At 44.1% G+C, this 72,089-nt stretch overlaps 1 protein-coding gene and 1 pseudogene across 2 annotated transcripts; one reads left to right on the top strand and one right to left on the bottom strand.

Moving 5' to 3' along the window:
- Nucleotides 1-4,469: 4,469 nt before the first annotated feature.
- On the top strand, nt 4,470-33,544 carry LOC140455413 (major histocompatibility complex class I-related gene protein-like). Of its 2 annotated transcripts, none has more exons than XM_072550257.1 (8): nt 4,470-4,718; nt 12,745-13,005; nt 19,273-19,548; nt 20,835-21,092; nt 25,126-25,224; nt 28,132-28,164; nt 28,508-28,555; nt 30,828-33,544. In XM_072550257.1, exons 1-7 carry the CDS (start codon nt 4,652-4,654, stop codon nt 28,552-28,554), a joined length of 1,041 nt encoding a protein of 346 aa, XP_072406358.1. In that variant the 5' UTR covers nt 4,470-4,651; the 3' UTR covers nt 28,555; nt 30,828-33,544. The 2 variants fall into 2 exon arrangements, with proteins under 2 accessions (XP_072406358.1, XP_072406356.1); XM_072550255.1 differs by having other exon boundaries at nt 4,471-4,718; nt 29,850-33,544.
- A 26,164-nt stretch (nt 33,545-59,708) lies between these two features.
- LOC140455564 (major histocompatibility complex class I-related gene protein-like) lies at nt 59,709-71,261 on the bottom strand (annotated as a pseudogene).
- Nucleotides 71,262-72,089: the final 828 nt, after the last annotated feature.

Genomic DNA, 72,089 nt, shown 5'->3' on the forward strand with positions numbered 1-72,089 from the left:
TCAAGATCTCTTTGCTCAGCAACACTTCCCAGAACACTACCATTAAGTGTGGAGGTCCTGTCCTGATTTGCTTTACCCAAATGCAGGACCTCATATTTATGTAAACTAAACTCCATCTGCTACTCCACGGCCGTTCGGCCCATCTGATCAAGGTCCCATTGGCCTTTGAGACAACCTTCTTCACTGTCCACTACACCATCAATTTTGACATCATCTGTAAACTTACTAACTACTCTTCCTGCATTCATATCCAAATCATTTATATAAATTACAAAAAGCAGGGGCCCCTCCAATCCTTTTGGCACACCAATATGAGCCTCCAGTCTGAAAAAAAACAGCCTCCACCTGCCTCCCACTATCAAGCCAATTTTGTATCCAAGTGTTTGGCTCTCCCTGAATTTCATCTGACTTAACCTTGTTCGCCAGTCTTCTATGTGGAACCCTGTGCTGGGTTCCATTGATGAGAGGTGGAACCAGATCACTGCGCATTGGGTAAAACTGCAGGATGGAGGGCTGGTGAGGAAAATGGCAACCTGCACCCACCAGGCAAGAATTCTGACTTTCAAGTGTCTAATCTGTTTCTAGGGTGTGGGAGAAGAGGAAACAACATCTAACTGAGCAGAGAAGAGGTTACACTGAGATGCAAGTGGATATAAGTAATCTGCTCATGAGTGAGGTTCTCATCTTTGGAAGAAACATTTTGTATAAAATTTACTTGATTATGAGAATCTACTTTACTCCCAACTCACCATTTTTCCCAATGGATTCATCCACACCAAGGGCTAGGAAAATTCAATCCACTGTCTGAAATGTAAGGTGTGAGGTGTTTCAAACTGCAGTATCTTTCAGACGTGTCTCTTTATTAACTCTTCTTGGGGATTGCTCTAAAATCTGTCAAGGAGCAGCAGAGATTTCAGTGCGGTGGATCTTTGAGAAATCCCACACCAGGTTTCCCCGTGGCTCCCTGGAACGAGCCAGCATTATAAAACTTTGATCGTCACTGGGATAGGATGGCCCACTTCCTCACATTGCAAGTCTCTCTCTCATAATTGGCATCATTCAGCAAGTGTCCTTGGACATACTCAGCCTGCAACAACACTGAGCCTCACTCAGGAAATGGCCTCCAGGGCAATAAACTTTGTCACTGATGTATCCCAAAGGGTGCTTCAGCATTGATCTCTTCATGTGATGAAGGCTGTGTAGTTTCCACTATGGTTCACTGCTAGTCCATTGCTCATTCTTCTCCATCTCCGCTAGCTTTTGTCGCATGGCAGCAACAGCAATGATATTAACCTTGGGATGCACCAAGGACCAGAGGGACCTTAACATGCTTGTCCATAGGTCCCTTAGGTTAACAGAACAGTTAGATAAAATGACTAAGAATATAATTGGGATACTTGCCTTTATTAGCCTTCACATAGAGTTTCAGAGCGGGGAGGTGTGACTGTATAAAAAGTTGATTTGGCCATGGTTGGAGAATTGTGTGCAATTCTGGAATCCACACCACAGAAGATATGTGATTATTTTGGAGAGGATGCAGAGGAATTTTGTCAGGATGTTGTCTGGCTTGGAGAGTTTCAGGTAAGAAGTGAGATTGGACAGACTGGTGCTGTTTTCCATAGAGCATAGTGTCTGCGTGGGTTTCCTTTGGGTGCCCTGGTTTCCTCCCACAGTCCAAAAATGTGCAGGTTAGGTGAATTGTCCATGCTAAATTGTCCGTAGTGTTAGATGAAGGGGTAAATGTAGGGGAATGGGTCTAGGTGGGTTGCTCTTTAGAGGGTCGGTCTGGACTTGCTGGGCCGAAGGGCTTGTTTCCACACTGTAAGTAATCTAATCTAATCAAGAATCTAATCTGATTCCAGCCATGGTCGACTGTCTGTACGGAGTTTGCACATTCTCCGCATGTCTGTGTGGGTTTCCTCTGGGTGCTCCATTTCCTCCAACAATCCAAAAGATGTGCAGTTCAGGTGAATTGGCCATGCTAAATTGCCCATAGTTTTCAGGGATGTGTAGGTTAGATGCATTAGTCAGGGTTAAATGTAAAGTAATGGGGAATGAGTTTGGGTGGGATATTCTTCAGAGAGTCAATGTGGACTTGTTGGGCCAAAGGGCCTGTTTCCACATTGTAAGGCTTTTATGAATATATGAAGTCACAAGTGGAGACTGAGTGCACAAATGATTGAGATGTATAAAATTACAAACGGCATAGATAGGGTAGACAGGAAGAAACCTTTCCCCTTAGTGGATTGGGGGAGCATAGACTGAAGCAGCAGGAAGTTTAGAGGGGCGTGAGGAGGCTTTTTGCACCCAGAGGGTGGTGGGAATCTGGAACTCACTGCCCGGAGGGGTGTTTGAGTCAGAAACCCTCATAAAACTGAAATGGTATTTAGACATGCACTTGCAATGGTATGGCATACACAGCTATAGGCCAAGTGCTGGAAAATGGGATTAGCTAGGTGGTTGTTTTTGACCAGCACAGACTCAATGGGCTAAAGGGCTTTTTTTCTGTGTGGCAGAGCTCATGACTCTATAACCACTGGGTTTGGTGTGGATGGGTCTCTCAGTTACGATGGCAATGAATCTGTGTGGGGAACATTAAGGACAGAGATGTTCTTACCCTGAAAACAATTAGCAATGACATCCATAACAAGTGACAGTTTAACATGCTGCTCTATAGGATGAGATGTGTTGCATTGCAACAAGAATAGCCATTGAATGTCTCACACTTTAACACGAAGAGTTCTCCTCTAGGAGAAAGTGAGGACTGCAGATGCTGGAGATCAGAGCTGAAAATGTGTTGCTGGGAAAGCGCAGCAGGTCAGGCAGCATCCAAGGAGCAGGAGAATCGACGTTTCGGGCATAAGCCTGAAGAACGGCTTATGCCCGAAACGTCGATTCTCCTGCTCCTGATGCTGCCTGACCTGCTGCGCTTTTCCAGCAACACATTTTCAGCAGAGTTCTCCTTTAGTCAGGCTGCATTACGTAGTCAAAGATGGTAAGATTTTGTATTTCATAGATATACTTTATTCATAGAAATATATATATATACAGTCACTGATGCAGTTCTGTTCTGTACTGTAGCATATGAAGAAAACAAACATTCGAGCTGACTCTAACCAACAAACAATCCAAGGGCATTTCTGACCTAATACAATATTTACATATATTTAAGGCACAGGAAGGACTCAATACTTGAACAGATCCCCACTTAACTTCGGCTGAAAGGCCCCAAACTGTGGTCTTTCCCCACTGCACCTCGGCAGCATCTGCCCCAAGCTTTAGTGCGTCCCTCAGCATGTAGGCCTGGACCTTGGGATTTGCCAGTTTGCAACATTCGGTCCGGGTTAACTGCTTGTTCTGGGAGACCAATAGGTTTTGGGCAGACCAAAGAGCGTGTTTCACTGAGTTGATGGACCCATGCATCCTGCGGACAGATGTGGAGTACAGAGTCCCACATCACAAAGCTCCTCAGGACGAACCTCTACAAAAAATCCCAACAGATCTCTCCCTCTGCACTTTCTTTACAAAGGCATATTCCAGAAGGAGATTAGTGACAATCTGTACACTCCTGCAAATGCTTTGAGGGCTGCGTGTAGTGCTTGAGTGCTGCATAAGCATTGGATTAATTTTCACTTGCCCACATTGTCAGGACAGGTATGATTCCACGTAAGAGTGCCGTGAATTAAACTTCCAGGTTTGGCAGACATAGAAGAAGCCCTGTGATAGGTGCACCATAGCAAGCTTTGCTTTAGCTCAGTGGTGAGCACTGCTGCCTCACCTGGGACCCTGGTTTGATTCCAGCCTTGGGTGACTGTTGGTGTGAGTTTCCTCCCACAATCAAAAGATGTGCAGGTTAGATGAATTGGCTATGCTAAATTGTGAATAGTGTTCAAGAATGTGTAGATTAAGTGCATTAGTCAAGGGTAAATGTAGAGAAATAGGGTAGGGGAATGAATTTGGGTGGGATATTCTTTGGAGAGTTGGTGTGGATTTGTGGGGCTGACGGGCCTGTTTCCACACTGTAGGGATTCTGTGACATAACATGAATTCTACAACATTAGCCAAGTGCATTGTGGTTTCCAGGTTCCTCTTGTGGCGTTTTATGGAATGGACTTTAAAAAGGCCACTTGGTCCATCGCATCCACGCTGTCATCATGAATCTCTCACTTTCCAGCACTTGGCTGTACCCTTGTCCGCTGAGGCATTTCAAATGCTCCTTTGAGAATTCCACGGAGAAATGTGTTTCTTCAGTGCATTTTGGCCTCACAAAGCAGGAGTTTTTCTTTCAGCAGCTGCCGTCAGTTACTGTTGTGACTGCAGCACATCCGAAAGGCTGCACTCAGCTCACTTCATTGTGTTTCCACTGTTACTTCCTGATTCAAGACCTTTTCTGCTGAGCTCAGCTGACTTCCGTAATATCTCACAAGTGTCTAAGGTCCCGGAGACAAACCTTGAATAGCCGAGCTCTGCCAGAGCTTGGTGAGTCATAGATTGTTTGAATTGCAATTGGTCTGGCCGTGGATTTGTCTCCAGTCAGGAAGAGGCTATTCGAGTGAGCAGGAACAGAGTTTCATGGTCGCACGGGATAGAGCGTTCCTGGATTGTGGGGGACACTTCTGCGGAAAGGATCGCCCAAAATTCCTCTCCCACCATGAGTAGAGACGGAGGAATGGAGGGATTGGTATTCCTGGTGCTTCTGTGTGGGGAAGTCTCTGCAAGTGAGTATTCACAGCTGAGAGGGGCAGTGTCAGGCTGGGTAAACTAAGCGAAGGGGGAAGAGACACCTCCAAGAGGAGGATACAGGCAGCTCCTCCGAGGGTGAGGACGGGCGCAAGAAGGGTCGCCTCCGGAGGAAGAGGCAGAGCGCCGTGGGGAGAAAGGAGGGCAACACCGCCCAAGAAGGAAAAGACGATCCCTCTGAGGGGATGGGTGAAGGCCTCCCCCTACCCGGTGAGAACCAAGGGGTACCCACCGGCCCACAGCTCCAGGGAACTGGGAGCAGCGTCCCAGTGACAGCCCTGATGTCAGATGGAGAACGGGGCGATGCGGACCCTGGGTCTGACACGATGACACCAGAGCGGGGAAATGACTCCAGCGTGGAGCCGGACAACTACCTCAGCCCTGGGAAGGTCCAGCAGTTTGCTGTCACCACGGGGATGCACGCAGCTACCCCACTGGAGCAAGACCAGAAGAAAATGGACACTGGTAACCCTGCAAACTGTTAAAATGGGGTTTAAAATTGCCAGCATAAATGTGCGTAGCATTAAAGCGGCTACGCGATGTGTTTCAACGCTGGCCTTCCTGGCCAACGTCAAAGCCGATGTCCTGTTTCTGCAGGAGTGCGGGATACCGCACCTCAGCAGTTACAGGAGATGGTCGAGCTTGTGGGCCCACGGGCCGTCAGTGTGGTCGGGGGGCAACGATAGCCGCGCCTCCGGCCTGGGTATCCTGTTGCGGGGAGGCAACTTCACCATCTCCGAGGTTAAGGAGGTGGTGGGCGGGCGCCTCCTCGTCGTGGACGTCAAATACAGAAACGCTCCCGTGAGACTAATCAACGTGTACGCCCCAGTGGGTAAGAGTGAACGGTTGGCCGTCCTGCAACAGCTTCCACTGCTGCTGGCTACGTCCAGGCCGGTCATTCTGGCCGGAGACTTCAACTGCATCATTGATGCGGATGGACGATCCGGCGGGGGGGACAGTAAACCGGACGCTACGTCCAGGGCCCTGATGGAAACGGTCAAAGACGCCAAGCTGCACGACGTCTTCAGCGCCCCTGCAGACGGAGCGCAGCGTAGATACACCTGGTCACGGGCAGACGGGTCTATCCGCTCAAGGATAGATTACCTGTTTGTGTCCCGAACGCTCTCGGTCAGATCCACCGACGTCAAGCCGGTGTTCTTCTCTGACCACTGCCTCCTGCTGGCCGACTGTCACCTACAGGACGAACAGCGGGCGGGCAAGGGAACGTGGAAACTGAACACTAAGCTGTTGACCCCGGGAAACATCGAAGAGCTCAAGAGGGATTACGCAGGTTGGAGAACCGTGAAGCCCCTCTTTGAGTCTCCAGCGGACTGGTGGGAAACGGTAAAAGGGAACATCAAGAGGTTCTTTATCCTCAAAGGTGTCCAGGAGGCGAGAGAGAGGCGGGGAAAACTGTCCCAGCTCCAGGAAAGTATGCAGAACCTGCTCCTGCTGCAGACGATGGGGGTGGATGTCACGGAGGACCTCAAGGAGGTGAAGGGCCAGCAAGCCTCGCTCTTCGCCTCGGAGGCCTCCAGGATAATCTTCCGGTCCAGGGTCCGCTCGGTGGAGCAGGACGAGACGTGCTCACGTTTCTTCTTCCAGAAGGTGCACAAAGAGAGCTCCGTGCTCAGCAGCCTGAAGAAAGAAGATGGCTCGGTAACGTCATCTCAGGCTGACGTCATGAGGATCAGCAAATCCTTCTACGCCAGCCTGTATGACTCGAAGCCGACCGACAGCGCGGCCTCCCAGTCGTTCCTGTCCTCTATCACGGAGGTCCTAGATGACGGAACACGAGAGAGGCTGGACCAGCCGCTATCTCTGGATGAACTGACCAAGGCCCTCGAGTCCTTCGAAAGGAATAAAACTCCCGGAAGCGACGGCTTACCGGTCGAGGTTTATTCCGCTCTTTGGGACTTGATCGGCCAGGACCTGCTGGAGGTGTATGTCAGTATGCTCCGGGCAGGTACCATGAGTGAATCCATGAGGAAAGGCATCATCACCCTCGTCTACAAGCGGAAGGGGGAGAGGGAGGAAATTAGAAATTGGAGACCGATCTCACTGTTAAATGCAGACTACAAAATCCTGTCAAAGGTCATCGCCAACCGGGTCAGGTCGGCTCTGGGATTGGTGATCCACCCGGACCAAACCTGTGCTGTACCGGGCAGGAAGATCTCTGAGAGTCTCGCACTCCTCAGGGATACGATCGCCTACGTGCAGGACAGGGGGGTGGACACCTGCCTCATCAGCCTGGACCAGGAGAAAGCCTTTGACAGGATATCGCATACATATATGAGGGATGTCCTCTCCAAAATGGGCTTTGGGGAGGGAATCGGAAATTGGATCAGACTGCTCTACACCAACATTGTCAGTGCAGTCTCAATCAATGGGTGGGAATCAGATAGCTTCCCTGTAAGATCTGGAGTCAGGCAGGGATGCCCCCTCTCACCCGCCTTGTTTGTGTGTTGCATAGAGCCATTTGCCGAATCCATCAGGAAGGATGCGAGCCTGAGGGGGGTGACTATTCCTGGCAGCGGGGGCCTGCAGGTTAAGGCCTCCCTGTACATGGATGACGTCGCTGTTTTCTGCTCGGATCCGCTGTCCGTGCACAGACTCGTGTGCATCTGCGACCAGTTCGAACGGGCCTCGGGGGCCAAGGTAAACCGAGGCAAGAGCGAGGCCATGCTCTTCGGGAACTGGGCCGACCAATCCTCTATCCCCTTCACCGTCAGGACTGACCACCTGAAGGTGCTGGGTATTTGGTTCGGGGGGGCTGGGGCGTGCGCCAAGACCTGGGAGGAGCGGATCAGGAAGATGAGACAGAAACTAGGCAGATGGGGGCAACGGTCGCTCTCCATCGCGGGAAAAAACCTGGTCATCAGGTGTGAGGTACTCTCAGTATTGCTATATGTGGCACAGGTCTGGCCTATCCCCAGGACCTGTGCCGCCGCAGTCACCCGGGCCATCTTCCAATTCATTTGGAGATCAAAGATGGACCGGGTCCGAAGAGACTCTATGTACAAAGACCGGTGCAATGGGGGAAAAAACACGCCCAATGCCACCCTCACCCTGATGGCCACCTTTGTGTGTGGCTGCATCAAGCTGTGCGTGGATCCCCGGTACGCAAACACCAAGTGTCACTACGTACTGAGGTTCTACCTGTCCCCGGTGTTGCGAAGGATGGGCCTGGCCTCGCTGCCGCGGAACGCTCCGAGTAGTTGGACCGTTCCGTATCACCTGTCCTTCGTGGAGAAATTTATGAGGAAAAACACCTTTGACCACAAGTCCATCAGGAAGTGGTCAGCACGTAGCGTCCTTGAGACCCTTCGGGAAAAGGAGAGGGCGGATCCTGTCGAGCGGTTCCCTGAGCAGACTGTCAAAGCCATTTGGCAGAATGCCTCATCGCCAGAACTTTCCAACAAGCACCAAGACGTGGCTTGGCTGGTGGTGAGAAGGGCTCTGCCTGTGAGATCCTTTATGCACGCCCGGACTCTCTGCCGCACCGCACGCTGCCCTCGAAGTGGCTGCGGGGGGGACGAGACTGTCACACACCTCCTTCTGGAATGTGCCTATGCAGAGGAAGTCTGGAGAGGAATGCAGTGGTGCTTGTCGAGGTTCGTCCCGAGCAGCGCCGTGACGCGGGACTCCGTGCTCTACGGCCTGTTCCCCGGGACTCACACCGAGACGAACATTAACTGCGCCTGGAGGATCATCAACTCGGTGAAGGACGCTCTCTGGGCGGTCCGAAACCTGTTGATCTTCCAGCTGAAGGAGTTGACCCCGACCGAGTGTTGCAGACTGGCACATTCCAAGGTCCAAGACTACGTGTTGAGGGACGCGCTGAAGCTTGGGGCAGCTGCCGCCAAGGCGCGGTGGGGAAAGACCACTGTGTAAGATCGGCCTGCCGAAAGAAGAACAGGGGGCCCATACAGACGTTTTTTTGGGCTCTGCTGATGCCTCAGCCAAATATATGTATATATACAAGATTGAAAAAATGCACAGGATTGTAAAGGACAAGAATAAAGTCGAATCTGTGTTTGTAAATATGGACAAATGTATGGCATGATCCAATGTACAGACCATCAAATCATTTATGAATAAAGTATATTTTTGAAATAAAAAAAAAAAAAGTGTCAGGCTGGGTAAACTAATAGAGTGAGGTGTGAGGGGGCAGTGCCAGACTGGGAGTCATGTTAGCACAGAGGGAAATTAAATAGGGTGAGGTGGGAGGTAGGTAATACCAGGGTGGGGGTTATGTTAACACAGAGGGAAGCCAGTGTAGTGAGGTGTCAGGGGCAGTGCTAGGCTGGGGGTTATGTTAGCACAGTGGGAAACCAATAGAGTGAGGGGGGGGGGGGGGGAGTACCAGGCTGGGGGTTATGCTGGAATATCTCAGTGGGAAACCAATAGAGTGAATTTTAGGGGGGGGGGGGGGGGAGGGTGCAGTACCATGTGGACATTGGAGTTGCAAGATTGAGAAGGGTGTAGGAGAACGGGATGGGGAGGGTGGGGTGCCCGAAACATCGACTCTCCTGCTCCTTGGGATGCGGCCTGACCTGCTGTGTTTTTTCCAGTGCCGCACTTTATCGATTCTGACTCTCCAGCATCTGCAGTCCTCACTATCTCCTCAGTTGTGAGGGGGTTAGGCCATGGGTAGCATGCCTCCACCATTAAATTAAATCATGTTTGATAATTTCCCATCTTTAGATCCCATCAATGTTCCAAGAAAAATCCAATTCACTTTTGAAAACACTTGAAATGAGAGAGCTCCCTCACCCCCCAACCCAGCCCCCGCCATTGCCTCGACGTTGCCAACTTTTTGAGTTCAGGATTTCCACTATTGCTCAATGTGAGGAGAAACCTGCTGACTTCCCTTCTGAATGGCCTGTTATTTTATATTGATGTCGAATTATTTTATGTTGATTCTGTTTATTACATGTAACCCTTTAAACGCTTATAAAAATACAAATCAGAAGGATTAGAAGCAGGAATAGGCCATCCGGCCTTTTGAGACTGCTCCAACATTCAACATGATCATAGCTGAAAATCCAACTCCATACCCTGTTCCCGTTATTGTCCCACACCCTTCACAATCGATTAGCTGTGAATGTTCTGCACTCAAGGAATGATAAGCTTCAATACAAACAAAAGATGCTGGAGAAACTCAACAGGTCTGCGGAGAGAGATTAATATTTTGATTCCAATGTGGCACTTCTTCAGAACTGTCAGCATTCCAGGTTCTAACCATTCATTGTGAGAATATGTTACCACAAACACCACTGGTTCATTTAACAATCACCTTAAACTGGAAATCTACAATTTCTAAACTATTCGCCAAAGGAACTGGGTTCCCCCTATCTTGGCACTGTGTGATATTGAACACTGCTATCAAATCTCCTTGAAGTCTTTTCTTCTCCAAAGGAAACAGCCCGAACTGTGCACATCGTTGTCATTCCTCAACCCTGGAATCATTTTAGTTTTTCTTCTCAGTAAGCTCTCAAAGAGTTTTCTGCATTCCCTACATAGTTGCACCCAGAATTGAAAACAATACTCTGGTTCAGCCTGCGCTATTCTATCTGTAATGGTTCAGCATGAATTCACTATTCCTTTCTTCGGATGTATGCACCTCTGGGAAGGCTAGCTTTTGTTTCCAACCCAAATTCCCCACTGGCTTGCCAGGTCATCTCGAGGGAAGTTAAGAATCATACACTCCCGACCATGTGGAAGCAGGTGATTCGGCCCCCGCCCATTGTATCTCTGTAACCCAGCATTTCCCATGCCCAATCCACCTGACCTGCACATGTTTGGACTGAGGGAGGAAACCGGATGATCCGGAGGAAATGCACACAGGTACAAAGGGAGAACATGCAAACGCCACACAGGTAGTCTCCCGAGGAGGAAATTGAACCCAGATCCCTGGCACTGTGAGGCAGCAGTGCTAACCACTAAACTGCCCTGCTGCACAATCCTGTGGAACTGGAGTCACATGTGTTCTTGATCTTGCAGATTTCCTCCACTCTGGAATAGGAGTATGAATGAATGTGAAGTTACTTGCTTTGGAAGAAAAATTGTTTTTTTAAAATGCGGCATATTTCTTCGCTGATGAGGTGCCAGGAAGTGTGGGTGTCTGATGAGATTTTATCTTGAAATCTCTTTTTTTAGATTTCTTTTTCCCCTCTGTTATATTATCATGGGAGGACTGTTATTCTGAATTTTTAATCTCTTTATTTTTCTATTTTTTTCCTATGAGTTTATACTTTTGAAGGTCTGTAATACTGGACCTTTTTAGTTTTTTTTTGAAATCTTTTCAGAAGAACTTGCACTCAAGAGGTTGTACTGATGCTAGTTCTGGAAGTGGTAACTTGTAAACTTTTCACTGTACTCACGTGAGTACATGTTACAATCAATCTAATTCTAATGTGGTATTGAGTGTGTTGGATTGGAAGTCAGGCAGAATAGATTAAATGTCACTTTGCATCAGCCGTTTGATTTGGAAAATTTTAGCCCCACTGGTATTCATCAAAGCAGGGCTTCCTCAAAGGTGCAGTGGCTTACAAAGTATCAATGGGGGAGTTATGAAGTCTCGATTAGAGTGGTGCTGGAAAAGCACAGCAGTTTAGGCAGCATCCGAGGAGCAGTAATGAGTTATGAAGTCTGACTGGTCAGCTACATTGGCCCAAACTAGGCCAGATGTCAATTACAAAGTATTAAGGTTGAGTACAGCGATGAAAGCATTCCTTCGTTACTCGCGCAAAACATTGAAAAAAATAAAAATAAAAATTGTGCTTTGAAGATTTCCATCACTGGGAAATGCCAGGAATATAAAACTTGTTTTTAGTGATTCTTTGAATCGTGCATGTTATCCTTGATTTAGACTTCATCACTTTCTCCAACTTTACCCCTTGACTTTCTATTTTCTACAATAGTGCTGTCCATCTCTGCAAGCACTCTTGGAGACCTGGTATTCCTCAGTAATAGAGACCATTTGGCCCATCAAGTCTGCACCAACCCTTTGAAGAGCATCGCACCCTATTCCTGTAACACATACATTTACCATGGCTGACCCACCTAACCTTGATAACTACTGCGCAATTTAGTTGCTGACTCCCTTTTTAGAAATTTTTTTCCCAATAACTTTGCTAAGAAAAATATGACAGCTACATTCTAACTAAGGTTTTCTGTTACTTATTTGCTGTTAGCTGCTCTTGATATCTTTTTAGCTTCCCAAGCTAAAAGGTAATGTTTGCCTTCCTTTTGCATGAGCCTCCTGGACTCGAGAGCTCATTACAATGACTTGCAAAGGAAGCGCAATAGTGCCTAGGACCTGGGCTTGGTTCCAGCTTTGCGTGACTGTGTTTTTGGAGTTTGCGCATTCTCTGCATGTCTTCATGGGTTTCCTGCCACAATCCAGAGATTTGCAGGTTAGGTAGATTGGCCATGCTAAATCATCCAGTAGTGTTCAGGGTATGCAGGCTAGGCAGAAGAGCTATGGTAATTGAGGAGTTATGGAGATAGAGTGGGAGGAGTGGGGTGCTTTTCAAAAGATCAGCGCAGATTCGATGGGCTGAATGACCTCTTTCTGCACTGTCGGGATTTGATGGCTCTCTTTTTGAGTTCTGTTTGTTCCATTTGTGTTGTATTATCTTGTTACCACTCCTAAAATTCAGTAAGGTTTGTTAAAGATTTTGTACCTGCTCTTCTTTTGAAAAAAAGACAATCTCTGCAGGGTTTCCTCAGGTAATCACATAATTGCAACGCCAACAGTTCTTTCTTGCTTATGTGTCGCAGTTTTCCACAGTGGGTCCGCCAAAGTTTGTGAGAGAGATTGAGTGGATTGTAGGGGCACAGGAGGGTACTCAGTGGGACACTGAAAAGGATCTGAAAGCAGGGAGTAAGATTCAGGAGGACCATGGCAGCAGGGTCAAGAGGGAGAGCAGGGATAGATTGAATGTCTCATTTTATGTTGGATTGTAAATGTGGTGGCCATGCCTCTCTCTGTTTCAGATTCTCACTCTCTTCGGTACCTGGCCACTGCTCAGACTGCGACCCACCACCTTCCAGGCTTTGTGATCATCGGCTATGTGGATGATGTCCAGTTTTTCAACTACGACAGCACTCGGAAGACATTGATCGCCCAGGGGCAGTGGATGGTAGAAAGTAAGAAGCCCCCATTCTGGGAGCAAAGTGCAATGCTGGCACAGCAGAAGGAGAAACATTTCGAACACTACATTCAAATGCTAGCGGCACGGACCAACCAGTCGGGTGGTGAGCTCATACACCTCAGTTGTTAACATCTTTTGAGAGAAGCTGGGAGTAGAAAGGGATCTGGATAAGGTCATGGGAAGGAAGGGGTTCCATCTCCTTAGGGCAGGGTCTAGCAAACAAAGTGTACATTAGACCTCAAAATATATTTGAAAAAAATGCTGTGCCCACTGTACCTGATGTTCCAAGGTTCAAGGGAATACAGATTTCAGGGTTTGACCAAAAAAATGCAGGAAAACCCAGGAAGGGAACCAAGAGAGGATATTAAAGAGGAAAACCAGGGTATTCTGAGACTGTTTGAAGAGATAGATAGTACTAGTGTAGAGAATAGAACTTTAAGACGTGAAAGTTGGAGTAAGGGAGAAAATAATGAAATCTAAATCAAGGATACAAAATATGTGGAGTACAGTAAATTAGACTTCAGAGCAACAGGCACAGATTGACTTGTGGAAGTATGATGCTGTGACAATAGCAGAGACCTGGCTGAAGGGACTGCGTGTTAAATACCTCTGGGTATAAAGTGTTTGGTAAAGATAGGAAAGGAGGAAACAGAAGAGAAATGGCATTATTGGTCATGAAGAGCATTGCATTGGTGGAAAAAGGGCAATTGCATAAATAAGGTTGTAGACAGGACTCTGAACTAAATGGGGCATGAGGAAGGTTCAGTTATAGGGGAAATTAGAAAACCCGAATTAAAGGACGAGGTAAGAGTGCAGAACTCAGGTGAAGATATTAAAATCTCCAGTACACACAGAAATACGGCAGTGTATATGGAAAGGGTTAGCAATGAAACTTCAAGCACACTGGACAAATGAATGACTGTGAGAAAAGGGACCGTTAATACCGGACTTAAGCTGTTATGTCTGAATGCATGCAGCATGAGAAATAAGGTAAATAAGCTTGTGGTGTAGATTGAAATTGGCAGGTATGATGTGGGCATCACGGAGACTTGGTTACAAGGGGATTAGGATTGGCAGCTGAATATTCAAGGATTGAAAAGGTAGGTAGTTGGGCAGAGGTGGTGGCTTGCCTTATTAGTAAAAACTAAATTAAATCAATAGTAAGAAACAAAGTAGGGGCAGATGGCGTAAAATCTGTGTGGGTAGAATTGAAGAACTGCAAAGGTAAAAAATCAAACCATAGTGGGAGTTAAATACAGGCTCCAAAAGTAGTCAGGAGCTAGGGCACAAGATGCACCAGGAGATTGAAAAGATGTGTAGGAAGGGCAAAGTTATATCGATCATGGGGGATTTCAATATGCAGATGGACTGGGAAAATCAGGCTGGAGATAGATTGCAAGAAAGGAAATTTGTGGAATGTTGACCAGATGAATTTTTGGAGCAGCTTCTGGTGGAACCCACTAGGGAACAGACAATACTGGATTTATTGTTGTGCAATTGACAGGGAAGCTTAAAGTGAAGGAACTATTAAGAGGAAGTGATCATAATATGATTGAATTTACTCTGTAATTTGAGAGGCAGAAGACACAATCAGAGGTAACGGTATTACAATTAAATAAAGGCAACTACAGAGGCATGAGGAAGGAGCTGTGTAGAATTGACTGTAAGAGGACTCTAGCAGGAAAAACAGAGGAACAGCAATGGCAGGATTTTCTGGGACTAATTCAGGAGACACAGCAGAGATTGATCCCAGGAAAAAGAATCATGGTACAGGGAGGTTAAGGCAACCATGGCTGATTGGGGAAGTCAGAGCTAGTGTAAAAGCAAAAGCAAAAGCATATAATGTGGCAAAAAGAAGTGGGAAACTAGAGGATTAGGAACGTAACAAAGACGATCAGTGGGCAACAAAAAAAGCAATAAGGAGGGAGAAGATTAAATATGAGGGGAAGCAAGCCAGTAATATAAAGGAAGACTGTTAGAGTTTCTTTAGATGTATTAAGGGCAAAAGAGAATCAAAAATGGACATTGGGCCTCTGGAAAATGACACTGGAGAGATCGTAGTGGTGAACAAGGAAATGGCTGAGGAACTGAATAATTACTTAATGTCAGTCTTCACGGTGGAAGACAAGAGTAATTCCCCAAACATTCAAGTGAGTGAGGGGGTAGAGCTAAGTTTGGTGACCATAACCAAGGAGAAGGTGCTCGAGAAACTAAATGGCCTAAAGGTGAATGAATCACCTGGACCAGATGGATTACACTGCAGAGGTATAAGGGAGATAGCGAACGGATAGTGGATTCATTAGTGGTGATCTTTCAGGAATCGCTAGAATCAGGAAGGGTGCCAGAGGACTGTTTAAAATGGAGCAAGGCAAAAGATGAAAAATTACAGACCGATTAGCCTAACCTTGATTGTGGGTATAATCCTGGAATCGATTGCGAAGGATGAGATTTCTGAATACTTGGAAGTTTACGGTAAAATAGATAATGTCAGCATGGTTTCATCAAGGGGATGTCATGCCTGACAAATCTGCTGGAACCTATTGACAAGGTAATGAGCAGATTAGACAAAGAAGTGCCAATGGATGTTATCTATCTGGACATCAAGAAGGCCTTTGGCAAGGTGCTGCACAGAAGGCTACTGAGTAAGATAAGGGCCCATGGTGTCAGAAGCAAGGTACTAGCATGGATAGAAGCTTGGCGACTGGCAGAAAGCAGAGAGTGGGGATAAAAGGGTCCTTTTCAGGATGGCAGCCAGTGACAAGTAATGTTCCACAAGGGTCATTGTTGGGACCACAACTTTTCCCTTTATACATTCATGATCCAGACAAAGGACTGAGGGCATCCTGGCCAAATTTGCAGATGATACAAAGATAGGTAGAGGGATAGGTAGCATTGAGGAGGCAGGAATGCTGCAGAAGGATTTGACAGATGAAGAGAGTGGCAAAGAAGTAGCAGATGGAGTACAATGTGGGAAAATGTGAGATCATGCACTTTGGTAAGAAAAATAGAGGTATGGGCTATTTTCTAAATGGACAGAAAATTCAGAATGAAGTGCAAAGAGACTTGGGAGTTCTAATCCCAGATTCTCTCAAGGTAAACTTGCAGGTTGAGTCAGTAGTTCAGAAAGCAAATGCAATGATGGCATTTATTTTGAGGGGACTTGAATATAAAAGCAGGGGTGTACTTCTGAGTCTCTATGAAGCTCTGGTCAGACAACACTTGGAGTATTGTGTGTAGTTTTGGGCCCCACATCTCAGGATGGATGCACTGGCCCTGGAGCACGTTCAGAGGAGATTCACAAGAATGGTCTCAGGAATGAACAGCTTAACATATGAGGAATGTTTGAGGACTCTGCCTTTATACTTGATGGAATTTAGAAGGATGAGAGGGAATCGAATTCAAACATACAAAATACTGAATGGCCTGGACAGAGTAAATGTTGGGAAGATATTTCCACTGGTCAGAGAGACTAGGACCTGAGGGCACAGCTTAGAGTAAAGGGAAGACCTTCTAGAATAGAGATAAGGAGAAACATCTCCAGCCAGAGAGTGGTATTTCTATGGAATTCATTGCCACAGAAGGCTGTGGAAGCTAGGTCATTGAGTGTTTTTAAGACTGAGTTAGGTAGATTCTTGAGTATCAAGAGGATCAATAGTTTTGGGGAGAAAGTGAGAAAATGGGGTTGAGAAACTTATCAGCCATGACTGAATGGTGGAGCAGACTTGATGGGTTGAATGGCTTACTTTCTGCTCCTATATCTTATGGTCACAAGGACATCCCATTAGGTTCAAACATAGTAACAATCTGACCTGATTTAAGAAATAAAAAGAGTGCAATTAGTTTGCACATCTATTGGTCACTAGTGAATGTGTTACGACATGGGGTAAACCCCTCTGCTAATTTAAATCTGACACACAGAGGAGTTCACCTCATGCCATAATGTGTTTAATTTTGAGAGGCAAAGAACAATCGAAGATGACACTACTTAATGTAAAAGTAACAAGTTTATTCTTTACATCACAACAGCTATTTACAACTCCTTTCTCTTAAACCTATCTTTTACCCCCACTGGACAATATTGGTCAGATAAATTCCCGTTTAGATTTATGGCAAAATCAATTTCAAACCCAGGTATAGTCTTCAGCTGTCAAACTTTCTCTGTAGATTTCTTTTGGTTGATCATAGTGTTCTGTTGCAAAAAATTTCTTATAGACAGCTACCTTTTGGAGAGTTATTCAGCTGGCAGTCTGTTTGTTGGCGCTTGGTGCTATTCTCCCCCTAACTGTTCAAATTGTCTGGTTTTATACCACAAAGCATTGAATCATTTCATTGGTTTGATGCCATCGCAAACAGTAAAATTCAAATTCGAATGGATTTTGGTATCTGTGGCATAATTTAAACTTTGAATTTGATTTTTGTACCATGGCAACACAGTACCAGCTATTTGTGTCAACCAAATGTTAAGTATTTCAATCTTTCAGCCCAATCTGTGCCTCTCTAAGTCCGTGCCAGCTGCCAGTCTCTCTTAAAGGTACAGTACTCACCTACACCTTCATAGCAAGTGGGAAGGATGGAGTGTGACATTCTGGAGGGAAATTACAGAGAGAGTTGATATTATACAATGGGGTTATAATTGGGGTTGGGGGCAGAGTGGAGGTGGAAAAGCGTATTAGAGAACCAAAGGGAGATTATGAGGAAAGACTGGTGGTCAACATGAAAGAGAGTGTCTCAGATTCTTGTGTGGGCATGTCAGTATTAACAGGTTGGTAAAGCTAGGACTTTTTAGGGACCAAAAAGTTTTACACATGAAGGCGGGAGACATGGCTGGCATGCTAAATGAACATTTTGCACATGTCTTTATCAAGGAGGTGCTTACGGCCTAGGCAGGAGGCTCTGGATGATCAGGGTGAAGTGTTCATTAGAGTATCAATAGTTAAAGTTGGCACTACGACCGGATAAGATCTATCTATGGATAGTGAAGGACAGTGGAATTTTGCAGAGGCACTGGGCATGATCTTTCAGTCTTCCCTTGACTCTAGGAGAAGCCCAGAAGTTGGAAAATTGTAGACTTTACACTCTTGTTCAAAAAAGCCTGGAAGGTTACAGCCTACAGTCACAGGCAAATCAGTTTAATCTCTGCATTGCAGATATTTTTCAGGATAGAATTCATAGTCAGATGAATAAACATGGCTTGTTTAGGGACGGCCAGCGAGGATTTGTAAAGGGGAAATTAAATTTGGCTAAATTGCTGGAGTTTCTTTGAAGAGGTAACAGGAGATTGTGTGTTTTTTTTTAAGTTGAGGGGAAGAATGCACGGGGAAGGGTGAAGTCCTTGAAACAGTCTTGACAGGAATGGTGTGGAGTTGCAGATTTACTAACAGTCTATTCTGGAACTTGTAGACCTTTCTAATATATGTGATTAAAGCTTTCACACTCCTTTAAATTCATTCAATGGATTGCTTTCTTTCAGTTAAATTAATCAACATGGTTCAGGAGTTTATTGACAACTTCATTGGGAAGTCTCATTCTTTAAATATGGCATATTTTAAAGATATTCATGCTTTTAACGAGCATTTCAAACAGCAAAGTCTCAATGTCTGAGTGTACTATCAATAAAATATCAGTGCGCAGGAAGAAAAGTAATTAAGAAAGCAAACAGAATGTTGCTGTTTATTTCAAGGGGAGCAGAAGGCAAAGACTGAGAGGGTATGCTTCAGTTATCCAGGCCATGATGACTCTACATCTGGAGCACTGTATATGGTATTGGTTTCCTCATTAATGTAACAGTGTAAATGCATTGGAGACAGTTCAGTGAAGGTTCACCTGACCAATACCAGGAAGGAGGGTTGCCTTAAGAGGAAATGTTAAGGACAGGCTCAGCTTGTGATTGCTGGAGTTCAGAGAGGTTAGAAGTGACTTGATTGAACCATAACCCTTCCTGAGAGGTCTGCCAGGGTGGGTGTGAAGAGCAAGTTTTCTCTTGTTTGACGACCTAGATCCAGGTTCACTGTCGAAATAAAGGAGATCATCTGTTTAAGACCAGGAAAAGGACATGTATCTTTCCTTTGTGAATCATTTGAACCCTCTTTCTAGCAGGTAGCCTTTTTAAAAGAGAAAAAGGGTGATGGGGAATGAATATCAGAAATGGAAGGTATTGGGAAGTCATTCATTCAGCTGAATTGAATGGTGGGATAGTTTCAAAGATCTAATTCTGTCCCAGTTCTATAAGTTTAAGTACTCTTTTAGAAGGCACCCAGGGTTTGATGCTACTGCCTGCTTCCCAGTGTTGAATCTGATGTAAGGTGCAGGCTAATGGGTGGGCTCACTCAGGCCAATGGTTTCTGATTCCCTGAGTCGATCTCACTGACAGGGATCCACTGGTTCCAACTAATGACCGGCTGTGACCTGAGGGAGGATGGCACCACAGATGGATTCTCACACTTCGGCTGGGATGGGCAAGATTACATGAAATTTGACAAGGATCACCAGGACTGGGTCACCACAGTACGATGGGGAGAAAAGACAAAGAAATGGTGGGAGGAAATCAGGGCCTGGAATAATCAGCAGTGGACATATTACCTGGAGAAGGAGTGTATACACTGGCTGAACACCTACTTGGACTACGGACAGCAGATGCTGAGTATCAGTAAGTGATGAGTCAGGGAGAGTGAAAGTCTGTAAGTGCGCATGGGAGTACAAGTCTGCAATGAGGTGGGAATGAGAGTTGGAGAGTGGTGGGAAAGTGTGAGGTTGTCAGTGTGGGGATGGTGAGGGAGGAAAGAGCTGGTAAGTGAATAGGGGAGTTGGGAGTGCGAGTAAAAGTAGTGGAGTGAGAGATGAGTGAGTAGGTTAGTGGGGAGGAGCAAGAGTTGTGTGTGAGAGAGAAGAGAGTCGGTGAGTGAAGGGGTTGAGTCAGAGGTAGTGGGTGAGCGGAGTGAGAGACTCGGTGAGTGAGGGGGGAGTGAGTCAGTGAGTGGGGGAGGGGGACTGAGAGTCGATGAGTAAGAGTTGGTGAGTGGGGGGAAAGTGATTGGGGAGGGTGAGTGAGAGTCTGGGGAGGCAGGATGGCAGTTGGTTAGTGGGGGGGAGAGTGAGAGTCAGTGAGTGAGGGGGCAATGATTGTTGGTGGGGGAGGGGGGAGTGAGAGTTGGTGAGTAAAGGGGTGAATGAGAGTACTTGAGTAAGGGGGGAGTGATTGTTGGTGGTGGAGGGAGAGTGAGAGTCGATGAGTAAGAGTTGGTAAGTGGGGGGAGTGAGTGGGGGAGGGCGAGTAAGAGTTGGTTGGGAGGGGGAATAAGAGTCGGTGAGGGAGGCAGGGTGAGAGTCGGTGAGTGAGGGGTCAATGATTGTCGGTGGGGGAGGGGGGAGTGAGAGTTAGTGAGTGAGGACGGAGTGAGAGTCGGTGAGTGAGGGTTGAATGAGAGTAGCTGAGTGAGGGGGGAGTGAGTCAGTGAGTGAGTCGGTGAGTGGGGGAGTGATTGTTGGTGGGGGAAGGTGAGTGAGAGTCATTAACTGGAGGGAAGTGAGTTGGTGAGTGGGGAAGGTGAGAGTTGGTGGGGGGGAGTGAGTGAAGGGGTGAATGAGAGTCGGTGAGTGATGGAGAAGTGAGTTGGTGAGTGGGGGGAATGATTGTTGGTGGGGGAGGGTAAGTAAGAGTTGTTGAGTGGGCGGATTGAGAGTCATTAAGTGAGGGAGAGTGAGAGTCAGTGAGTGGAGGGGAATGAGGGGGTGAGTTGGGGCTGAGTTGATGAGTGAAGGACAGTGAGTGAGGGGCGATTTGAGAGTTGGTGAGTGTCGGGTGGAGTGAGTGTGACAGTGAAGGAGTGAGGGGAGTAGAGTGAGTGAGTGGCTGTCTCTCTCTCTCTCTCTCTCTCTGTCTCTCTCTCTCTATGTTTGTGCAGTAACTCCTCTTCCTCTCTCTCTCTCTTTCAGTTTCCCCCATTGTGTCCTTTACCCGACAGGGTAATTCTAACCGGCTGTCTTGTCTCGTCACTGGGTTTTACCCACAAGCCATTGAGGTGACTCTGTGGAGGGACGGAGTGTTGATCGATGAGACCCTGTCCACAGGGATCTTACCCAATCACGATTGGACCTACCAGATCCGGAAATGGATAGAGTTTGATCCAAAGGATTGGGCTGAGTATTCCTGTCGGGTGGAGCACAACGGGCTGGAGGAGAAGTTGATTTATGGTAAGACTGATTCTCACTGTTAGAGAGGAAACAGTCTCAGACCAGAATCATAGGAGGGAATGTCAATAATGAGTTTAGGACAGGCTAGGGGCCAGGATGGAGAGGGAGAAGTAAATATTCACTTCAGTATGTCAAAGATGTACCACTTGTTAACAGGAGTAATTTAGACTGTGTGTGACAGTGTGTCAGGAACTAACGTACCTTGGAGTATTGTGAATAGACTCTAAACTGTTTGGTGAGGTAGAAAGAAAGATACACATCTTCCTTCAAGCACAGAGTTTACTGCTTTGCTCAGTCCTGCCCCTATTAGACCATACCTGGTTTCATAGTTGCTCTGTTAATAGATGGTCAAAACAAATTGACATGAACCATTAGGCTCTCTTCACATGAACAAGATTCGCTTCTTTGAGGTAAATCTTTTGTTGCCAGTTTTTCTAAACCGAACTGAAACAAAATAACGGGCCAGGCTTTCTGGAGAATGCCATTCCACTCCAGTCATCTTTCACAGAACAAAGAGCTTACTGTTTCTGAGAGGCGATACTGATCTGAAGGAGATGCGCTCCTTCAGAAATCCAGAACCATACTACCAATCTGACCTGTCCATTGAGCCGTAGAACCGAAGGCAAGCCATGCTCCTGTTTTCACAGTGGTCAGTACTCTGAGACCAAAAACAGACAGTATGGTAGCTGCTGCAAAAGGTTATGTTTGTAAGTAACCGTGAGGCTGGTGTGCCAGGTGGGGAGGGGAAGTATGATGCCAAGTTAAGTAGGGTGGCAGTTTGGAAGATAGGGTGCCAGGGGATTAAGTGCCATCTGGCTAGGATGGCAAGTGGACCAGGCATTCAGGTATTAGGGGACCGTGTAACTGATGGAGTGGTGTGGGTTGTGTAGAGTCATGAGTTAAACTGCATAGAAACAGACCCTTCGGTCCAACTCGCCCATGCTGACCAGATACCCTAAACTGGTTTGTTCCCATCATTTGCCATCACTTAACCTATACCTCTCTGAACTCTTCCTAATCATGTACCCATCCAGATGCCTTTCAAATGTTGTTAATGTATTTGCTTCCACCATTTCCTCTGGCAGCTTGTTCAGTATGTGCACTAACCTCTGGGTGAAAGAGTTGCCCCTCAGGTTCCTTCTAAATCTTTCCTGTCTCCCCTTAAACTGATGCCCTCTCCTTCTGGACTCCTGTACCCTAGGGAAAAGGACCTTGGCTATTCACGCTATCCATGCCTCTCATGATTTTGGAAACCTCGACAAAATCACCCTTCAGCCACCGATGCTCCAGGGAAAATAACCCCAAACTATTCAGCCTCTCCCTATAGCTCAAACCCTCCAACCCTGGCAACATCCTTGTAAATCTTTTCTTTGCCCTTTCAGGTTTAACATCTTTTCTATAGCAGGGAGACCAGATTCGTTCCCCTCAGTCCCCTCCACTCACCGAATCTCACATATTTTGTCTATCAGGTGGGGGTGGACTGGTGTCAAATCTAGAGGGATGCTGGGGTCAGTGGGAGTTTGCATTCACGGGATGGGAAGTTGGGTCCAGGGGTAGAGACAGGGTGTTGGGGTTGGACATATCGAGACTGGGGATTGGGCAGGAGATGTAGGATTGGGATGTGGGAAGCTGCAACTAGAGTGGAATAAGGGTGGGGTGGGATCGTGGGTGGAGAGGAGAGTTGGGTTTGAAGAGGAGATGTAGATTTTGGTCAGAATTTGAGATTTTAAAGGGGCTGTGGGAGGGGTATTCGAGGTGGTCTGAGGTACATGGCGGGAGTCAACATAATAATTATCTAGGGTTAGACTGGGCCTTGAATCATGGAATCCCTAGAATGCAGAAGCAGGCTATTTGGCCATTTGAATCCACACCAAACTTTCGAAGAGCATCCCACACTGTCCCGCTCACCCTACATTATCCCTGAAACCCTGCAATTCCCATGGTCAACTCACCTAACCTACACATCACTGGACACTGTGGACAATTAACAGTCTAACATTTCCACTGAGTCCCTGTGAGTTAGCTGCAGCAAAACTCTCTGAAGGTTCCAATTTCTCTGGAGATCTTCAGAGGGTTCCAGGAGTACAGGAAATGCCTAGCAAATCTTCAGTTATCTGGGTCACATCTTCAGTACTATGGTGCATGGTCCCCTGTGCAAAACTCAAATCGACACTGCAGAACGAGCAATCTTCCCAAAGGAAAATCTGGATCGAAATTGTCTAATCACTGCCTTGTTGCTAGTGACAATGTAGGCCATGAACAAGTGGAGGTCTGTCAGTGAGTGGGCCATGCTCAGGGTGGGTGAGGGTGGTGGGGAAATAGAAATGGAATTCATGGCCAGTCCACACTGACGGAGACATTCGGGTTTGGATCTGGTGGAGGTGACACTCTCAGGCCTGAGTCCTGAGGATTATGTCTGACATGGAGCTAAAGGGGACAAAGGTTTTCAGGCTCTATGGCAGGTTTGGTAGAGGGGAGGTTGGTTTTTATGACGTGGGAGTTTGAGTGTGAGTGAGCAATGTGTAGTAGAGTTGGGGAGGTGTGTGTCTTCACGTGCGTGTGCTCATACGTTCGTATCCATGTGCTTGTGTTTTCATATGCATGTCTGTGTGTTTCTGTGTTCGTGTCTGTGTTTGTATCATCTCTGTGTGCCTGTGTGTTTGTGTTTGTGTTTGTGTGTGTCTGTGTGTTCATGCCTTGTGTGTCCATGTCTGTGTGTGTCTGCATCTGTGTCTGCCTGGGTGTTTTTCATGTCAGCTTGCTACATCTGTCAGTTATTGCAAGGCTTTGCGAGAGCAGCAGGGTTGAGGATGTTGGTTGTAAAAGTATGAACATAGCATGTCATAATAGCTAAAGACTTTTATTCACAATTCATGTGAAGCCTCTTTGATCTTTCTGATATTGTGCACGTTCTTTCATCGTTTGTGCCTGCGGTTTGTCAGTTCCCCTCCTTCCTGGCCATTGAAAGCTCATTAGCCACCACTATCTGATTTCCCAAACCAACCCAAAGCCCCTCTTTTGAGCTCGGCTGTGCATCCCAGGCTTCTAATTTTAATCTGTGCAACCTCCCGATGTCTCCTGCATCTCTCATGATATCTCTCTTATTTTCATCCACCCAGAGCTTATCACTCTGAGAGGAATAAAATTAAATGTTGCATTGTTATAATAAACCTGCCTGGAACCTTGGTGAGACTGCATTTAGAATCCTGTGTGAAGATCTGGTCTCTGTGTAATTAAAAAGCAAAAATATAGAGACACTGGAGAGGGGTGCAGAAGAGATATATCGAGATGGTAACAGAATTGTGTGTGTCTAAGTATTGGGGCAGGATTGGATCTCCTCCCTCAAAGGAGCAAGAGAAGGAATTGGTAGCAGAGGTCATTAAAATAATGAAATATTTCAGTAGCATAAATATATTGTGAATGTTTCCTGTTGGGTGGGCACAGAGCACCAATAAAACATTGTCACCCACACAGTCCAGAGGAAATTCAAGAGAAAGTTCGGTAAGCAAACAGGAAAGTGAAGTCACAACTAGACTGAGTGGTTGAAGTGGATTGCACAGATGGGTTAAAGGAGAAACTTGGCAACAATACGAGGCAGAAAAAAATGGATGGCTATGACAATATGATTCGGATGATGGTGGTACGGTGGCTTAGTAGTTAGCACAGCTGCCTCACAGCGTCAGGGACCCGTTTCTGATTCCAGTCTTGGACAACCATCTGCATGGAGTTTGCATGTTCTCCTGTTTCTCACAGTCAAAGGATACGCAGGTTAGGGTGATTAATGATGGGAATTTGTGTCTGGGTGAATTGCTTTTTGGAAGGTCGGTGCAGACTCAATAGGCCAAATGACCTCTTTCAGCATTGTAGGGATTCTACCATAAATTGACATGGGTTCAAATGGGAGGAGGTTTGAGTGGAGCATTGTCACCAGAATGGAATAAGTGCGCTGAATGGCCTGTGTAATCTCACATTTTCTCTTTCTCGCTGTCTCTGAAAGCACACACACATTTTGTCTCTCCTTACTGTCTTACAGTGCCAGAGTCAGACTCCCATGTTCTTGTTGCTGTTATGGTTTCACTTGGAGTCTTCATGATCATCCTTTTAGGGGCTTTCACCATCTTTTGCAAGAAAGGTAAGATTCCATGCAGCTCCCCAATGGAGGACCTATGGGTATGTGGGGTGAGCCCAGGGCCATGGAAGTAAAGGGCTCATGGTGTTTGTGGAGCTGTTCGGGGAGAACGTTGTCCTCAGGAAACTTGGTGGTGGGGGATTGGCTCGGTCTGTGGGGTCCTGAGTCCAGGGAGGTGACTGTAGCACCTCATCAATGGTTAGAGGCATTGAAGGGTCCCAGAGTCAGTCAGCGAAGGCTTTGTAGGTGCTCAGGGTGGGAGAGTGGATCTTGCTGTCTGTGGAGAGGTCTTAAGTGTGGAGTGTGCTTACCAATTCTTGAGGCCTCATCGCATGACTGAGCCACGCTCCAGCCAATGTTTTGGCCAGTCCATCAACGCAGTCGACTCCCTGCCTTCCCACACCAATCAGAATGCATGGAGACATCATACCCAATTGGATAAGAGAACATAGAACATAGAACAATACAGCACAGAACAAGCCCTTCGGCTCTTGATGTTGAGCTGACCTGTGAACTATTCTCAGCTAGTCCCCCTACACTATCCCAAAGTCATCCGTGTGCTTATCTAAGGATTGTTTAAATCTCCCTCATGTGGCTGAGTTAACTACATTTGCAGGTAGGGCATTCCACGCCCTTACCACTCTCTGCATAAAGAACCTGCCTCTGATATCTGTCTTAAATCTATCACCCCTCAATTTGTAGTTGTGCCCTCTCCTACAAGCTGGAAGCATCATCGTCCTTGGAAAAAAACTTTCACTGTCTACCCTATCTAATCCTCCGATCATCTTGTATGTTTCTATCAAATCCCCCCTTAGCCACCTTCTTTCCAATGAGAACAGACCCAAGTCTCTCAGCTTTTCCTCATAAGACCTTCCCTCCAGACCAGGCAACATCCTGGTAAATCTCCTCTGCACCTTTTCCAATTCTTCCACATCCTTCCTGTAATGGGGCAACTAGAAGTGTACACAATATCCCAAGTGTGGCCGCACTAGCATTTTGTATACTTGCAGCATGATATTGCGGTTCCGGAACTCAATCTCTCTACCAATGAAACCTAACACACTGTATGCCTTCTTAACAGCACTATCCACCTGGGTGGTAACTTTCAGGGATCTATGACATGGGCTCCAAGATCCCTCTGCACATCCACACTACCAAGAATCTTTTCATTGACCATGTACTCTGCCATCCTGTTATTCTTCCCAAAGTGCATCACCTCACATTTAGCTGCACTGAACTCCATTTGCCACCTCTCAGCCCAATTCTGCAGTTTATCCAAGTCCCCCTGCAACCTGTAACATTCTTCCAAACTGTCCACTACTCCACCGACTTTGGTGTCATCTGCAAATTTACTAATCCATCCACTTATGTCTGCGTCTCAGTCATTTGTAAAAATGACAAACAGCAGTGGTCCCAAAGCAGATCCTTGTGGCACACAACTAGTAACTGGACGCCAGACTGAATGTTTTCCATCAACCACCATTCGCTGCCTTCTTCCAGAAAGCCAGTTTCTAATCCAAACTGCTAAATCACCCTCAATTCCATGCCTCTGCATTTTCTCGATCGGCCTACCATGTGGAACCTTATCAAAGGTTTTACTGAAGTCCAAATATACCACGTCATCTGCCCTACCTCATCTACATGCTTGGTCACCTTCTCAAAAAATTCAATGAGGTTTTTGAGACATGACCTGCCCTTGATGAAACCATGTTGACTATCTGAAATCAAATTGTTGCTTGCTAGATGATTATAAATCTTATCTCTCATAATCCTTTCCTACAATAATGCTTGACCTTCTGTCAAAAACCTCCCACCCCTCCATTTTTCCCTACTATTTTCGATATTTTAACACCTGATTAAAAATAAATGTGTAAAGGAAGTGACCGATGAAGCCAATCTTTGATACTAATGGCCCTCTCCACTTCCTTCGGCATTATAGACAATTGGAAATTGGTTCAGCTCAATTGGCTGGATTGTTCATTGCAGAGAAGTGTGATGCCAACAGCGTGGTTTCCATTCCCATCCCTGGTTCGAGGTTACCATAAAGGACTCTCTTTCTCAACTTTTACCTCGCCTAAGGTCTGGTGGCCTTCAGGTTAAATCACCACTAGGCACTTCCCTGTAATGAGAGAGCATTCTCTATGATCTGATATGATTATGGTGATGCAACAGAAACAAGAGACAGTTGGATGTTGGTTGTATGGTCCTCATCTCCCAGAGACTCCAAGGCAGTCCTGCTATTTAGTCAATGCTGCATATTGGGCTTTGGCGGTGGTTTTGGGTGGGTGGGAGATGATGGATAGCAGAGGCTTAGGGTGTCCACATGCTCCTCAGGTCCTGGTGGAGGGTCGCAGGTCAATGGAGGGGGTACTGAGTGTGTGTGAGGGCATTAGGCTGTAGGTTGAGGGCCTTACCTTTGAGGCAGAAGATGCTACAGTCAGAAATGGGTTTCAGTTTGGGAGAGGTTCTCAGTTCGCTCAGAAGGGTGGGAGGCAAAGACGGGGCAGTTGAGGTAAGAACTTTGGGTGAGTGTGGGAGTGAGAAGGTCAGGTGAGTGTGGGAACAAGGAGCTTGGTTTCAGATTTGGAGTGAAGTGTTACAGAATGGAGTTGGAGTGAGTCAGAGTGAGGATTTGGTGGGGAATGTGCCAATTAGGGTATGTGGGAGTGAGAGGGAGCAAAGAGCATTAGGGTAAGCAGGAGGAGTGAGAGGGAGCCAAGGAGATGGGAGGGGGCAGTGGGAGTAAGAGGGCGTGGTGGGAGAGAGAAGGAGTGGGGGCAGTATTTATGTGGGACTGATATGATGAGAAAAGGGTCAAAACTTTTCGTTTGACTGGGAGTCCTACTCAGTTTTCTGCCTTAATTTTTCTGTCAGTATATTGTCAATCAGTGAATGCTCCTTTTTTCACAGTGAGAAGGAAGAGTGACTACATCCATACACACAGTAAGTTAAATTATCCTCTGGATCCTCTGTCCATTGTGTGACTGATATACTGACCAACTGGTTGCTCCCTCTGTTGGTGTATCTCTATCACTATGTCTCTCATTGACTCTCTTTGTATGGTTCACTATTTGCATTGTGGCCATGTGAGTGTGAGTGTGTGTGTGTGTGTATCTGACTCTGTGTCTTTGTGTTTGTATGTATGTGTGCCTCTGTGACTTTCTTGCCCACTCTATTTTATCCTCATCCTTTGCCCTGTCTGTATCCCTCTCCCTGTTTACCCTGTATGTCTTGTGTACTTGGTGTGATATTGAACAGATTTTAATGCCTCTCTTTCCATTAACAGCTTCTGATGATGGGATATCCTCAGCCAGTTCCACTGCCAGTTCCTAAGGTACAAATAGTTTTAAACAATGTTAGGAGCAGATCATTCTCACTGGGATACTGGAGCAAGTATTAACTGTACATTCTGGACGGTGGACTCTAAGCTCAGTCTCTCCCTCCCTGTGTGATGCCTGAAGATCAGCTCATACAGGTCAAAACTGAGCTTTCAGACTGCCCTTCAACAGATGGGGTTGCCTGGTACGCACCTGAGATTTCTGAGACAGGTGAGGTTTGGTTATAGAAATATCTGGAAATATGACATCGTGGATATGGCCTTCTGTCAGCTGCTCGACTTCCTTAAGGGATTCAATATTGCGAGCTTTCTCAACATAGTTATTCGCGAGTTTAGCATTGGTCTCCTGGGATTCTGAATTTTTGGGTGTTTGCGGAATGCTGTGTGGTAGATGGGGTCTGGATCTGATGGGGAAATCACCGCAGTTCAGAAGATCAGAGCGTGCGGAGTCATGCAACACGGAAACAGAGACAACTTGTCTGTGCAGATCAATTTTCCCAAACCAAGCTATTCCCATTTGCTTATGTTTGGCCCATATCCTGCTAATCCCTTTCCTATTAATGTACCTGTCCAAATGTCTTTTAAATGTTGTAACTGTACCCTCATCCACCACTTCCTCTGATGCTTCATTTCACATATGAACCGTGATCTTGGAGGGAGTGCAGTGTAGATGGACCAGAGTGAAACCTGGACTTTGAGAGTTTAGTTATGATGAGAGATTAAACAAACCTGAAGTGTTCTCTGAAATTTGGCAGGTTAAGGGCTGATTTGGTTGATGCTTTTTGAGATATTAAAGGAAGTAGCCAATTTGATGGAGGAAAACTTTCTGTTGATTGTGGAGTTTCAGAGGCATGTTGTAAAAGTTAAAGCCAGACACATCGGGTGTGTCATTAAGAAACTCTTCCACATTGAAAAATGGTTGAAATGCTATTGCCTAATAGGTAATTGGTGTTAAATTTTCTGTTAATGAGTTTGATGAGAAAGCTGCAAATCTCCAAAAGGAGGAGATCAGGGGAAAGTCAGTAAATGTGCAGTTTGGCCACAAGTCCTCCACAGTGACAATATATTCAGGGGCTAAGTGGCTTCCTGGTGTTCCTGCCCTGTGGATTTTGCAGATATTATATATGTTGGCCAGCTGGCTTGTTCCCAGTGAATTTTATTCTGATTTAATTTTTTTTAATCAGCCATGTGGCGTCGATTGTCCATCCCAGATTTCGATTGCACTTGGTGAGGTCTGAGGTCTGCTGTTTATTCCCTGAGTCTGTAACTATAATTTCTTTCTTTTCCCCAGCGGTCTACCATATCTGACTGGGAATCTACAGACAACATTTCCCAAGATCAGCATCTGGAGGGGAGAAGAGATTAAGATAGGATTGACACCTGCTCACTCTCAAATTCTGGCGCATTTTGAAAATCTGATTCCTGATTCCTGATTTTGTTCACTGAAATCTGACCTGCTAATGCCTGAGCTGTATAATCAAAATGTGACTTCTATTCCTGGAAAGTAACCTCACCTCCAACTGGTGACCACTCTCCCACCAGTGACTGTGCAAGTGGCACTACCCTGTCAGTGATGGTGATGTGTACATGTTTGACCCCCTTCACAGACCATTCACCAATGGGATAGCCTTGGACCTCAGATCTTTGCACTTTCAGTACTTAGTTAACCTTTACCTTTACTCGTGTTCATAACAATTCTTGTCAAGACTGTTTGAACCCAGTAATTGCCTTACTGTGATATAAACTATCCAACTGGGGCAGCATGGTGGCACAGTGGTTAGCACTGCTGCCTCACAGCATCAGAAACCCGGGTTCAGTTCCCGCTTCATGCGACTCTTGGTGTGGAGTTTGCACATTCTCCCCGTGTCTGCGGGGGTTTCCTCCGGGTGCTCCGGTTTCCTCCCACAGTCCAAAAAAAAATGTGCAGGTTAGGTAAATTGCCCATAGTGTTAGGTGAAGGGACAAATGTAGGGGAATGGGTCTGGGTGTGTTGCGTATCGGCGGGTCGGTATGGACTTGTTGGGCTGAAGGGCCTGTTCCCACACTGTAAGTAATCTAATCTCATCCAAAAAACCCACCCAGTCTGCCCATCCCTGGGCTCTGTGGACAATAATGTTAATTAGAAAAACAAAGAAACCAAAAAAATTAAATAAACTGTCCAACTGCAGCAGAGGACCAGACGGCAGCACCTGTGGATAATGGGCCACAAGTTTAAGACTAAGATGAGGAGGAAAATCTGCTCTCTGAGGCTTTGAAATTCCTTCCACAGAGAACTGTGCAAGCAGAGTCCCTGTGTACATTTAAGGATAAGATGGATCCATTCAGATGGAATCGCAGCTGAAAGGGAAGAGGAAAGGGCTCACGAGGAATGGCAGTTCAACCATGATCCGACTGAGTGGCAGAGCAGGCTGGAGAGGGTGAATGGCCTACTGCTGATCCTACTTATTAAGCTCGTATAGTCTGCATCACAAGCTCATCTCCCTTCCCTGGTATAATTGTTGTCTCGGAATCTCTTGACTTCAGCTGTTCCCGATGTTCAGGTTGTGACTGCAAAGCTCTGTCTGGCTCTAAAACAGGGAAATAGTGGTGTACTGTACTCCTGAGTGGAATTCAAGACTCAATCATTCTGTCCAGGCCTCTGAGATTCTACTGACGATCTTATCTTTTTGAATAAAAGCAAAGTACTGCGGATGTTGGAAATCTGAAGCAAACAGAGGGAACACTGGAGAAACTCAGATCCGGCAGCATCTGTGGAGAGAGTGAACAGAGTTCACATTTCAAGCCCAGTCTGACTCTTCTTCAGAACAATGAATTCTTCTGTTTGGCAGTATAGTCATGCCTGACTCGAGACATTATCTGTGTTTCTCTTTCATCGATGTTGCCTGATCTGCTGAGTTTCTCCAGCATTCTTTGTGTTTGATTTTTATTTTTTTTTGTTCTCAGAGGGCTGTCTGCTTCATCTTCCATTCCTGACAGATACTTTTTTCATTTTTCATCACTTGAGAGCTTCCAAAATCGACGCTGTCTCTATAATGTTTTGTCAATAAAGGCCTCAAACTGTGTTTGGTTTGCACTGCTGCCTCACAGAGGCAGGTTCGATTCCAACCTCGGGCGACTGTGTGGAGTTTTCACATTCTCCCTGTGTGCACGGGTTTCCTCTGGGTGCTCCAGTTTCCTCCCACAGTCCAAAGATAGGTGGATGGGCTATGCTAAATTGCCCCATAGTAGCTAGGGATGTGCAGGCTAGGTGGGTTAGGATAGGATAGAGGGGTGGGCCTGGGTGAGCTGCTCTTCAGAGGGTTGGTGTGGAATCAAAGGGCTGAATGGCCTACTTCTGCACTCAAGGGATTCTATGTTTCCCAACAAACCCCCCACACCACACCACACCACACCTGCACCTCGGCTACTTTACTGAGGGCAGAATGCATACAGGATTTTTCTTATTAAAAAGTGCAATATGGCCATGATTTAGCAGGGTGATAAATTCTGAACCCATATCAATGAGAATTCTTGCCACTCTGACTGCTGGAGACCAGCTTGAGGGACTTCAGGGGATGGGAAGGTAGAGTTCAGAAGCAATAGCTGGTGACCTTCAGCAAGCATCTTCTGGCCCTTTCCCTCTAGTCCTTGCCATATTGGACCCAAAATGGGGACCCTGACACTGCACTTAAACCTAGCAAGCATGTTGACCTCGTTCTCCATCTGGGAGACCAGCCACAACTCTTAGCTGCTGGGAAGACAGTTAACTGAGCTCTTGGCTAAGGCTATTATTTGGCCATTGATTGATTGATGGCGAGTGAAGACGTCACCCACAGATATTGCTACTGAATCTTTAATCATCAAGTTGGCGAGAAGCTTGTTTCTTGGGTTAAAGTGCACAAGTATTTGTCCTTCCTCACTACTCCAAGGGAGTCTGCAAACAAACATTATAATTCCAGAGTAAGAATCAAGTATTCAAATTGCAGCTCATGTAAACTAATTTAGAGCTGTCCTGAAAGTCATTTCACGAGACTGAAACACGTGAATCAGATGTCATGAAATTGAAGGAGTTTGCAGTCCTTAAATTAGCTCTCTTTAATAAAGTCAATGTTGCATTTTCAAGCTTTTTAACAAAAATACCCTGTGCAATGGACATTTGGCTTGCACTTTTGTTTCTCCCTCGTAAGTTTGTCTTCCCATGCTTTTTTCTCTCTCTCAGTAACAGAGCTTCTTCGTAAGCATGCTGTCTCTGCAACATTATCGGGTCAAAATCCACACACCTTCTAGGAAGGTTTTGATTCTTTTTAGGTTCAAATTAGCAAGAAGCATTAATAACAATTAATGCAGAGATTTCAAAAAGCAAGTTCGTGCTTGAAAAAGGACCCTAATAATCTTTGAGGAGGTAGCAGAAATGTTTACAGGAAATTGTGTTAGGTGCAGAGCAGAGGAAAGTTAAGAACATAACTTATCACACGGGTGTGGATTAGACAATATTATGTAAGTACTTTGTATTAGTCTTCACACAAAAGAAAGTTCTAACTGTAGCACGATATCCTGATACCATTCCAAACCACCATTCAAGGTTAAGACCTGGAACGAAGAAAGCTGACAACATGTTACCTCAGAGGTTCTTGTCCAGCACCTCGAGCAGTGGTTCCTATTTTTGATATTTCAATTATTTCTGTGGAGAAGTCGGCCACGCTGGGCAAGCGGATAACTGAGGCAATGTAACTAATCCCATTTTCGAGTTCAGACAGGAAGAGGAAGAAGTTTGTGTGCACAAATTTCTAGAGGTGTCGCAAGAAGTTGAGAATAACTGCTTAAAAATGAAGTACTGTGAGCTTCTGAACTTTAAGATCTCCAAGAAAATATGGAGGGAAAGGCCATGGCCTGATGGTATTATCACTAGTTATTAATCCAGAAACTCAACTAATGTTCTGGGGACATGAGGTGCTGCAAATCCTGTCATGGTAGAATTTGAATTCAATAAAGCTTTTTTGTAATTTACATAAATGATTTGTGTGTGAATATTAGTGGTGTAGTGGGCAGTGAAGGAAGTTATCTCAGAGTACAATGAAAGCCTGATCAGATGGGTCAAGGAATGTGAGGTTTTGGGATAGCAAACCAGGGCAGGACATGCACACTTAATAGTAATATCAGTGGGAGTGTTGCCAACCAAAGAGACTTTGGAGTGCAGGTTAATAGTTCCTTGAAAGTAGAGTCGCAGGTAGACAGTACATTGACAAAAGTGATCGGTTCCCTTGCCTTTATTGATCAGTGCATTGAATATAGAAATTAGGATGATATAGCTATATAGGACATTGTTTAAACCACTGTTAGAATATTATGTTCAATTCTGGTTCCCCAGGTTAAAGGAATTTTTAATAAAAAAATTCATTCATGAGATGATCGCTGACTAGGTCAGTATTTATTGTCCATCCTAAATTGCTCAGAGCACAAGTAAGAGTTTCTATTGGTCTTGAGTCACATGCAGGCCAGACCAGGTAAGGATTGCAGGTTCCTTCCTAGAGAACATGAGTCATTAAGATGGATTTTTTGCGATGGATTCAGTGTCATCATGAGACTCTTAATTCCGCTCTCTGTGGCGGGATTCAAACCCAGATCCCCTGAAGATTACCGAGGTCACTGGATTAACAGACCAGCAATTAAAGCACAAGGCCATTGTCTCCTCATGCTGTTGAGCTTGAAAGGCTTCAGAAAATATTTACAAGGATGTTGGTAGAATTGGAGGGTTGGAACTACAGGGAGAGTCTGAATAGGGTGGGGCTATTTTCTCTGGAGTGTGGGAGGCTGAGGGAGCTATAGGAGTTTATAAATTCTTGAGGAAGCATGGATAGAATGAATAACCAAGGTCTTTTTCCCAGGGTAGAGGGGTCCAAACTTAAAGGGCTTAAGTTTCAGGTAAGACAGGGAAAGACATAAAAGTCCTAAGTGGCAACTTACTCAAGCAGAGGATAAATGCATGTATGGAATGAGCTGCCAAAGGAAGTGATGGAGGCTATATTTAAAATTCATCTGAATGGGTACACGAATTGGAAGGGTTTAGGTGAATGTGTGCTAAATGTTAGCAAATGGGATTAGGCGAATTTAGTATACCTTGTCGGCATGCATGAGTTGGTGGAAAGGATCTCTAACCGTGCAAGATTACAACTCTATAGTTGCAATCTGGAAGTAAGGCTCTACTGGCAACCATGAAACCATTGTCGATTGTCAGAAAGATATCTGGTTCACTAATGTTATTTAGGGAAGGAAACCTGCCATCCTTACTTGGTGTGGCCTACATGTGACTCCAGATGCACAGCAATGTAGTTTCCTCTCAACAGCCTCTATGCAATGAGGAATTGGTAATAAATGCTGGCCTAGCCAGAGCTCTCCACATTTCATGATTGAATAAGAAAAAAATGCAATATTCTTATGTTAAAATACAAAACACTCTGGATGTGGAAGATCTGAAATTAATACTGAAAATGCTGGAGAAACTCTACACCTATAGCAGTAAGAGTCAAATATGGCCCTTCTTCAGAATTGAGAGCTAAAAAGCCAAATGAAATAGAACTGAACTCGAAATGAGTTAAGAGTAACTGCTCTTGACACCAAAATAACATTTGACTGAGTGTGGCAACAAGGGAAAAAAAATGAAGTCAATGATATGGAGTGTCCATCAACCTAGAACAATGGTTGCTTTTATTTGACTTCAAATATCTCAGTCTGACCACATTGCTACAGGAGCTTCTCAGAGTAATGTCCTAAAACCAAATGCCTTAAGTTGATTCATGAATGACCAGTCCTCTATCAAGCGGATGTTTAGCACCATTCACAATTGAAGTAGTTCTATCCAACAGGCAGTAAAACTGGACCATATCCAGGCATGAGTGACAAGAAGTAGTCAAGCCAGGAATGACCATATTCATGAAGAGAAAATGTAACCATCTCCCTTTAACCATCAATGATTCTACTATCAATGAGTTCTCCAATATTCTGGGTATTTCTAGTGAACAGAAAATGAAGTGGAGAAGCCATACAAATACTGACACCTAAAGAGTAGGTTAGAGGCTACAAATTCTAAAGCAGACAACTCACTTCTTAATTCTCCAAACACTGGTTATCATCACTAATCAGAAATATGCTGAAATAGTCTGTATTTTCTTTCAGCCAAAAGAAAATATTGTGGTGAACTTGGTGGTGGAAAGTTGCTCAGTTGCACGTGACAGTACTTATGGGTAAAAAGGAAACTAAAAGAAGGTGCAGACTTGAAGGAACAAGATCAGTTTCTATCTGCAGCAAAGTAAATGAGGCCTGGAAACAGTTATTATTTCCTGACATTTTTACTGTTTACTGTTGCCTGTAATGAGTGACTGTGAAACTGAACAATCAGTGTGTAAGTCATCCATGTCTTTGGCAAAGAATGGAAAGAATTTGGAAGGAAGGAACTTGGAGAACAAAGGATTTTGAGGATCCAGAATAGCACCTCATCAAGAAGCATGGCTGGTGGTTATTGAATTGCACTTTCCTAGCGTATTTTCCCTGAACCATAATGCTTGCTGTAATTTGCATTGTCTTTTTTTTAGATATGTGCATGTTTTTGAAGGCAGTTACAGTTTTATCAGGTGAAGGTATGTGTCTACAGTTCATAGTTTTATTTACTTTTTTTGAGAACTCATTTATTTCTTAAAGTCAGTAGTCCTGTTGAGCATAGATAGATGGCCATGATCTGAGTCCATCAGGAAGGCAAATTTGGAGCTGTGTGTACATTGCTTAAATCAGAGTGGATCTTGGCAATAAGTGTACTTTCCCAAAAAGTGTCAGAACAAATGTGAATTTTCAACAATGGTTTTTTTATGTTTCAGAGACCACCTCATTCAAACAAAAGCAAAACAAGATTTGATCTATCAAGCCAGTTTTCAGTCTGAGATCTGACTTGTCCCATAACAACATCAATTGAGATTAAAACGCATGTATAGCTGAGGATGTTTGCAAGAAAAATCTATAATTCAGCATGTTCTTCAGTTATTTGAAATCTGGAGAAGTATCTCATTCATACCAAGGAAACATTAGCAACTCATCTCCAAGTTGTTCTCCATTGTTTTGCTTGTTAATTATTTAATTTTAAATTTGACTGTATGTTTCACCATGCTCTTCAATTGTTCCCTGAACTTGGACTGAGTCACCCCATAAATAAATGCATTTGAGCAACAATTTAAACTGAGCAGCATATCTGCAACATCTGCAAAGATATGCATCGAATTATTGTAATATTCAGGACTAATTCCGGTAATGACAAAATACAAGAAATCTATAACATATAAAAGCCACAGGAGTATGAAGCTGCCAGATATGCTGAAGAGTAGCACCATAGACTTCCTTCTATTCTCCATCTCTGGGTCATGGCAATTCTGTCCTTTGCTCTGATCCCTCAGTGCCTTCCGGACTTCACTGGTCACTAATATGTATCTGACTGTCAGAGTGTTGAACAACAGAATTAAAGCATATGGGATTAATGGAGTTATGACCTTATCAAACCAGTTAAATGCCACCCATGCAGGATCAGTGAAGAAGCTTGGCTTTAAACTGCAGAACCAGGGAATATTGTCAATTATTGCTCTATGTTCAATGGTGAAGTAGAAGGAAATATCTTTCAAGCAGAGAAGAATGCAGATAGTTGTCTGAACCAGCACTGCAATTTTTCCACTGCAATATTTTGTTTTCAGCTTCTGGCAACAAATGGCCACAAATCGATCAAAGGAGAAAGTGACAGTAAGCCAGACTGAACATTCTGAGGATGCATAAATCACGACAAAGTTAATATTACACACAGGGGTGATGTTGAGGAATGATCCTGGGAAATAATATGATTTCATTCTCCATAGTACAAATGCAGTGATAACAACTAGTAGATCCGCTGTTGCCATGGCTATCAGATAATGAGTGGTGCAGGTAGAGAGTCCACACTTTCTTCGTGATAGAATCAAAATTGCTAATAAATTAACTACAAGACAGGCAAAAAAAACAAACTGAATATTACTGATAAATCATTATCTATGTTGACCTGGGAAGTCAGACATTTTATATGTAGAATAATAGATTGGGAAGGGGAAAGACTAAATATTGATGGAAAAAAAAAGGACAACGTAACCTTGTTAAAGTAGCAGCATCATCACAACATCACCGTTTAGAATTGGGGAAAAGGCAGACAAACAGCTGCACTCCAAAATATGATGACAATATTAACTTTTGAAAAAGGTTAAAAAAAATGAGTTTGCCTGAGCTACAGGATTAATCCTGTCAGCCAGTGTTTTCTTCATTTCATTACAAATTCCAGACAAAGATACCCGAGATGAGTAACAGGAAATTACTCCAGCAGCAACCCAAGATCAGACCCTTAGAAAGTGGATTATGTGGCTAATCCAAAACTCTGTGTTTGGACGTCCTGGGAATGCAGTAGGACAATTGAGGGTTAGTCAAGAGAAACATGAAGCTAATTATTCTAGAGTGCATGGTAAGAGATCATACAAAGGGGAAAATTAGAGATTTAAATCAATTAATCAAGTTAGAAAAAAAGAGGATCTGTGAATTCAAATTTTTAAACAAATACTATAAAACAAAAAATCTATAAATAGATATACAAATGTAGCACTATAGCAGAAATAGGTTTAATGCTGGATAGACAGTTCAAGATAGAGAGCTGGCAGACATACTAAAGGATCCTTTGACCTTGGACGGTACGAGGAGACCTAAAGATATATGATCATATTAATGAATAACAAGACGAGCCATGAGATAAGGGTATTATAAATAAAAAGAGGATATATTGGAATAAAATAAACAAACTAAATGAGGAAATAAAGACTGTGGTTTTCACAGGTTACAGTTGAAAAAAAATCTAGACAAGATGTAGCAGTTATAATGATTCACATACTTAACAAGATATTGCATAGAGGACTAAGACGAGATAAAATAATTCCTGTACTTAAGAAAGAGGAATAAATATGCTTAGAGAATTACAGACCAGCGAGCCTAATTTTGATGATCGGAAAATAATGGAATTCATAAGGAATGAAATGAAGATTATCTAAAAATAGGAAGTATTACAATTAATAAAATGGCTTTCAAAAGGGAGAGCCCAACTTATCTGTAGAGGGAGCAGAAGTAGGTCATTCAGCCCTTAGAGCCTACAACGTCATTCAATATGGTCATGACTGATCATCCAACTCAGTATCTTGCTTGTGCTTTCTCCCCTTTCTTTTGATCACTTCCATCCTAAGAAATATACGTAACTTCTTCTTGAAGTCATTCAATGTCAGTAATATTTCCTACTAAGTAACTGAATTAAAGTCAACTTGTGGTCATTTACCTACAACAATTGACTGTTGCATTTTTAAAAGGAACTTGAAATTTTCCCTACTCTAATGTAAGACTGACTAATTCCCTGTGTTTTCTCTCTATATATTTTTAAAAACTAGATGGTATACATTAACCTTGAACCTTGGTTAACCTCGAATCCATCGGAACTATTCCAGAGTCAATAGAACTTTGAAAGATGACCACCAATGCATTGAACATTTCTGTGACCACTTCCTTAAGCGTTCTTTGATGTATATCAACAGGGTCTGGAGATTCATTGTTCTTTAATCCCATCAATTACCCTCACAACATTTCCCTACTAAAACTGACTTTCTTCAGTGCGTTCTTCTCATTAGGTGCTGTGCTCCATAACATTTTTGGAAGTTTATTTGAGTATTCTTCATAAAGGCAGAATCAAAGTATGTACTTAATTGGTCTGCCATCTCTTCATTACCAATTATAACTTCTGCTTTTGGCTGTCAGGGGCTTCCATTTGTCATCACTTAATCTTGTTTTTCTATTCACATATCTATAGATGTTTTTACAATTTGTATGAATGTTCCCAAAAAAGTTTACTCCTGTACTATATTATCCTTCATCTTAATAAAATGATAATACCATAAGGATAGGAATAGGAGTAGGCTGTTTCGTCCCTCAAACCTGCTCCACCATTCAATAGGATCATGGCTGATCTGACATTTCTCATGTCAATTTTTCTATCATTTCCCGTAACTCTTAACTCTCATACTGATAAAGACATCTTATCTTTAAATATCCATAAGGACTCTCCCAACACAGCATTCTGTTGCTTGTCTGACCAAAACATTTTGTTAAAACAGTGACAGAGGTAACAGAAGATATGACTTATCTGGGTTATTTAATCATCTTTAGTATTGTGCACAAGAGTGGATGAATGAGTAAAATGAGGGAATGTGGAGTCATGGGGCAAATGGCAGATCAGGATGGAATCATTGTTTTTCACAATGTACATTAATGTATGTCTTTTGTTTTTCACAATATACATACATTAATGATCAGGTAGTGTATCCAAAAACTAAAGAGTGGAGGTTTAATTTCAGAGGGATCAGTTATAAAAGGGACCTAAGAGACAACTGTATCATGCAGAGGCTGGTGCATATATGGAATGAGCTGACAGAGGAAGTGTGGAGGTGAGTAAACTTACAACAGCTAAAAGGCATCCGGATGGATAGTTGAATAGGAAAGATTTACAGGGACATTGTCAAAATACTAGCAAATGGGATTAGATTAATTTAGGATAGCTGGTCAGCATGGACGAGTCAGATCCAAAGGTCGGATTCTGTGCTGTACAACTCTATGACTCTAATGGTTTTGATACTGGAATCAAGAACACAGTTTCTAAATTTGTAGCTGACAAATAATTAAGGGGAATCTAGACAAGTACGTGAGGGAGAATAGAGTAGGTGGCCATAACAGCAGGCATTGATGAGAAAGGAAGAAAGGAGCCTTGAAAGAAGAAATAATATTCACATTGTCTGTTTGGAACAAATTGCCACTTTTGTAACGCTGTATGTCTGATGTAATCAATATTTACTTTGAAAGCATTATCAACAGCAAAATGCTTACCCTTTGTTGTTGATTATGTCTGAAAAGGAAGGCGGCAGTTTCATTTGAGAAAAAAGAAATGCAAACAAAACAAAGAGAACAATTCCAGGGACTGACCAATTCCAATACTGACTCTCTGAGTGTCTCCTGTACTGATCACTGACTCAGCTGTACATAATGTACCACTAAAGGAAACAAGTTGAAGACAATCAATGAGATTGAGAGTTATGAACCTGTTCATTGTCTTTCTAAGCAAATGAACAAAACTGGAAATGTAATTCAGGCTGTTTAACTTAAAAAAAAGTGTCACTGATCTGAATCTGATCAGATAAAAAGCATAATTATTAATCAAGACTAAAATGACAGAATGATTCCCTATCACTGATTTACAGATTTCAAATCTAAGAAAAAAATTCCAGAAATAGCAAAAAAGGAATAAAGAAATCTTTTTCTCACTCCAGGAACTGACTCACTCTCCGAAAAATGCAAGAGTGGCAGATACTTACCAGGAACACCAATGATAGCAAGAATTGTGTAGTATGCTTTCTTGATGCTGAAAAATGCTTCCATATTTTTCTTTGTGATGTGATCGGTCCCTTGATGCTGCCGACAATCCTTGAAAATTGGACTCTGAAGCAATATATTTGCAAAACCTCCTATTTTTACTCTTTGGGACCTCCATTGGAGAATTGACATTATGGGATTGCTCAATATAGTTTCTTTAGTGATAATGAGAACCTGGTAATTATTTTAAATCATTATAATGTCAGGTATTACTTATTTGTTAGATTGAATAAGCGAATCAAAGAAACTAAACAATTTTCATTTCATGAATTTGTTAGCTGAAATTACAAGCTGTAAACAACTAGCAATGGTATTAATCAGCTCTTCAGTGTGCACAAGAGGCCAGAATTTAAGGAAATCTGATAACTTGGAAGGATTTGGGACTCAAGATAAGAGCAGACTTGAAGATTTGAGACAAAGTTTGACCAAAATTTGACAGAGTAGAAATTAAAAACATAACTGAGGCCTGAGAGAGATAAATATTTGGGGGAAAAGAAGTTCTATTGCTACAGGTGCAAGGATACAAAGATACAAAGATAGGTGGAGTTGTGGACAGTGAGGAGGGCTGTTGTCGGCTGCAGAGGGACTTAGATATGATGCAGAGCTGGGCTGAGGAGTGGCAGATGGAGTTCAACCCTGCCAAGTGTGAGGTTGTCCATTTTGGAAGAACAAATAAGAATGCGGAATACAGGGTTAATGGTAGGGTTCTTGGTCAGGTGGAGGAACAGAGGGATCTTGGGGTCTATGTACATAGATCTTTGAAGGTTGCCACTCAGGTGGATAGAGTTTGTAAGAAGGCCTATGGAGTATTATCGTTCATTAGCAGAGGGATTGAATTCAAGAGTCGTGAGGTGATGTTGCAGCTGTACAGGACTTTGGTTAGGCCACATTTGGAGTACTGTGTGCAGTTCTGGTCGCCTCACTTTAGGAAAGATGTGGAAGCTTTGGAGAGGGTGCAGAGAAGATTTACCAGGATGTTGCCTGGAATGGAGAGTAGGTCGTACGAGGATAGGTTGAGAGTTCTCGGCCTTTTCTCGTTGGAATGGCGAAGGATGAGGGGTGACTTGATAGAGGTTTATAAGATGATCAGAGGAATAGATAGAGTAGACAGTCAGAAACTTTTTCCCCGGGTACAACAGAGTGTTACAAGGGGACATAAATTTAAGGTGAAGGGTGGAAGGTATAGGGGAGATGTCAGGGGTGGGTTCTTTACCCAGAGAGTGGTGGGGGCATGGAATGCGCTGCCCGAGGGAGTGGTAGAGTCAGATTCATTGGCGACCTTTAAGTGGCATTTGGATAAGTACATGGATGGGTGCTTAATCTAGGATAGAAGTGCGGCACAACATCGTGGGCCGAAGGGCCTGTTCTGTGCTGTATTGTTCTATGTTCTATGTTCTATCTATGAATCTGCTTGTACTATTAAATGACATCAGTTATGGAGGAAAATTAGACATGAAATGAAAATAAAAGAAATGGTTGATATGAGGGTTCAGAACAGGAGTGAGCTGATAGACTGAGCAAATTATTTTTTAATATTCAGTCACAGAATATGGATGTCACTGGCCAGCCCAGTGTTTAGTACCCATTCCTCATCACCCAGAGGGCAGTTGAGAGTCAATCACATTGCTGTGGGACCAGAGTCACATGTTGGCCAGATGGGTAAAGATGGCCAAGTTCCTAAATCCAAAATGGTTTTAGATTTAAAGGTCATTAGTGAATCAGAAGGGTTTTTCCCACACTCGGAATAGACACCCATACATATATAAGTCTATGGGGTGAATTTGAATTTGCAGAATTATATTTGCAGATACATTCTTTTTTGCTCAAAAGGTGCACAGTCTGCAGGCAGTCAATCCATGTAATATTTTATGAATTCCTATTTTGGAAATAGCACACGTCTGATTCAAGATTGGGATACATACAGACGGACTCTAGCCTCACAGCTTTAATGCATTGTCTGAGCTGAAATGCACCTTTTTTTAAAATATAAAACCTTGCTTTCTTGAGAATGCGACTAAAAAGAAGTTCTGGAATTTACGTATTAATGAACTGAAACCTGCAACCCATTCCAAAAGACGAAAGACGAAACAGCAGTCCAGGTTTGTTCAATATAGCATTTCAGTTGCATGACACTGTCATCTTTTGTGATAAATTCTGTGTCTTTTGATTCTTTTTCAAAGTTACCAAATGAAGGATCAGGAGTCCAAAAGCTAGTGCTTCCAAATAAACCTGTTGGATGAAAACTTAGTGTTGTGTGATTTTTAACAATGTCCACGCCAGTCCAAAATCGGCACCTCCATATCATGGATAAAAGGGCATTGAATTACCATCACAGACAAAATCAGCACTTCCTCTCTGACAATGAAGCACTCCCTCATTACTTAACTTCTGACAGTGCTGCATTCCCTCAGTACTGACTCTCTGAACTTTCAGCATTCCCTCAGCATTGACCCTCTGAAGCACTCCCTCAGTACTGACCCTCTGATATTTCGGCCCTCCCTCAGCATTGACCCTCTGACAGTGCAGCACGCCCTCAGTACTGACATTCTGACAGTGCAGCACTCCCTCAATACTGACCCTTTTACAGTACAGCAGTCCCTCAGTACTGTCCCTCTGACAATGTAACATTCCCTCAGTATTGATCCTCTGACAGTGCTGCACTCCTTCAGCACTGACTCTCTGACAGTGCAACACTCCCTCAGCACTGACCTTCTGATAGTGCGGCACTCCCTCAGTACTGGCCCTCTGACAATGCATCAATCCATCACTACTGACCTACTGACAGTGCAGCACTCCTTCAGTACTGAAGATCGGACAGTACAGCAATCTGTTACTACTGATGCCACAACAGTGTTAGTGTTGCCTCAACATTGACGTTCCCATAATTCGCGATTCCTCAGTGTTCTACCTCTGTTAATGCAATACTTCCCAATGATGCCCTTGTGACAGAGTAACCCTGCCCAAGGAGTATTGTGAGAAAGTGAGGACTGCAGATGCTGGAGACCAGAGTTGAAAAATATGGTGCTGGAAAAACACAGCAGGTCAGACAGCATCCGAGGAGCAGGAGAATCGATGTTTCAGGCATAAGTCCTTCTTCAGGAATGAGATTCCAAGGATTTCTGTGAGCAGTTTTGCTCCCCTCAGTTCAGGAAAGATGTCATTTCAGTGGAGGCCAATGAAGAGAAGACTCAGTGGAATAATCGCTTTTGGCAAAAGTCTAAACTCTAGTAACTGGATTTCAGAAGAACGAGAGGTGATTTCATTAAACATGTCCGATTTTTAAGGACTTAACACTGTAAATGTTAAATGGATGGTTCCCCACATGGAAGAGTCTAGGAGTAGAGGGCTGAGTCTCAGAATAAGGCAAAGCAAATCTGAGACTCAGATGAGGACAAACTTCTTCTCGAGGAGGATTGTGATTGCTTGGAACTCCTTTCTGCAGAGAACTATGGGGGCAGTGTCCTTATTTATATTTCAATCTAGGATAGAGAGATTCATGATCAATCAGGAAACAAGGGTTATAGGGAAAGTGGAAGAAAGTGGAAGTGAGAAATATTGGTTTGCTCATTTTGTTAATGAATGGTTGTGAGGTTTGATGTGCCAAATGGCCTACTCCTATTCCTGTTTCTCATTCTCTTAAAACTGATAGTAACAGTCTCCACTATCAGTAATAACTCTGCATCTGGTGACAGCAGATTAATGGGCATTACATTTGCTGAAATAAGGAAATCATACTATATTTCAAAAATAGTTTTCTTATTTCAGTTTGAATTCTGGTAAAATACAAATACATTTGTGACTACATGGAACAGGGATCATCTCTGAGTCATAGAAATTGACAACATAGAAAGATACCATTCAACCACTGTCAAAGTGCTATGCTGCCTCATTTCCACTTGTCAGCACTTGGTGTTTAGCTTGGAAATTTAGGACATTTCAAGTGTATATTCAATTATTATTTAAAAATACAATTAGGATGCTTGCCTTTGTCATCCTTCATGCTTAGATTTCGAGACTTCCAAAATGCTCTCTGTGCAAACATCTTTCTCAATTCCCCTTTAAGTGCCCTGATTGCTGATATCAATTTGTTCAAGGATGTCTGACTTTGTCTCCATTCATTCTATATCACCAGGATTGGAATTAACCTCCATCCAATTTCTCTGCAGCATCTTCTGTTCCATACAAAGTCTGAAAACCTCATCCTCCCCTTCTGAATATGCTTCGGCCCTGGCGAGTCCTCATGAATCTCCATGACACTCACTCCCATATTAGCACATCACTCCCACGCCAGGCACTGTGTGCAGAATCTATGGTCCAGCTCTTAGTTCATTTTACTCTTGCATTAAATTCCTGCTATCTCCAGGCAGTCCCCAGTTTATGAATATGTTTCAGAGTATGTTTGTAAGTCAATAAGTTGGAAACAATATGGTACTGTGAAAGTACAAGTGAACATTTACATGCCAGCTCCTTCAACTTCTGAGTAACATGGGATGTCTTGCAAGTAAGATCACAAATTCCGTATTCATAAGTCAATCAAGAGCTGGAAAGGCTCTACCCATGGATTTTAATTATCTTCACTAGCAATGGTGTATAAACTGTTATACGAAACATTATGCGGTCATACGTACTTATTTTCATGCAGTCATCAATCTCATTCCATTCTAAGATATTTTCCTCAATACAATTCCCAATACTTTTCCCAATGCTGTAATTCTGTACAAAACTTCTGTTGTGACATTGTATTAAATACTTGTTGAAAATCCAATTACAGAAAAAGTATGTGCATCTCTCTACCTGCTGTATCAACTTTAAAATGTGTACAAATCTATCAGATATAGTCCTTCTAACAAATGTATTGATTTAAACTTTTAGACTGTGCTTTCATATCATCCACAGGCTTCTTCTCACATTCTGCAGCTCTTTCCACATTGTTGTTTTTATTTTCCCTATTTCTCCCAATCTGAGGGATTTGCCTTATGCTATGCTTTTATTCTAGTTCTTTCTTTAGCTTTGATTCTGTGTCATACTCATATAGGTAATGCTAAGTATTTGTTGGTAATCTATTGGTGAAAGCCCTGTTGAGAAATAAAGAGCATTATGCTGAGGGAAGATGATACTTTTGTACATCCACACTCGTTGATGGCAAAGGATAATTCCTCTGTTTCTCAGGTGTCAGCCATTTTCTGATTCATTATTAGGGACAATGTATTGATTAAATCAGGGGCAACATTTCTGATGAATAAGTTAATCAAGGTTTGGCAGTTAATTGACAGTAACTGCTAACTGGTGCACTTTCCATGGCCAAACCTCTACCAATCAGAGTCCAGTTACTTAATAACCATCCCGTCATTCCTTGTCTAGTCCTGTTAGAATCTTATACATTTCTATGAGATCTCTCCTCATCCTTCTAAATTCTCGTGTTTTATCCCAAAATGATGCAGTCTCTCTTCAGAGCCATTCCACATGTGGAAGAATTCAAACCTCAACGCCATAAATGCAAAACATTACAAATAGATCCCTTGGAGGTCATCAGGAGCAGACTTGTCGGGTGGTTACAACGTGGATCTAGCTTCCATGGGGAGTTGATGAGGCAAGTTGTTGAAATGCTTTCAAAGTAAAACAAGAGAATGTTTAGTTGGAAAAGGGGAGGGATTGATGAACTGAATGATTGAGATGACGTCAATGGAATGAAGTTAGTTCTTTAAGCAGAATAAAGTTCAAGACAGAGCAGATTGTTTACCTGGCCATTTCTCTTCTCGACATTGTCTATTAAATAAAATTCTCTGTATCTGTATCTGTCGAGGAAGATCCAAATTTTGAAGTTGCAAAAGACCTGCTCCACTCTACAGCTGAGCTAACTCATAATAGAATACCTCAAATATAATGCAGTGATCCACTGGCATTGCCTGGCAGGAAATATTGGTTTGCAGCATTGTTATGACATTGTCACAGCACACATAACAAGTGAGTCAAGTGTTGCTATGCATAGCGGATAGTCAGTGGTTCAAATGTAGAGACACCCAGTAACTTTTTTCCTCTTTGCTTTTTGTCTGCATTGATGCCTATCGCTGAAAATGTGTTGCTGGAAAAGCGCAGCAGGTCAGGCCGCATCCAAGGAGCAGGAGAATCGACGTTTTGGGCAAATGGTACTCAGTATTCCATTAAAGGAGCAGACCTGTGAGGTTTACTTTCATTCGGATAAAATAGAAGGGATCACTTGGGGTATTTGACTGAACAAAAATGGAGAACTAATCTGTATTGTGGGCGGCACGGTGGCACTGTGGTTAGCACTGCTGAGTCACAGCGCCAGAGACTCGGGTTCAATTCCCGCCTCAGGTAACTCTTTGTGTGGCGTTTGCACATGCTCCCTGTGTCTGCATGGGTTTCCTCCGGGTGCTCCGGTTTCCTCCCACAATCCAAAAATGGGCAGGTTTGGTGAATTGGCCATACTAAATTGCCCGTAGTGTTAGGGAAAGGGGTAAATATAGATGAATGGGTCTGGGTGGGTCGCGCTTCGGCGGGTCAGTGTGGACTTTTTGGGCTGAAGGGCCTGTTTCCACAATGTAAGTAATCTAATCTAATCATTATCTGTATCAAGCCTATGCATAGATCAGCAAGTAATACAGAAAAAAGTAGAGACCTTGGTTTTTTTCCTCACACATGCATGACATACATTTACGCAATTTTGAGAGTCACAGCCACTAATGAGGAGCGCCAAAGTAAATAAGAATTGTTTCAGTGCATTTTCCTGACATGATGTGATGGTTTCACGCTAATCTCATCCTTTATACAGGTTTTTCTGTCTGCCTGCAGATAGTATGATGAATAAACTGCTGTCTCTTCTCATAAACAAACCTCAGGTGAGATTCTCCAATTTATTTAGGTTCTAAATTGGAGATACCCTGAACTTTTAAGCTCCTTTAACTTAATCATTCAGACAACATTATATTCATTGAGGCCTCACACTGCTTCAGTGACACCATTTTACTCTGATTGAGCAGTTAAGTACCAAATTTGAAGTGCTTCTTGAATGCCCAATAACATTTTGATATGAAGCTTCCCTCTATAACTGTAGCCAATCAGATAAATAATTAAATGAGCAATTTATGACAATATATTTTCAAACTAATACCAACTATCAGATTATTACAGCCCTTCAGGCTAATGTAGAACCTCAAACTAATTGCACATAACATAGATACAAAAACAAGCCATTTAGCCAAACCAGTCTTTTAAAATCCTTTAAGTGAGGTTGGAATTCCTGCCAAGAACTTCATTAATTAAACATCTCAAATGCACTTATGGAGGTCGTCATGAGGCATCTAATGAAACTGTGGCAGCTCTTGGTGTGTAGGCACATTCCCAATGCTTTGAGGAAGGGAGTTCCAGTTTTTTGAACCAGACAGTCAACAAATGATCCCATTCATTGTCAGATTGCCACATGGCTTGGAAATGAACTTGCAAATAAATGCCTGCAGCAATGTTGTTGGACCAAGCTGCTTGGCTTACATTAGATATCTTCCTTGCTCTAAGATATGATTCTAACCAAAGGACTCCCATTAATTTCAACTTTGCTACAATTGTTCCATCCCACATTCAGTCAAATATACCTTGATGTGAAGCTCTCGGTCACCTCATTTCTTGAGTTCTGACATTTTGTCATTTTTTTTAGTCATTGTGTGAAATGGGCATTGTGTGAAATGGCTGGCTAGCATTGATAGCCCATCTCTATTTGCCCTTGAGAAAGTAGTGGTGAGCTGCCTTCTTGAATCGCTGCAGTCCAGGTGCTGTGGGTTGACTCACAATGCTTACCAGGAATGAAATTACAGGAGTTTGACTCAACAATTATGAAGGGGTTGTGGTATATTTCCAAGTCAGGGTGGTGAGTAGCTTGGAGGGGAACTTGCAGGTAGCAGCGTTCCCAAATACCTGCTGCCCTTGTCCTTCTAGATAGAAGTGGTTGTGGGTTTGGAAAGTGCTGTCTAAGGATACTTGGTGAATTTGAACCAAAGCTGTAATAAGGTCTGGCATGGAGTGGACCCGGAAGACCCCAAATTGAATGTCAATGAGCTGGTTAAATGGCAATATATGGAATTGCAAATTACATTTTCCAGCACGTAATCAAGAATAAACTAACGGATTGATAGTTGGTGCAATTGAATTTCTGCTGTGTTTTAGTTTTGGTCAGGATGTGCCTGGACAATTTTCCACATTGTTGGATAGATTCCAGTGTTGCAGTTGAAATAGACAACTTGGCTAGCATTGAGACTTGTTTAGAGCTCTCTGTGCCATTATAGGGATATTGTCAGAGCCCAGAAAACACAATCATTTTAATATAAATGAAATGGAAGACAAAATTAAGGCAACAGATCCTGGTTTGATGAATACAGTTCAAATATAGCCGTAGCAAAAAAAAAATCGACCAGCTTCCTTTGTTAGATATGGGAGATCATTATTTTGTACTTTACTACTCATTAATGAAAGAAAATTTAAATATTGTGGCTGATTGTAGACATACTTTAGTTTAGGTTAGATCTCGTGGAATACAAGGGGAACTAGCCTTTTGGATAGAGAACAGGCTCAAAGGTAGAAGACAGAGGGTGGTGATGGAAGGTTGTTTTTCAGACTGGAAACCTGTGAACAGTGGAGTGCTACAAGGATCGGTGCTGGGTTCTCGAATTTTTGTCATTTACATAAATGATTTGGATGTGAGCATAAGAGATACAATTAGTAAGTTTGCAGATGACACCAAAATTGGAGGTGTAGTGGATAGCGAAGAGGGTTACCTCAGATTACCACAGGATCTGGACCAGATGGGCCAATGGGCTGAGAAGTGGCAGATGGAGTTTAATTCAGATAAATGCTAGGTGCTGCATTTTGGGAAAGCAAATCTTAGCAGGACTTATACACTCAATGATAATGTACTAGGGAGTGTTGCTGAACAAAGAGACCTTGGAGTGCAGGTTCATAGCTCCTTGAAAGTGGAGTCCCAGGTAGATAGGATAATGAAGAAGGCGTTTGGTATGCTTTCCTTTATTGGTCAGAGTATTGAGTACAGGAGTTGAGAGGTCATGTTACGGCTGTACAGGACATTGGTTAGGCCACTGTTGGAATATTGTGTGCAATTCTGGTCTCCTTCCTATCGGAAAGATGTTGTGAAACTTGAAAGGGTTCAGAAAAGATGTACAAGGATGTTGCCAGGGCAGGAGGATCTGAGCTATAGGGAGAGGCTGAACAGGCTGGGGCTGTTTTTCCTGGAGTGTCGGAGGCTGAGGGAGGACCTTATAGATTTTTACAAAACTATGAGGGGCATGGATAGGGTAAATCGGCAAAAGTCTTTTCCCTGGGGTCGGGGAGTCCAGAACTAGAGGGCATAGGTTTAGGGAGAGAGGGTAAAGATATAAAAGAGACCTAAGGGGCAACTTTTTCATGCAGAAGGTGGTACGTGTATGGAATGAGCTGCCAGAGGAAGTGGTGGAGGCAGGTATAATTGCAACATTTAAGAGGCAGTTGGATGGGTATATGAATAGGAAGGGTTTGGAGGGATATGGGCCGGGTGCTGGCAGGTGGGACTAGATTGGGTTGGGATATCTGGTCGGCATGGCCGGGTTGGACCAAAGGGTCTGTTTCCATGCTGTACGTCTCTATGACTCTAACCTCACACTCGTTAATTATTTTAATTGCCTTTGAGGATGCTGTCAATGGGATCTTCCAATTCTTGTGAAAGGAAAAAGCTAAAATGAATCATGTACTGAGTGATATTTTTATTCCTGTTTGTTTGGGGGCAATGCAGGAGAGTTAATTTGATGGAAAACGATAGTTTAGGCCTTCATTGACCAAATGTATCGTTCTCCCTGGTGATTCTGAAAACTACCCAATCGTCAAAAAGTAAAGAACTTTGGCAAAATATTAAAGCCAAGTATGAACCATGTCTCCTGAAATGTGAAAAAACAGGATCCTTACATTTAGACTTGAATTGCATTGTCATGTGTAATCGAGTACAGAAGTGCAGGAGTGCAGTGAAAAGCATATAATGTTGTCATGCAGGGCACCATCTTAAGTACAAAGGTACCTCAGTACAAAAAAAAACTCATGTACAAAATAGTCAAAGAAACAAAGTTAAAAAGTTAATCATTACCTTCATTGAATAAGTCAGCAAATAAAACAAAGGTCAGAGTCAACATTAAAGTCCTTCTTGATATAAATGAGAAAAATAAAGGAATAAAGTTCAAAGTTCAACAGTGTATGATGAGTCTCCACTTTCCTCATTCTCTGGGAGAATTCAGCTGCCAGTTCTTAAGCAAACCACTGCAGATACTGAGGGAGGTCCCTCACCGCTCGATCTTCCCGCTTTGGGCTGCAATGTCATCACTGCTGCTGATGCTGCTGAAGCTGCCACCTCCCTGATCTTTTCCTCCTATTTCCAGAACATGCCAAAGTACTGTCACAACCGGCTGAGAACCTGGCTGAGACACTGCCGTGGGCCACTGAGGGATTGGGCCGAGACATCATCAGGCAGCTCAGCAGAAGCTCAGAGGCTCAGATAGGTGGTAGATAAAAGTGTCAAGATTTGCTTCCCAAACAAGAGAGCTGACTACCAAAATTTCCTATTGAATCAGCCCTTACTCATCTTAGAACCTTCACTGTTCCTAAACAGCAATATCTTTTGTTAACAAATATATTCTGTAAGACGTTGCCTATCTACACAAAAATGAATTTAGAAAATTCAAAGTGCTAATCTAACCAAACTGATAGACAATGTGCATAGAAGTCTAAAAACTTGTAGAATTGCAACTTTAAGCATTACAGATGACAAAGTTAACACAAACCAATTTTTCCAGTTAGTCATGACTCCACATTTAAACGAATTAAAACACACCAGTGCAAGGACATAACATTGGTTATGATTTCTTGACAAGGGCTAGTAAGCAAGGATGACATCACTACTGCGTTTGCAACCTTGGAAATATGGATATAAGCTGCACAATGGTAATGTCCCTGTCTCTAGGCTAGGAGATCTAGATACAAGCCCCACCTGTGCTGAAAATGCCTCACAATTTGTTCGAGCAGGTTGGTTAAAACAAAATCTCTAAATCTTAGAGTCATTGTAGTAACTTCTTTGATTAAAGGCCCTAATGGTACAGTGGCAGTGTCACTGTCTCTGAGCCAGAAGTATTGGTTCAAGTCAAACCTGCTTCAGAGGTGTGCTATAACAGAGCTCAACAGGTTAGTTAAGGAATATCTATAGGCCTAACAGGGACTACTTGACCTTGCATCTGTAACTGTGAAATTTTCGGGCACTGCCTTCATATAATCACTATCCCATGGTGTATTTTGATGTCAACTGAAGCTGAGCAGATTCACATAATATTAAGTTGTCAAGACTTGCATTGGGTGCTGTTAAGTAGAACAACACATTAGAGTTGACAAAATGTATGCCTTGATTGTGCAATGAAAGGTAAACTAAATTGATCATCAAATGACAGTTTCCCGACTAATCCTAATCACTCTTCAGCTGATCTTGGGAAAGATGGCCTTGGTTTCCCAGCCGCAACTCTGGAGGGCACTGAGGGAACAAATGGAATCGATGGTTACAGATTGAGCAAAATCCAATTCATCCAAAATAATCCCCATAAGCCCCAATGTTTTGCGTCAAAGAAATCAATCAAATCCACAAACCCCAGCAATGAAACTGATCAGATACCTAAACCGATGTAAAAACATTAAAATTCAAAAGACTTGGATACAGTTAAACACATAGAACATTAAAAAATACAGCAGCGAAATAGGCCCTAGCTTGTCTTTGTTGGTTAGGGCATTGAGGAGAAAAGTCATGTTGCAGCTGTACAGAGCTTTAGGTAGACCACATTTGTTGTATTGCATGCATTCTAGTCACCACACTGCAGGAGGGAAGTGGGGGCTTTGCAAGGGTGCAAAAAAAGATTTACCAGGATGTGGCCTGAATTGGACTGCACTAGCTTTATGGAGAGGTTGCACAAACTTAGATTGTCTTCAAACTTGGAGAGATGGAGGCTGAGTATGACCTGATATAAGTATATAAAATTATGAAAAACATAAATAGGATAGATCATCAGAGTCTTTTTCACAAGATGGAAATGTCAAATATTAGCGTACATAAATTTAAGGTGAAAGAGGGGGTAAGCTTAAAGGAGGAGATGTGTGAGGCAAGTCCTTTACACAGATGGAAATATGTGCCTGGAAGGCACTGTCAAGGAAAGTACTAGAAGCAAAAACCATAGTAATGTTTAAAAGGCATTAGACAAACACATGAACAGATCAGGAATAGAGGGCTACAGGCCATGTGCAGTTAGATGAAATTAGTTCGGAATGTCATTATGGTTGGCACATACACGTTAGCTCTTACGGACCCAGAGTTATGGGGAGAAAGTGGAAACAAGGTACTGAATTAATGATCAGCCATGGTCATATTGAATAGGAGAATAAATCTTCTTTGAAATTGCCTCAACCACACTTTCAGACAGTGCATAACAGGTTGAGTTTGTATTCCTTTAGAAAATTAAAGGGGTGATTTGATGGAAGTTTAAAACATTAAAAAGAAAAGGATGTTAAATGATAATAGATGTTAAATCATAGTCATAAATTCATGGGAACATTGAAAACAGGAGCTGAACTAGGCCATTCAGCCCTTCGAGCCTGCTCACCCATTCAGCATGATCATGGCTGATCATCTTTGAGAAAGTCAACTTTAGGAGCATAGGCACATCCTCAGTCAAATGGAGAGGCAAAAAGTCAATGCAACACAACAAGCCTACTGGGAATTAACTCCACTCAGTTATAGAACAACACTGTCGATTAACGGGCACTCATCAGCGGACTTGTTAAAGGGGAAGCCCTTGAAGGTGGATGCACCAGTTTTAGAACATGACCTCAGGCCAAATATAATCTCTGAAAACTGTGAGAAGGTAAATCAACTACAGAAAATGTCACAACATAAAAGCAGTAAAGGTACAGCAACTCTGGACAGAGTGAAAAATGTCAAACTTAAGTGCAAGGTAGAAAGCCTGGTTAAAATATAACAACCAACTGCAGATGCTGAACATGCTGAGAAAGATTGCCCTTACCCCATATCAATTGCATTAAATTTCCTCGTTATTATCAGTTCTGAAGAAAGGTCACTGGACCCAAAATGTTGATTCAGCTTTTCCTCTGTGGATTCCCAGCAATTTTTGTTTTTGTTGCAGGAAGTTTGATTAATGGATAGGAAGTCAAACAGCTCGGTCATCAGAGAAACAAATCAACAGACGTTTAACATTGTCAGAAGACCTGAGGGCATATTAACGACAAACAGGAGGGTATTGGTCTGACGTGAGACAAGCAGTGTGTCCAAGAATGATTGTCACAGGAGGAGGGAGATGAATACCCATACAGTGTCACACAGAGTGAATCAACAATTTCAGACAGTACAACGTCATCAGCTTCGAGTTGAAATCAAGCAAACAAGATCATTTCGTCTATTCAGAGTTTCTGATTGGTGCAATCTGAGAGAATTGGCTGTAGCGGCATCAAGACAATATTTTCATTAATATCAGCAAATTCAATGTCAGCAAACAAAAATAAATTTCTAGAATAGTGCAGACCAAGTAGAGAGAAACTTGGGGCGAGATCTTAAAACATAATCTTAAAGTGTATGTAACATTTATATAAGTGATGCTGGTGTAACTGATGATGTGACTAACATCAGTGAAAGGGAATATACTGGACTGTTGTGAACATGAAAGATAGAGACAGGACTTAGATCTGTGTGTTAACTTGAATGCAAATAAAATCATGTCAAAATACATAGGATCTGGAAGATTTGCTGAAAGAGAGCAGCGAACAATTGGATACTCAGTGTATGTGCAAATACCCACAGCACACACCCCAGACCAGTATCTTAATGCCTAAGTACCAATATGGCTTAACAGATAACCTACAGTATATTGAGGGCAAGACAGACACGATGTTCAGATTCCACCCAACAGACTGTAATGTTAACACCAACTGTCCAACCAAAGTTAATAGGAGTTCCCCTACTGACTGACACCACACATATATCAGACACTGGCAATAGCAATGGTTGAGGATTCACCTTCTCCAGAAGCTGTGAATGGAAGGAGAGACATTGAAAATAAACTTGTGATTTCCAGAGACAGGAAGAGTCAAATGCAGAGAGAGAGTGAGAGAGAGACCTTAGTCTCTTGCCACTATCCACACCCTAGCCCTTAAATCTCTCCGTGTCACTCGTCCCTCACTCACTCCTGACCCAAGTCTACCATGCCCTCCTGATTCTAGCCCCTCACTATCATCCTGACCCTACCCTCTACCCCCATCTTGACCCTAGCTCTCACTTTCTCACTGTCTTTAACTCATTACTCCATCCCCATTGTTAACCCCTTACTCCTTCCTTGATCTTAGCCCTGTCACTCCCAACCTGAACTGGATAGCTTCTCCATCAGGCCTCAATCTGCACGGTGACAATTCTATGATTCTAAGACTCTGAACTCCTTATGAGGAACTGCCACTTTCTCTCCAGTTCCTACCTTTCTTGCTGTAGATGGTCATGACAGCCAATACAGTGAGAATTATGAGCAGCCAAAGCACTCCAACTGAAATCATAATGGTGAGAGGAACCTGTGCCTGAGACTCCAGATCTGTTTAAGAGGAGAGATAAAGAGAAACCAGGGGTACATGGAGAGAAATAAGGTGCGAGAAAGGAAAAGGCAATAAAATTAACGTGAAATTTCATAAATTGTGCTGTAATAGGTCATTCAGCCCAACCTATCCATGCCTGTCTTGACTGAATTATCGAATTTACTGTACAAATGGAGGCCAGTTGACCCATCACGTCTGTACCAGTTAATTCTCCTCCCAGGTTCTTCTTCTTCAATCTTTCCTAGTCTTCACCTATTATCATTGCCCTGCATTCCTCCCTCCCTCATATTTGTCAAGCACATTTCTAGTGTTCAGTCCAACCACTCCACCATTAGTGAGTTCTACATTCTCACCATTGTTTGGTTTAAGAGGTCGATTCCAAGTTCCCTATTGGATTTCTACAAATGAGAAACATTCACTTACAACCCATGCTACAAAGATTTCCATCATTATAAAGATGACCAAGGGGTCACCTTTCTGTTTTCCAGGGGAATTTTTCTTGGTAGATATTGACATGCATTTCTGGTGTCATCCTGGCACACCCTCTCCAGTACAGGGTCCTAACTGGGACCTCTGCTGTTTGTGATATATATAAATGGCTTGGATGAAAATATGGATGGGTGCATTAGTAAATTTACAGATGACACAAAGATCAGTCGATATGTGGATAGTATAGAGATTGTCAAAGGATACAGTGGTATATAAGTAAGTTGCAAATATGACCGGACAAATAGCAGCAGATGGAGTAAGTGTGAGGGTCTACACTTTGGGAGATCAGATGTTAAGGAAAAGTACACAGTTAATGGCAGAACCCTGAACAGCATTGATGTACAGAGGGATCTTGGAGTTCAAGTCCATAACTCCACAAAAGTGGCCATATAACAAGATAGGTTGGTAAAGAAGGCGTATGACATGCTTTGTTTTACTGGTCAGGCAATTAAAATCAAGAGTCAGGGTGTCATGGTGGCTCAGTGTTTAGTACTGCTGGCTCACAGTGCCCGGGACCCGGGTTTGATTCCAGCCTTGGGTGACTATCTGTGTGGAATTTGCACATTCTGCCTGTATCTGTGTGTGTTTCTACCATGTGCTTTGTTTCCTCTCACAATCCAAAGATGTGCAGGTTAGGTGAATTGTACATGGGCTCCAAGATCCCTCTGCACATCCACACCACCAAGAATCTTTCCATTTACCCAGTACTCTGTATTCCTGTTATTCTTACCAAAGTGCATCACCTCACATATAGCTGCATTGAACTCCATTTGCTACCTCTCAACCCAATTCTGCAGTTTATCCAGGTCCCCCTGCAACCTATAACATTCTTCTAAACTGTCCATTACTCCATTGACTTTAAAGTGGTCTGCAAATTTACTAATCCATCCACCTATGTCTGCATCTAAGTCATTCATAAAAATGACAAACAGCAGTGCTTCAAAAACAGATCCTTGTGGCACACCACTAGTAACTGCACTGCAGGATGAATATTTTCCATCAACCACCATTCAGAAAGCCAGTTTTAATCCAAACTGCTAAATCACCCTCAATTCCTGCATTTTCTCCAATAGCCTACCATGCAGAATCTTGTCAAAGGCTTTACTGAAATCCACATATGCCACGTAAACTGCCCTACCCTCATCTACATGTTTGGTCACCTTCTCAAAAACTCAATGAGGTTTGTGAGACACGACCTACCCTTGACAAAACCATGTTGACTATCTGAAATCAAATCGTTGTTTGCTAGATGATTATAAATCTTATCTCTTATAATCCTTTCCAAACCATTTCCTACAACAGAAGTAAGGCTCACTGGTCTATAATTGCCTTGGTCATCTCTACTGCCCTTCTTGAAGAAGGGCACAACATTTGCAATCCTCCAGTCATCTGGTACTAAACCTGTAGATAATGATGACTTAAATATCAAAGCCAAAGGCTCTGCTATCTCCTCCCTAGCTCCCCAGAGAATCTTCGGTTAAATCCCATCCAGCCCAGGGGACTTGTCTACTTTCACTCCTTCGAGAATTGATAACACCTGTTTGTAACTAACCTCAATCCTCTCTTGTTTAATATCTCGTACCTCATTCTTCGCCTCTAAAATATTCTCTTTTTCCTGAGTGAAAACCGATGAGAAATGTTAGTTTAGCACCTCTCCGATCTCCACAGGGTCCACACTCAACTTCCCAGTTCTGTCTTTGACTGGCCCTATTCCTACCCTTATCATCCTTTTATTCCTCACATTCTTATAGAAAGCTTTTGGGTTCTCCTTTATTCTATTTGCTAAAGACTGCTCGTGTCGTTTCCTTGCTCTTCTTAACTCTCTCTTTAGATTCTTTCTAGCTGATCTGTAACTCTCCATTGCTTCATCTGAACCATCTTACATCATCAACACATAAGACTCCTTCTACTTAACAAGAGATGCAATTTCTGGAGTAAACCACGATTCCCTTACCTTATCATTTCCTCCCTGCCTGACAGGGACATACGTACCAAGGATACAATATTTGTTTGTTAAACCAGCTCCACATTTCCATTGTCTGCATGCCCTCCATTTTGATACCCCATTCTATGCTTCCTAATTCTTGCCTAATTGCATTATAATTGCCCTTGCCCCATCGATAATTCTTGACCTGTGGCATGTACCTTACCCTTTCCAAAGTGCTCTCTCTCCAAAGTGCTCAACCTACAACTAAATCAAAAACCTGGCCTGGTTCTTTTCCAAGCTCCAGATCCAGTGTGGCCAGCCGTTTTGTTGGTCCTTTGACATACTGTGTCTGGAAACCTTCCTGCACACATTGGATAAAAAGTGATCCATACGATGTACTAAAGTTATAGCATTTCCAGCCAATGTTGGGGAAGTTAAAATCCCCCATAATGACCACCCCGTTCCTTTCAATCCTACCCAGAATAATTCTGCCAATCCTCACTTCCAGCTCCCTGGAACACTGCAAAGGTCTATAAAAAACTCCAAGCAGCATGACCTCTCCTCTCCTGTTTCTAACCTCAGCCCACACTACCTCAGTAGACAAGTCCTTGTCAAAAGTTCTCTCAGCCACCATTATACTATCCTTGACTAACAAGGCCACACTTCCCCATCTTTTACCGCCTTTCCTGTTCTTAATGAAAGATATAAACCCTGGAATCTGCGACATCCATTCCTCACCCTACTCTATCCTTGCCTCCAAAATAGACACAACATCGAAGTCCCAGGCACCCATCCATGCTGCAAGCTCACCAACCCTATTTTGGATACCTCTAGTGTTGAAGTAGACACACTTCAAACCAGTTTGTCTCGGGAAATTTTGGGCAATAATGTCAACCTAAACAGCAACACCCGTATCACATGAAAGACTTTTTAAAAAAATAAAGTCCTCATATGGTTATATTCCAGAATACACTGGGCATTGTCCTCTCATAGAACCTCAGGTTATGCTCTCACTTTTCATCTTATAATATAAAGATTTTGTTCTAATGTAATATCACAGAATAAACTAGGCCCACCCAGGTCTTGCTGCATTCTGAAAATTTGAGGATATGTAAGATGTCCATGTACTCCATTTCACCATCCCGGGACTTATTATACGTATGACCGTACTGTAATGCTCGAGGATACAAAAGTCCTGTCATACTGCAATCTATACTGTGGTCCTCATTGTACTCTAACATCCCAAGAATCAAACAACCCTATTTCAGTTTAACATCCAAGAACATACTGGGTCCTATTTTAAAGTGATATCCCAGGATAAACCAGGTTCTGTTATGCATTGAACATCTCCAGATGATACTGTAAAATCCCAGGTTAAGTCAAGTCTGTCAAAGTAGAATATCCAAGATTTGTTCAGCCTTGTTGTCCTGCAATATCCAGTTTACATCAAGCCCTACGGTAATGCCTCAGTGCACATAGTCTCAATTATAGCCCCTCAAAAATGGTGCAAGGTGTTTAAGGGTTAATATCCTTATCCCTCAATCACTATAATGTGACTCAAACTGTCATGGGTTATTGTCTTAGTTCTGACTTCCCCCTCCTCTGCAGAGTCACCTCAATGGATTTTGGGTAAAGCCCAGTGATGAGACAGGACAGCCGGTTGGAATCACCCAGATGGGTAAAAAACACCATGGGGGCAACTGAGGGGGAGAAGAAGAGGTATATTGTCGGAAGATAGAGAGAAAAAGGGAGGAACTCTCTGACATCACCCTGCACCTTCACTGACTCTCACTTCCCTGGACACTCACTGGCTCTAACTCCACCCCATGCTCATCGACTCTCACTTCACCCCCACTCAACGACTCTCACTCCTTGCTCCCCCAATCATCGACTCTCACTTCATCCCTACACATTGACTCTCACTCCTCCCTGCCACTCATCATCTCTCACACCCCACGCACACACCGACTCTCATTGCCCCCACCCATCGACCCTCACTAACCTCCCACTCCCTGACTCACTCCCCCCACTCAGACTCACACCTCCCACTCACCGACACTCATTCCCCTCCACACTCGTCGACTCGCACTCTCCCCACATTCTCTGACTCTCACTTCTCCCCCAAATCACCAAATCTCATACCTCACCAACTCACTGTCACTCACCCCATCCATCAATCCTCACTACCCCCCACTCACCGACTCACTCATGAACTGTCATTCTCTCCACTTACCAACTCTCACTTCCCTCACTCACCAGCTCTCGCTCCCCTTCCACTCACTGACTCTCAGCGCCTCCACCCATCAACTCTCACTTTCTTCCCCACTCACCGACTCTCACTCCCCTCACAGTCACCAATTCTCACTCCCCCACACTCACTGACTCTCACCCCACCCTCACTCACCAACTCCACCTATCACTCCCCCTCACTTACCAACTCTCAGACCCCCCTCACTCACCGACTCTCACTCTCCCCACTCAATGACTCTTACTCACCCCCAAGCCTCCCTCACTGACTCTATGACCCCCTGACTGACTTTCACTCCCCCTCTCATAGACTCTCACTTTCTCCTCACTCAACAACTCTCACAATCCCCCTCACTCACAGACTCTCACTCTTCCCCCTCACTCACTGCCTCTTGGTTTCCCTCTCACTCAATGAAGCTCACTTACCCCCTCACTCACCGACTCTAACTCCCCCCCTTACTCACCTATTCGCTGTCCATAATCCAGGTAGTTCCTCAGCCAATTGACACACTCTACCTCCAGGTATACCTTCCATGCCAAATTATTGACTGCATGCTGGTCCCAGCAATTCTTGGTACTCTCACCTCACAAGACTGAAGTCACCCACGCGAGGTACACCTTGTCAAAGCTGAGGAAATCTTCTCCATTGCAGCCCCTTTGATGGAATCAGTTTGTAGTTCCATCGCCCCTCAGGTCACAGCTGAACATTATTTGGTAGGTGTGGACACCTGTCCAGAAAACACACACAGCCATTGAGAGCTAATCCCACCTAGTAAACTTAAGAAATCAGCTCCTGACTCCGAGCTATCATTGCACTCATGAAATCTTATGACACTGAACCCCTTCTTCTGAGACAAAGAGCTGAGTCTTGGGGAAGCCAGTACTCACGTCTTGATTGAATTGTGTGGGACATTAGGACATGAGTGTAGTGCTTGATGTTCTGCTGTTGCACTTGTGCCAGCATTGTCTTCCGCTCCCAGGACTCACGCCTCTCGCTCTCCTCCATCCACTGCTACCAGGCTATTAATTCCTTCTGATCACCATCATACTTTATAAACTGGATATCATCCACATAACCGAAAATCATGAACTGACAGACCAGGAATTGGAGTCATACTGGTTAGAAAATACCGGAGAGTGTGGGAAGCTGGAACATACAGAGGTAAATCAACATCCTGGTGTTAACCATTGACCAGAAATTGAACTGGGCCAACTATATGACCACTGTGATCCAAGACCAGGCCAGAGGCTGGGAGATCAGTTGTAAGTACTCATCTCCAGATGCTCCAAAGACAACTACTTTTATGAAGGCTTGAGTGAGGAATGGCATTCGTTTATAGGGAGGGTTGTGGTCCAATAAACCTCCCAGAGTCTGACACCATCTAGAACAAAGCAGCCTGCATGGTTGATAGTGGATTAACCATTTTTAATGCTCACTCTTTTTTAGATTAGATTAGATTAGATTACTTACAGTGTGGAAACAGACCCTTCGGCCCAACAAGTCCACACCGCCCCGCCGAAGCGTACCCACCCATACCCCTACATCTACATCGACCCCTTACCTAACACTACGGGCAATTTAGCATGGCCAATTCACCTGACCTGCACATCTTTGGACTGTGGGAGGAAACCGGAGCACCTGGAGGAAACCCACGCAGACACGTGGAGAACGTGCAAACTCCACATAGTCAGTCGCCTGAGGCGGGAATTGAACCCGGGTCTCCAGCGCTGTGAGGCAGCAGTGCTAACCACTGTGCCACCGTGCCGCTCTTTCTGCCACCAAAACATAGTACCGCCTCCAAGATGCAAGGCACACTTGATCAAGGTTGGTTAGATAACATCTTCCAAACGTACTACCACTATAACTCAAAATGCCTTTCTTTAAGTTCCCCTGTAATGGGATATGATGTCTCTGTAGCCTGTAATGGGTGCATGGTGGTGGACAATTAAACATCCCACAAACAGCTTCATACCAATGACTAGGGAGCCCAGCATTTTGGTGCAAAAGACAATGCTGGTTCAATTCCAACAGTCTTCAACCCAACGGTGCCAGAGATCCCCAGCTTCATAGATAACACTCTTCAGCCAATTTGATAAGGGAAGCTTTGGTCCTATGGTATTATCAGTGGGTGTTGATCCAGAGCACCCAGATAATGTTTGAATTCTGCCAATGCAGATAGTGGAATTAGACTTCAATTTCAAAAAAAAATCCACAATTAAGCGTAATGATGACCATGAATCCATTGCCAATTGTCGAAAAAAAAACATTTGGTGCACTAATGTCATTTAGGGAAGGAAATTGACATTCTTACCTGGTCTGGCCTACATGTGACTTCAGATGTACAGCAACTTGATTGACTATTAACTGCCCTCTAGGTGATTAGTGATTGGCAATAAATGTTAACCTAGCCAGAGACACCCTCATCCCATGAATGAATAAAGTAGATTCATTCCATCTGATAACAAGAGACAGATGAAGGCACTGACTACCACAAAGGCTATGGTATGTGACAATATTCCAGCAACAGCACTGAAGACTTGTACTCCAGAACTTGCCATTCTCCCAGCCTAGCATATTCATTACAATTACAAGACTGACATGAACCCAATAATTTGGGTTCCTTCATCCAGATTGTTAATGTGAAACATAAATAGTTGTGGTTCCCTGCGGCACTCCACTAGTCACTGGTTGCCATCCGTTATCTCTACACTCTGCATTCTGCCAGTCACCCAATCTTCTGTCCATGCCAGTACCTTGCCTATAACACCAAAGGCTCTTATCTTATTTAGCAGCCTGCTGCATGGCATCTTGTTCAAGGTTTGTTGGAAATCCAAATACATCACATTCACTGGCTTCCCTTTACCTAACTTGTTCATTACCTCCTCAAAGAATTCTAATGCATTTATAAGTCAGGACCATCCCGTGATGAAGCCGTGTTCACTCAGCCGCATCTTACCATGCATTTCCAAGTATTCCACAATCTCATCCTTAATAATGGACTCCCATTTATCTCTCCATACTGGAGGCTTCCTGCCTCTATTCCTGATGAAGGGCTTTTGCCCAAAACGTCGATTATCCTGTTCCTCGGATACTGCCTGACCTGTTGTGCTTTTCCAGCACCACTCTGATCTTATGTCTGGTTTCCAGCATTTGCAGTCCTCAGTTTTGCCCGGTTATTTTTAACCTTACTGCGAATCCTCTTGCAAGGATGCCGAACTTGAAGAAGTTCTCCTCCTCTCTCTACAAGAATCTTAGTGAGTCTCTCTCTCTCACTGCAAACCCAGGTCATCTCCTCTGCCCTGAAGCTCTTCAGCCATGTACTGAAACAGACTCGCTACCACAGCTACATTTGCTTCCTCAGTGCCTGCCTCTGTAACCAACTGATCCAACATGGACTCCAGACTACATTCAACCCAACACAGTTTGGAACCAAACAGGACAACCAGTACTATATACAGATTCAAAACCACCAGAAACCGTTCCTCTTCCGGATCCTCCACTCCACAATCGCAGCAATGCGCCGGCACCTAACCTCTCTACAGTCTGCCCTGCCTCAGCTGAGGGCCACACTCTCTCAGAACTGCAAAGGACCCACTTTGTACTATATTCTAAGAAGAATTCATAATCTCAACAAACAGTATTTCAACACCATCTCAAACATCAAAAACTAAGTACAACAAACTTTTACACACCCACCTCCATAACCAGCACTCCTCAAACATTCCAGAAGATTCCCCCAGCCTCTGGACCTGTTTGGACACCATAAGTCATGTGGCTGGTAACAACTACCAACCCACGGTGATCGATGATATCACTCCCATCCCCATCATAGCCACTTCCACCTCCTCATGATTCCTCATGCACCACACGTGACATAAGACCCGCCCCTCACGTCATTAATGACGCCCCACGTTCAGCGACTTTAGCCCCCTCTGTGTTCATTACCACTTCCTCCCCCACCAACGCCACTCACCTGCATTCTGCCGACACGCCCACCACAGATCCCACTGTCACCATCCCCGTCCCCCAGAACCCTGAGGGGAGCACCACCTCTGCTCATGACTCTACCCCATTCCCCAACCACCATGCCCACTCCAGTTACAGGCTCTGCCCCCAGCCCCACACCAATTCCAGGTCCTAGCTCCCAGCCCTGCCAGGTTTTCACCGCTCCCCCCCCCCCCCCCAGACCTCCCTCTCACTGAGGATGAATGATTAGTCCTCAGCAAAGCCGTTATCTTTATCCCCTCCATCCACACATCAATGAATTTAATAAGCATTGTGATGTCGAACACTTCTTCCGCTGCATATGTCTCCGAGCTTACTTTTTAAATCAGGTCTCCCACCCACCTTCTGAGGACACCTTCACTTGCCTCCAACACACTCCATCCACCTGGACACCCCGCACTGGCCTATTATCCACCCTCAACCTCTTCATTTCCAACTGCCACTGAGAGATTAACTGCCTCAAACTGTCTACTCCTTCCCCAACTCCAACCTCTTGCCCTCACAACGCACAGCCCTCCACTCCCTCTGCTCCAATCCCAACCTCACCATCAAACCAGCTGATAAAGGGTGTGCAGTGGTAGTTTGGCGCAATGACCTCTACACCACCGAAGCCAAACGCCAACTCGAAGATACTTCCTCCTACACCCCACCCCCAACCATGACCCCATCACCAAATCATCAAACCATCATCTCCCATTTCATGCAGGACCTCATCACCTCAGGAGAACTCCCACCCACAGCTTCCAACCTCATAGTCCGGAACACCGCACTGCCCAATTCTACCTCTTTCCCAAGATCCATAAGCTTGACCACCCCAGCTGACCCATTGTCTCAGCCTGCTCCTGCCCCATCGAACTCATCTCCACCTACCTCAATACTGTCCAATCCCCACTAGTCCAGGAACTCCCCACATAAGTTCGAGACACCACACATGCCCTCCACCTCCTCCAGGACTTTTGTTTCCCCGGCCCACAATGCCTCATCTTCACCACGGACATCCAATTCCTCTACACCTCCATCCATCATGACCAGGGCCTCCAAGCCCTCCGTTTCTTCCTCTCCCAACATCCCCATCAGTACCCTTCCACTGACACTCTCGTTTGGTGGAACTAGTCCTCACCCTTAACAATTTCTCCTTCGAATTCTCCCACTTTCTCCAGACCAAAGGGGTAGCCATGGGCATCCATAAGGGCCCAAGCTATGCCTGTCTCTTTGTCGGCTATGTAGAACAGTCCATCTTCCATAGTTACACCGGCACCACACCCTACCTCTTCCTCCGCTACATTGATTACTGCATTGGCGCCACCTCATGCTCCCGTGCAGAGGTTGAGCACTTCATCAACTTCACCAACACATTCGACCTCGACCTTAAATTCACTTGGACCATCTCTGACACCTCCCTCCGCTTTCTGGATCTCTCCATCTCCATTAATGACGACCGACTTGACACTGACATTTTTCACAAACCCACTGCTACCTGGATTACACCTTTTCCCACCCTACCTCGTGCAAAAATGCCATCCCATACTCCCAACTCCTCCGCCTCTGCTGTATCTGCTTGCAGGAGGACCAGTACCACCATAGAACACACCAGATGGCCTCCTTCTTTAGAGATCGTAATTTCCCATCTCACATGGCTGACGATGCCCTCCAACACATCTCATCCACATCCCGCACTTCCGCCCGCAAACCCCAACTCTCCAACCGTAACAAGGGCAGAACTTCCCCCCAGTCCTCACTTTCCACCCTACCAATCTTCGCATTAACCATATCATTCACCGATATTTCCACCACCTCCAAACAGAGCCCACCACCAGAAATATATTCCGCTCTCCACCCCTTTCCACCTTCCACAAAGACCGTTCCTCCGTGACTACCTGGTCAGGTCCACGCACTCCAACAAACCCACCTCCCGTCCTGGCACCATCCCCTGCCACCACAGGAATTGCAAAACCTGCGCCCACTCCTCCTCCATCAGCACTATCCAAGGCCCCAAAGGAGCCTTCTACATCCATCAAAGTTTTACCTGCACATCCACCAATGTCATTTATTGTACCCATTGCTCCCGATGCGGTCTCCTCTACATTGGGGAGACTGGACGCCTCCTCGCAGAGCGCTTCAGTGAACATCTCCAGGACACCTGCACCAATCAACCTCACTGCACCATGGCGCAACATTTCAACTCGCCCTCCCACTCTGCCGAGGACATGCAGATCCTGGGCATCCTCCACCACTGATCCCTCACCACCCGACGCCTGGAGGAAGAACACCTCATTTTCCACCTCAGAACACTTTAACCTCAGGGGATCAATGTGGACTTCACCAGTTTCTCTATTTCCCCTCCCCCACCTTACCTCAGTTCCAACCTTCCAGCTTAGCACTGTCCTCATGACCTGTCCTAGCTGCCAATCTCCCTTCCCACCTATCCGCTCCACCTTCCCCTCTAACCTATCACCTCCATCTCCACCCCATTCACCTATTGTACTCATTGCTACCTTTTTCCCAGCCGACCCCTCCCTCCCCCATTTATCTCTCCATCCTGGAGGCTTCCTGCCTCTATTCCTGATGAAGGGAAGCGTAGATTTTCATGCTCCTTGGATGTTTCCTGACCTGCTGCGCTTTTCCAGCACCACTCTGATCTAAACTCTAACATCGGGAGTTAGAATAGTGGGAATGGAGTTTAGAGCAGTGGAATGTTCCTCCAGAAGAATGTAGGAAGTAAAGGTCACCACTAGTGTCCCTGCTGACTACATCTGTGGGAAGTGCACCCAACACCAGGTCCTCGAAAACCGCGTTAGGGAACTGGAGCTGGAGTTGGATGAACTTTGGATCATTCGGGAGGCAGAGGGTTACAGAGAGGTAGTCACTCCCCAGATAAAAGAAAAAGACAGATGGGTGACAGTTAGGGGACAGAAAGGGAACCAGCAGCCAGTGCAGGGATCCCCTGTGGCCATTCCCCTCAACAATAAGTATACCGTTTTGGATACTGTTGTGGGGGGATGACTTACCAGGGGAAAGCATTGGGGCACCTGCTGCTCAGAAGGGAAGGGGCAAGGGGAGCAGAGCAGTAGTCATTGGGGACTTGATATTTAGAGGGACAGATAGGAGGTTTTGTGGGGATGAGAGAGACTCATGGTTGGTGTGTTGCCTCCCGTATGCCAGGGTTCATGATATCTCTGATCGTGTTTTGGGGATCCTTCAGGGGGAGGGAGAGCAGCCCCAAGTCGTGGTCCACATTGGCACCAACGACATAGGTCGGAAGAGAGATGGGGACTTGAGGCAGAAATTCAGGGAGCTAGGATGGAAGTTTAGAGTTAGGACAAACAGAGTTGTTTTCTCTGGTTTACTGCCTGTGCCACGTGCTAGTGAGGTGAGGAATAGGAGAGAAAGGAGTTGAAAACGTGGCTACAGGGATGGTGCAAGAGGGAGGGTTTCGGGTTTTTGGATAATTGGAGCTCTCTCTGGGGTAGATGGGACCTCTACATGCAGGGTGGTCTTCATCTAAACCAGAGGGGTACCAATATCCTGGGTGGGAAATTCGCTAAAGCTATTAAGATGGATTCAGACTACTAAAGCAGGGGGATGGGAACCAAAATTGTAGGACAGGTACAGAAGAGGATGAGAGTAGGGAGTTCCAAAATCAAGTATCTGACACTGGCAAGTGAGAACCTGGATTGCGTATACTTCAACGTGAGGAGCATCCGAAATAAAGTGGGTGAACTGGCAGCGTGGGTTGGTACCTGGGACTTCGATGTTGTGGACATTACGGAGACATGGATAGAGCAGGGACAGGAATGTCTGTTGCAGGTTCCGGGATTCAGATGTTTCAGTAAGAACAGAGAAGATGGTAAAAGAGGGGGAGGTGTGGCGTTGTTGATCAGGGACAATGTTACAGTTGTAGAAAGGATGTTTGGGGACTCATTAACTGAGGTAGTATGGGCTGAGGTTAGAAACAGGAAAGGAGAAGTCACCATGCTGGGAGTTTTCTATAGGCCTCCGAATAGTCCCAGAGATGTAGAGGAAAGGATAGCAAAGATGATTCTAGATAAGACTGAGAGAGGCAGGGTAGTTGTCATGGGGGACTTCAACTATTCAAATATTGAATGGGATCACTGAAGTACGAGAACTGTAGATGGGTCAGGTTTTGTCCAGTGCGTGCAGAAGGGCTTCTTGACACAGAATGTAGACAGGCCTACAAGGAGTGAAGCCACTTTAGATTTAGTACTGGGTAATGAGCCTGGCCAAGTGTTAGATTTGGAAATAGGTGAGCGCTTTGGAGACAGCGATCACAGTTCTGTTATGTTTACTTTAGTGATGGAAAGACCAAGAGTTACAGCTGGGGGAAGGGAAATTACGATGCAATTAGAAAAGATTTAGGAAGGGTAGAATGGGGAAGGAAACTGCAGGGGATGAGCACATTAAAAATGTGCTGCTTATTCAAGGAAAAGCTCCTGTGTGTCCTAATAAGTATGTACCTGTCAGGCAGGGAGGAAGAGATAGAATGCGTGAGACATTGTTTACTAAGGAAGTGGAATCCCTGATCAAGAAGAAGGAGGCTTATGTTAGGACTAAATGTGAAAACTCAGTTAGGGCACTTGAGGGTTACAAGGAAGTCAGGAAAGTCCTAAAAAGAGAGCTCAGAAGAGTCAGGAGGAGACATGAGATGTTGTTGGCAGATAGGATCAGGGTTAATACTAAGGATTTCCATAGGTATGCCAGGAAGAAAAGAATGACGAGAGTTAAATTAGGGCAAAACAAGGATTATAGTGGAAAGTTGTGTGTGGAGTCAGAGGAGATACGGGAAGCACTAAGTAAATATTTTTCGACAGTGTTCACTATAGAAAATGAAAATGTTGGCGAGGAAGATACAGAGATACTTGTATCTAGACTAGAAGAGATTGAGGTTCACAAGGAAGAGGTATTAGAAATACTGCAGAGTGTGAAAATACACAAGTCCCCTGGGCCGGATGGGATCTATCCTAGGATCCTCTGGGAAGCAAGGGAAGAGATTGCCGAGCCTTTGACATTGATCTTCAAATCATCATTGTCTACAGGAATAGTGCCTGAGGACTGGAGGATAGCAAATGTGGTTCCCTTGTTCAAAAAGGGGAGTAGAGACAACCCTGGTAATTACAGATCAGTGAGTCTCACTTCAGTTGTTGGTAAAGTGTTGGAAAAGGTTATAAGAGATAGGATTTATAACCATCTAGAAAAGAATAATCTGATCAGGGACAGTCAGGACGGCTTTGTGAAGGGTAGGTTGTGCCTAACAAATCTTATTGACTTTTTTGACAAAGTGACCAAACAGGTAGATGAGAGTAAACCAGTTGATGTGGTGTATATGGATTTCAGCAAAGCATACGATAACGTTCCCCACAGTAGGTTATTATACAAAATGCAGAGGAATGGGTTTGTGGGAGACATAGCAGTTTGGATCAGTAATTGGCTTGCTGAAAGAAGACAGAGGGTTGTAATTGATGGAACACGTTCATCTTGGTGTCCAGTTACTAGCGGCATACCGCAAGGGTCGGTGTTGGGTCCACTGCTATTCGTTATTTTTATAAATGACCTGGATGAGGGCTTAGAAGGGTGGGTTAGTAAATTTGCGGATGACACTAAGGTCCGTGGAGTTGTGGATAGTGATGAAGGATGTAGTAGGTTGCAGAGAGACATAGATAGGATGCAGAGCTGGGCTGAGAGGTGGCAAATGGAGTTTAATATGGACAAGTGTGAGGTGATACACTTTGGCCGGAGTAATTGAATGCAAAGTACTGGGCTAATGGTAAGATTCTTGGGAGTGCAGATGAGCAGACAGATCTCGGTGTCCATGTACACAGATCCCTGAAAGTTGCCACCCAGATTGACAAGGTTGTTAAGAAGGCATACAGTGTTTTAGCCTTTATTAATAGAGGGACTGAGTTCCGGAACCAGGAGGTTATGCTGCAGCTGTACAAAACTCTCGTATGGCCACACTTGGACTATTGTGTACAGTTCTGGTCACGGCATACTAAGAAGGATGTGGAAGCTTTGGAAAGGGTGCAGAGGAGATTTACTAGGATGTTGCCTGGTATGGAAGGAATGTCTTACGGGGAAAGGCTGAGGGCCTTGAGGCTGTTCTGGTTAGAGAGAAAAAGGTTGAGAGGTGACTTAATAGAAACATATAAGATAATAAGAGGGGTAGATAGGGTGGACAGGGAGAACCTTTTTCCAAGTATGGGAACGGCAAACACGAGAGTACACAACTTTAAAGTGAGGGGAGATAAGTATGAGACAGATGTCAGAGGTAGTTTCTTTACTAAGAGAGTAGAAAGGGTATGGAATGCTTTGCCTGCAATGGTAGTAGATTCACCAAGTTTAAGTGCATTTAAGTCATCATTGGACAGGCATATGGACATACATGGAATAATATCAGTGGGATGGGCTTCAGATTAGTATGACAGGGCGGCGCAACATCGAGGGCTGAAGGGCCTGTACTGTGCTGTAATGCTTTATGTACTATGTTCTATCTTGTCAATGACCGAGGTCAGGCTCACCAGTCTATATTTCCTGTCCTCTTCCTCCCTGCCTGCTTAAATAGGGGTGTTACAGTAACTATTGTCCAGTCATCTGGGACCCTGCCACACTCCAGTGATTCCTTAAAATCACTGCCAGTGCTTCCGTATTCTCATCTATCTCCTTCAGAACTCTGGTGTGTGGAAGACACTTATTCTGGGTGATTTATCCAACTGCAGATCTTTCAGCTTCCCCAGCATCTTCTCCTTTGTGATGGCCAATACAATCACCTCCGCACTGACTCTCCTGAAGGCCTGGGATGCTACTGTTGTCTTCCACGTGAAGACTGATGCAAAGAAACTGTTCGGTTCCTTCACCATTTCTTTGTTGCCAGTTACAAAATCTCCAGCCTCATTTTCCAGTGGCCAAATGCCGACTTTTCAGATATCTAAATAAACATTTACAACATTCTTTTGCTTTACTAGCTAGCTTACCCTCACATTTCAATTTCTCCGTCTATATTTTTAAAAAATTTATCCCTGCTAGTTTTATTTTTAAGGCTTTTCAATCCTCTGGATTACTACTGATCTTCAACACATTGTATGCTTTTTCTTTTGCTTTTATGCTGTCCATGTCTTCCTTGTCAGCTATGGTTGCTTTGACATCCCCTCGCCCTCGGGGTGAATATCTGTTGTGCCTCCTAAATTACCCCAGAAACTGCTGCTATTGTTGATTCACTATCTTCACTGCTACGGCCCCCTTCCAATTAACTTTACATACTTGCACTGGATTCAGTTCAGAGGAACATAACAAGATTGATTCCTTGGATGTAAGGGTTGTCTTCCATAGAATTTAGGAAAATGGGAGGTACGTTTATTGAAACGTATAAGAATGTAACTTAAAAGTTGCATTCTCAAGTGCACTTTAACAATCAATTAAAAAGTTACATTTTCAAGTGCACACTTAATCCCCTTTTCACTCATTCACACACATACGCTTACTCTCTCACAGACACACATAACCCACACCATCCACCCGCAACACCCCAACACCCCCCCGTCCCCGCACCCCTTCCCCCCCACCCCCCAACACACACACATAAGTTTGTGGGGTGAATTTGTACTTCCTGAATTACATTTTACTTTGCTCAAAAACTGCATGAATCCATGTAGGATTCTATAAATCTGTTTTTTTTTAAGATTAGAATC

This window comes from Chiloscyllium punctatum, chromosome 30 (assembly GCF_047496795.1).
Source record: "Chiloscyllium punctatum isolate Juve2018m chromosome 30, sChiPun1.3, whole genome shotgun sequence".
NCBI lineage: Eukaryota > Metazoa > Chordata > Chondrichthyes > Orectolobiformes > Hemiscylliidae > Chiloscyllium > Chiloscyllium punctatum.

What these genes read in the sequence shown, in the direction of transcription:
- LOC140455413 (XM_072550257.1), top strand. Translation starts at nt 4,652, where the DNA reads ATGAGTAGAGACGGAGGAATGGAGGGATTGGTATTCCTGGTGCTTCTG. An exon ending in ACAGCAGATGCTGAGTATCA is followed by an intron (nt 19,549 to 20,834) that starts GTAAGTGATGAG and finishes TCTCTCTTTCAG; the next exon opens with TTTCCCCCATTGTGTCCTTT. An exon ending in TGACTACATCCATACACACA is followed by an intron (nt 28,165 to 28,507) that starts GTAAGTTAAATT and finishes TTCCATTAACAG; the next exon opens with CTTCTGATGATGGGATATCC.